Here is a 72,089-nt window from a genome sequence, read left to right as displayed (position 1 = left end):
ATGATCTGTAAAATCAAACTGATCTCAAATAAAACAATTTACTGAAAGATCCAAGCCTCAGCTAAAAACTTCTTCATATTACTCGGTCTACTAAATTAGAAGAATTTTAGACACAGGGTCTTGAGGTCTCTTCTATGTAAAGAAACAGAAAAGGCACACAGTACTATACCTTCAACGGCATAGCAAAGCTTTGGGCTCAATCCTTCCTCCTCTTACAGGAACAAGGCTTAGGCACTGACTTAAGTGGCTGCAGGATCAAGCTGCAAATCATTTATGTGACCTTTACTTTATCATGACTCACCTCCCAGTTCAGGGTAAACCCAGAATCTGCCTGGGAGTACTTTTGTCCCTCATAGACAAAGGAGAATTTGCAGTCTAAATGCTGAATATTGCCAAGGGGTTGCTGTAGGCTCCAGGAACCTGGCAAAGGTGGGAGTGGAGGAGTGAACTCATGGAGGAATGAGCAGATTTGTTAAAACTATACTAAGCTGTTACTGTTTATTAAATTCAATTTGTCAAAGGTGTAGTATAAATTGCTCTATCAGTTTCTTTTAAATGGCATCATTCAGCATGGGAAAGGATAAAGAAAGGTTAAAGCAATGTATTTAACTTCCAATATGCATCTGAAATGTGCTGTCCCAGAGAGCTGGGGACTGACACACTCACCAATGCAGAAATGCATGTGCTGTGCCTCCTGTGACTCTCCCTCTCCCATGTTTCTGGGGCAAATACGAACTCTGAAAGAAGTGCCTATGAATCCTTGGTGGCATATATTGGCAAGAAAGAGCCAAAATTGCTATACTGAGTCATCATATCCAACTACTGGCAGTAACATTGTCAATAGCAAATTGCTATGTTGCAAGACAGCAGGTAGCAGAGGAAGCTTCTAGCAGGGAGAGATGGATCAGAGATACAGTAGATTACACCCCACCAGAGGGGATCAGGAATGAAGCCTCAAAGGAACATGAGCAATCTGATAAAATTAGAACAGAGATATTAGTAGTGTGGAAAGAGGCTTTTCCAGCAAAATCCTGCACTCTGATGCAGAGCACGTCAGGTGAGACTCTATATTGTGCCTCTAGGAGATGTAGCACAGACCTCAAAGTCTAAAGTCAAGAGCAAAAATAATGACTTTACTTCTGAATGCTCATAATTCTAGGCTGCTTCTGCAGAGCTAGCCTGAATTTCTGCAGCCATACACCTAGCACATCCATCGTATTCCAGACTAGATTTGTCCCTTCCTAACCCCAGACTGAGCAAAAGCTTGGAAGAAAAATTATACAAATGAGTTACCTACAAGCAAATTCATCTTGACACAGTTATATGCTGTGAAAAATATTAGTCTAAATGCTTAGAGCTGAGCTAAGCAATAAACAAATAAAAAATCATAAAATAGTCACAAAGGCCTTAATGAGGTTTCAAAGTTGTGGGTTTGTTGTTTGGTTTGGTTCTTTTTTTGGTTGTGGGTTTTTGTTTGTTTCATTTTTAACATGACTGGTTTCTGAAGTATTTTCTTTAAGTATTTCTATATACAAAAACCTTTCTTAAAGTCTTTAGGTAGTTGGTATACCCATTTGTTTGACAGGTTATGCCCATGTAAATACTGGTATGTAGCAAAACTCTAGAACAGTGAATTTTATTTATGGAGGCTTCAAACCTGTATTGTAAATTGTCTTGTGGCTATCTCAGATACGTGTACTGTTATTATCTTTGCAAATTGGCAATGGACTGATACCTCTCTGTGTATAGGTGTAGGGGTTTTTTAAAATAAAAACAAATAATCTGGGAAACAGTTTTCTGCCATACAATCTTATTAAAAAATTAGTATTTCAAGTGTAGCCATCATCTTTCACACTTTCCAAGTGTCTTGACTCCCATTCCTGTAACATTTTTTCTGATTAGTCTGCTGTCCTGTTTAATCAATAGAGCTACAAAGCCAGCTATCTCTCACGCTATGGTTATCTTTCATTGTACAGTACATGATGCCACTAGTCCTGCTGATAACAAAGAGCACACAGAGGGAATGTGGCACTGCATGTTTGTTATCTTCCACTCAACTAAACATACCTCTTTTTCTCTCTTGACTCTTATCAATGCAAAAAAATGCTGAAAACAAATTACTCCTGGTGTTAACACTGCACATGCCAGTTGGGACTGAGATTTTTTGCCTATCTTATGTCTGGGGTTTCCTAGCACTACAAAAGCCTGCCAGTTTAATACACCACCTTATGTGGTGTAAAGTGCAAAGTACTACCACCAGCAGCCAGTCTTACATAGATGGAGCTAAAACTCTGGATGCACAGAGGTTGTAATGCAGGGAAATTGACCCATAAGCTGTTTGTGGTTGAACCCAGATCTAAAAAAAAAAAAAGAAAAAAAAAAGTAATCCAGTTCTATACTTTTTCATTTCTCACAAAACATGAAAGCTGATATACTTAAGTTTCTCTCTTGGCAACAAGAAAAGAGCTAAATTGAACCTTTGCTTCAGTTAAAGAACAATCTAGCAGTTTCCCTTCTTAAAGGTCTGCCACTCACAAAGGGTGAAAGTGCCTTGATTAGAAAAGGATCCCAACATTTTTTATGTCTTTCCTGGCAACAAACATTCTGAAGGATTTGGTTCTGTCCACTCTGATCTTGAGAATTTTAACTAAGATACATATTGATGGTGCCTCTACATTATGTACGAGAATCTGATGTTCCACAGTCAAAGAGAATGATAACCATGTATTCAGATAATATTTAAGAGATTAGCAGTTTTTCCCTTTGCTCTCAATTGTTATCCACCTGTTGAGTCTTAAAAATAATGATTTTTTTTTCCACAATATCTTCCTGTTCTCCTGATTTCAAAAGAAAATACTAGAATATCCCATTAAAAAAAAATCCAAAATTGGAAGCTCCTTAAAAAGAAAATAAATAAATGTTTTCCTGTTTCCTTGGGGCACAAGTGTATTGGTTTATATGTGTGTAGTATATGTATGAGACAGAATCCTTGTTAACTAAGAAAGTTTTGAAGAAAAACATCCTGTGCATATGTATAACTACACAGCATATAAATCTTTAAAAGTATACACAGAGATCATATTACATGTTTTGCAACATGAATTTTATTAGAATCAAGAAAACTTTATAAATGTAAAAAAAAATGCAGAAAAATAATTTTGCTTCAGCATTGTATTTGATGACACTCAAACAATCCCCAAAACATGGGTATGCTTATGTGAGAGTCACTTTAAAATTTATAATTTTTAACTCTGTTCTGAACTTTTAGATAAGAGATGATCCTAAAACTGTGTTTTATGTCTTGCTTGATAGCACAACCTTTGATAATGTGTGTCAGCAACAGAATTCAAAGCTTTGCATAGTATTTATGATGTGTTCATAACCCTATTTCTTTTAGCTCTAGGCAAACATTGCATATCTTCATTCAGATTTTAAAATAAATTTACTTCAAGCATGTTGATATAATGGCTGAGTTTGCTTTCCTCAAATATTCATCAAATGAGAAGGACTACTGTGAAAAACTTCAGATAAGCAAATTTACTGTCTAATAATCAAATATCTTTTTGAAGCTGGTGTTGGATTTTGTTCTGGATTCTGCATTTTTGAGTTCCTTTATGTAGTCTGCTGATTAACAGTCCAAAAGCAACATAACAAACATAATATTACTTGATACAGTTAACCAGCCAACACAAATATCTGAACACTCTTTGTGAACTGAGCATTCTATGAAATAAAATATTTCTTGGGAATAGTTTTTTCACATTATTACTCTTGCAAGAACTGTCCATTGGATAATTTTAATTTGATTTTTTTATAAATTTTAGATTAATTATTTTTATTGCAATTTGAATCCTAATCTATAGTAGTAGGCATTTTTTCTCTCAAAAAACCATGTGCTACAATACAGGCAGCTCAAGTGTCAGTGACTTATAATTGAAATTTTCCCAACTGGAAAACTCTGTGTATAGCTGGTTGTAACAGTACCAAAATTAAGTCATTAAGTTTAAAATGTTCTACACTGGATGCTTGTATTTATTTAGGTGCTGTGAAGAAGTCTGTGTGTCTCTCCATGTCTGTGAATAAATCAGCAAATATATGTACAATTGTAAATGACTGTGAAATTAGATATTCATAATCAAATTAATTTAATAAATAAAGCAAACTCTGTTAGACTGTGATTTTGCTAAAACATATAAGAATAAAACCAATTGGCAGTCCATTAATCAAAGTCCCTTTTGGAAGTGTGCACTTAGGTAATACAAAGTCTGAATACTTTTGTTTATATGTGTCCCTTTTATCTCTTTCTCAATCATATACACATTGAAATATTTTTAGCAAATAAAGTAAAAGAAAGGAAAGCAAAGTAAAAAAAGGGAAGATGTTAAAGTATTTTGGAGGTAGATTCTTAGCTGGTGAAAGTATTTGCAGATCCCCATTCTCTAGATAAAATCAAGTTGTTTTTAGCCAAGTGGTGTGAGTCTGGACTCAGGTAGAGTATATTTGAGTTGTGGGTTATTCCAGAGTTTATCACAGAGATCATCCCTAATGAGTGCCAATAAAAACTATATAACAGATATGCAGTTAAGCTATGTTACAATTTTAACACAAAAGTTGTTTCAGAAATGGCTCAGGAGGTTTTATGGTTTTTTAAATTGATATTGTTATTGCACTTCCTTCTATATTAAAGCTAAATTAACTTGCTAATATCAGGCAACTACATAGGCCTCAGAACGATTACTGATACAGTTCTGAACCTCTAAATGATCTTAAGCAACTTGTCTATAAATCACTGTATTCCACTCTTGAGGTCTAGCATACACCAGCATATCTAAGCAAGAAACATTTGCCAATTCAGATGGAAAGAGCTTTCTACCAGTTATTTTCCATTGAAAGAAACATGCTTCTTCTATGTTCTTGAGAATAAGGAGAACCTCAAACCTTTGCTTCGGAAATGAGTATTCCCCATCTTCTTCCTTAACATAATGTAATTTGAGAAGAATTTGTGCATGGTTTGGTGAACAAAAAAAATTGTTTTTTTTGTGACAGACTGTTAAAAATTAACAGACACTTGAGAACTGCTTGGAGGTTAAGAGTGCAAGAATGAATCTTGACAGAGATAGATTAGTAGGCAGAACACAGGTAAGTCAGTCAAAGGTGCATGATAAATGTAATTTATCACATGTATCTGCAATTTACTACATGAATATCTACTTCACCTTTGTGTGAGTCTCTTGTCTAATATGGTAAACCTGTTCCCTGTATTTTCATAGCAAAGATGAGTAGTTAATACCAGGTCTCATGACCAAGTAATTACACTATTTTCCTCTTAATTATTAATCAGAGAAAACCAACATAATTTTAAAGATTCTTAAATTAGGAAGAAATTAATTTAAGTGAAAGAAACAACTGATTTAGAGTCTGTGTCTTCCATGTAAGTGCTTTAAACAAAAAGAGTAGATCCATAAACAGACTTATGATATACTGAGGTGTGGCACTGCAAAATGTGTAACTTATGGGGCCTCTTAAGGGAATGAATCTAGATAGCACTGATAAAACTTGTGAATTTGTGCATCTATGTGCATGTGTATGCAGTGTGTGTGGAAGTCAGTGGAGGCTTTTTGCTGCATCCTTTCATGAAAACCTAGGATGCTGAAAGGCATGTGCTTTCTCTACGGTTGACCTGAAAATTGCCAGACTGTCTGTAATACCTTTTAGGGAAGTCAATGGCAGTACTGGTATCACCATTTCAAGCTGTATATAACAAGAATATATAGGTATACCCTTAGGCACATGTTATCTATTAGTATGATAAAATATATATCAAATACTACTGTTAGCTAAGTGCTAAAAGTTAGATGGGCAAAAGGTTCCTTGCTGCAGTCTGGATCAAAATATCTAAAGGTGGCAAATATTAAGTGTTAACTTAAAGTCTTAGCATCTTTCTGGCCAGGAATACTATGACATGTGGAGCTCAACCAATACATAGGATAGTTAACTCTTGCTGAAGGCACCTCATTTAGAATCACAGAACCATAAAATAGTTTGGGTTGGAGGAGGCCTTTAAAGGTCATCCAGTCCAACCCCTCAACTTTCCCAATGAACTCCCTAAATAACAGCCTAGCTGTTATTCAAGGAAGCAGGAACTTGAAAAATTAGGCACCTGAAAATCTGTTCTAGACTGTCTGAACATTCTATAAAAGAAATGAGAGAGAAATCATCACCAGTGGGGAGGGGGGCAGGTGGGGGACAAAAGGATAGACGCTGTCCCACTCCTCAGGTCACTCCTGAACCAGTAGATCAAAAGGATTTCTTTAAGTGTTTTCACCTCTGAATCATCCAAGCTTTCTCTGATGTGGCAGTCTGATATTGGTGGCAGTTTAGAGACAGTGTTTTTAAGTTTCCTCCAGTGTTTGAAGAGACACTGAAGAGCCAAATCATCCATGTCTGAATGGAACATCATGGAAGAACAAAAAGGCAAAACCAAAGAAAATGCAAGGATACAAGGCACTATTACAAGGAGTAATGGAAGATGACAAAAGGCTGTGATGACAAAGCACAAATGGGAAGAAGAGTGATCAGGTAAAGAATTATTAAAAAAAAAGTAAATGAAAAAGAAAGAGACAAAACAGAACAGAAAGGCACATTAGAATAATAATGAAAACATTCTTTGGTTTTGGTGTTGACATTTGTAAAATTCTCTCTTTGGGGAAAGTGCTTTCAAATGTAATTAGTTTGCAACCTCAAGAACTATTTATGCTTTTGCTGCTAGCAATAAATATTTTTGCTTCATGACAATACAGTTAGTACTTTTGTTTATATTTATATGCAAACATTGTTTATTTTATAATAGTGCTTAAAAATAAGATTACCATCTCAGTTCAGACTTATTGTCTAATTTTTATCCAGTTAAACTTTTACATTAAAAATATGTTTATAGACTTCACTCTGTACAGTGGCATATTAATAATATGTCATGCTACCATCACAATACCTATCTATGGATTTCAAAAGATCTTGCAACACTTAAAGAAGATGCATTTCTCAATCTCTTATAAATCATAAGCCATGGAGCACAAAAAAAGAAGATCCCTTTCAGGGATTTACTTGTATCAAGAAATAGATTAGTAAAAGAATAAGCTAGGCTTGTACTCAAGTGTTATCTTTTCTTGCTGCTGTTGATATTGTTTCATGCAAATCTTGTAGTGGAAAAAAATTCTGTTTTGAAGCTATGCTGACAGAATGGAAGAAACAATCCAAACACTTAGGCAGATCTCAATCACACTTTTCCCAGTGTGTTTCTTCTATTTCAGAGCTAGGCAAATTAACAAAAGTATATTAAATGAATGTAAAAGACACACACGGGGAGGACCGACTTCTTTACCTGCAAATGGCTGTAAACAGACTTTAGCCTACACATATTGCCACTACTACCAAAGAACATCCTTGAAAAAATGAAATAACTAATGCCAGAGGTGGTTGCAAACTGGGCTTCAATAGCCATTGAAGTGCTTTGTATAAAGTTGAACACTTCAAAGGAGGGGCATTTTTTCCAAAATATCTTTTTGTTTGGTACCTGGGTCACTGCAGTGGGAATGTTATACATAAATTCAAATCCTTTCAGCGTGAGAAAAGACAATTGAAATCTGCCACCTCTTCTCAAGACCATCCTGCCAGGGTTTTGGGTGAAAAGAAATGACCATCCCTGATTGACTGCAAAATTCATTTCATTTGAATGAAATACTTTAGCCACTGTCTCTGAGAGAGGGTCCATGGGGACCCTTGGTACATGCCAAAGGAAAGAGGCACAGCTGCATTTTGACAGAAGCATTTCCAGTATTTTTAGAAAAAAGGCTCTTGCCTGCAAATACAGTCACCTGAGAAACAGGCTCAGGGCAGTGGCTGGATCAGAGGTCCTGTCCAGATGAGTACTTTCCATTTGGAGCCTGATCTATAAGAAGCTACAGTTTCCAGAGGTGCTGTGAGACCACCTCCAAACTTATTGTTGTTTATAAGAGCTCTCACAGGAAGGTGCCTTTTTTCTTCATTTTATAGGTGCTTAGTCACAAGTCCCCAGACAACCACAAGTATCAAAACCAGGCACATTTGGAAATACACAACACACAAATTTAGAACTACTCCAGGTACATTAAGGTGAAAAATGAAGCTAGGAATAATTTCTAGGTATATCCAGATTTAGGCTGCAGCTGGTAAGGGTTTTTAAAGGTGACAATTTGAAGCATAAAGCTTTACATTTCTTCTTTTTTTCTATAAATCTGATTCCTGAATGGTTGTATAGAACTGCCCAGCTATATGGCTGAGCCTTCTGATGGCAGGATACCAATGGCTGTTATAGCGCACCAATTCTTTTACGCACCTAGCTCTAGATGCCTAAACTTGAGTAGTATTTTTTAACAATTTTGGCACAAGATCTTATAGATACACTGGCCCTTTCTGACACACAGGTGCTTTGAGTCTAAATTTCCAGAATATTACCAGCAAAGCTTTATTTTATGTTGTTTCTCCTTGATGTATACCCACTTATCCTGGGTTGCTCAATGTTTAAATTTAACCATGATGAGGACTGATAAGGAAGGTGAAGAGGGGTGTCTTTGGGCTGGCTAGTAAGAGGTTTATCTCTTAGTAAGACTAAAAAAAATTTGAAAGAAATTTCTGCTTGAAGGGTCTTAGGATCAGTCTGAGAGACTTATATGTGTTTTCAATTTATATATAAGAATATATAAAGCAATACGCTTGTGCATGCTTTACTTTGACATGTTATTGCTTTCCTGGTATTTTTCATTAAGCCTGATGCCAAAAGCTCCTGAGTTGCATATTACTGGAGGCTAGGAAAATAACCTCGGTGAGCATCTCACTATACTTGCCCTCCCCTTATGCTTTTTACAAAGCACTTAGGGAATTGGGTACTCTTGGGAGACAGAATGCTAAATTAGACTGACCTTGTCTCTGACCAGGTACAGCTATTCTCACATTTCTTAAAAATGCTGACATTTAGCATTTGAAAGTAATTTTTATAAAGCAGTATTACACTATTTCCTTCTATAAAACGTTAGATCAATATTAAAGTTGTTTCATGCACGATGTAATGGAAACTTCTATTCTACTGCAGAAGGTTTCATAGAAGACCCTGCCGCCTGCCATACTGGAAACCCAGGGGGAACCACCACTATTTTCACATAGACAGTTCATGAGCCCATACCATATAAAAGATTGGTGCCTTGGGAATAAGTCTTCAGGTAATTTGTGGGACACCAGAAAACCAGAAGCAGGGTCAGTGTGAGGAGATGTAGGAAAGAAGGCTTGGGAGACTGGAGGCTGGGAGCCTGGGTAAGCTCATACACTACTGACCTGGTTTTTATCCATATGAAGACCACTGGTGATTAGATAAAAATAAGAAAAAAAACCACCCTAATATTTTAGGGTTCTCACTGATTTATAAAGAAATAGTTAAAAAAAAAAAATCAGAATTACTTATGTAAGTGTAAATGGCCTTAAAAATCAGAAGTACTCACAGAAAACATTTAGTGAACTATGCCTTTGTGAAATAGCTTTGCTTCTTTCAATATGGAGTGCCATATATTAAGAGAATATCTATTTTAGGAATTGACAGAAATACCTTTTTTAAACTTCGCCTATTCAAACAAAATTTCAATATTTCATACACCATGAAAAAGGTCACCTAATTACAGCAGTTTTTCATTAACTCACCTGGTTTCTGCCTGTGCATGCACAAGCCATTCATCAGGTGGTACAGCCTATTTAATATACCTCAGCTGTAACATCTGTATGCACAGGTTCAGCAATAATGTTCAGCATCTACCTTTATATTTGTTGAAAATTTATTTTATTAGGAGATTCAAACCAACACACAGAACAAAGCCACCCACAGGCCATTTCTTAGGTCTTCCAGACATTTATGCAGGTGTGGAACTTTATGTATTTGAAATAGCTGCTGACATTTTTCCACCTGTTCTTTTAATGAGAAAAAAATAAAATTAGCACAGAAAGTCTTCAATATTTTCAAAATGTAAATAAATACAATACCTGGAAAAGAATATTATTATATTTACTTCTCTTGTGTTCACTTGGCAAGTTTTTGGTAGTGGGGGAGCTACAGGGGTAGCTTCTGTGAGAAACTGCCAGAAGCTCCCTCTATGTCCAGCAGAGCCAGTGCCAGTTGGATCCAAGATGAACCTGCAGGTGGCCGAGGCCAAGTTGATCAGTGATGGCAGTAGTGTCTCTGGAATAATAGAGTTAAGAAGCGGAAGGGCAGAAAACCTGCACAACAACCTGTAGCATGAGAGAGAAATGAGAACAGTGTGAAAAACAGCTCTGCAGACACCAAGGTCACTGAAAAAGGATAAGGAGGAGGTGCTCCAGGTGCCAGAGCTGAGATTCTACTGCAGCCCCTGATGAAGACCATGGAGATCCTCAGTGAGGCAGATATCAACCATACTGAGAATGCCACACTGAAATAAGTGGATGGCCAAAGGAGGCTGTGACCCTGTGGGAAGCCTGCCCTGGATTCTGGCAGAATCCGTGACCATTGGAAAGAGAAATCTGCACAGGAGCAAGTTTGCTGGCAGGACTTGTGACCCCTCAGGGGACCCACATGGGACCAGCCTGGTCCTGAAGGAGTTCCATGTGACCCCAGGGGAGGGACCCACACTGGAGCAGTTAATGAAGAACTGCAGCCCCTAGGAAAGACTCACATTGGTCAAGTTTATGGACTGTCTCCTATGGGAGACACTTCCTTTTCTCCACATTGGAGAAGAGGAAGAATGAGTCTCTGCCCTGAGGAGGAAGGAGTGTGAGAGACAACTTGTGATGAACCCATGAAAAAAACTCATTATCTGCCTTCAGGATAGAGAAATCTCATCTCTTGTGGGCAGCTTCCCTTTCTTACTGCTTTCTTCAAATTCTGTGATCTAGCATAGAAGGAAAGATTGGTTTTCCATTTCCTGGGCAAGCTGTCCCTCACAAAACCTACTAGCTCTCTGAGCAAAGCTTTCATTTGATGGGTACAATTCTACCTCATGCTGCTTGCTTTCTCTCCCATGCAAAAATTCATCTTTCTAGTTCCCTTTACCCTGCAGAGGTGCAACTTAAATTGGAAATTTTATTTCTCTTAGCTTACAATGGGCCCTGATCCTGCTTCTCTTTGGCTGGAGATAAATGTGATGGGATACAATAGCAGAGCAGAGAAAAAACGAAGCCTTAAATGTTTCAAAATCCTTAGACTAGAAGCTTAAAGCTTTTTTTGTTTAAGCATGGAGGGGATGAAAGACAGGCTACTTAAGGCAGCAGGTGTCATAGAAGCAAGAAGCTCCCCATTACTTAGCAAAAACAGGCACAGCATGCAAGTAGTTGAGCAGCAGCAAACACAGTAAGTAGTATGAACATAACCAAATGCCACTAAGAAAACAACACAGAAAACATAACTCAAATCTTGCAAAGACAAGGAGAGAAAACAGCAAACCTCTAGGAATGCTTTGTGAGACTGTTAGCAGCATAGAGTGTCATTGCTGTTGGTTCATGCATGCCTGCATACCCACAATTGGGTTGCCTGGTCCTGTGTCCCTCTTCTGCAGGGTCAGAGCATCTCTCTAATGCCGGGTCTGTGCAGGCAAAGAGCTGTTTTTGTCCAAGCATCTATAGCATAGCCTTGTATACAAGCCCAAACATCTCCTAGAGCTGCCTGCCTTTTTAGATCGCTTCTGCTGGATTTGTACATAAACCTTTATCCAGCTGAAAGCTGAGGGAATTTATTTCTGGTTGCAAGAGAGCCAGAGTGGGGCCCCAACACACTTGCACAGATAAGTGATATGACCAATGAAGGGAGATAGCAGAGATGCTATCCACATACTTAGCTGAACTATTAGACCTCTGCAATGTCAGACATGATCTTTAATTTTGTCAGGATGTGGGTATGAAACCTGCTTTTTAAAAATTTCACTGCATAACTTAAAAAATTAAAATGGAGTCTAACTCAAGGGTCTATGGAAAACAGATCTCCAGCATACAGATTTTGACTTCTTATTTCTGTTTACTGTTAGCTGGAAAGACACAAAATCTGTGACAGCACTCCTTGTAATGCTGTCAGTTGTTTGAAGAAATAAAATGGGAGTTAAAGAATATCTATATTATTTTCACTGCAAAAAAGACTTGCTCTGGGGTCTGCAGGGCATCCTTCAGATGTTAGGTGCGTATGTGTGAAGCCTTAGCTCTTCTTTCTATCTATTTCATTATAATAAAAGATGTTAGATCTCCCTGAATATTTGACTCTCTTCTATCCTTAGAACATAATTACAAAAAATTACTTTCTACAGAGGCGAAAACGAAGGACTTTAAAATTCCTTAAAAAGAAAAATGAATTCAGGAAGGGCTATTTTTAACTTGCTAAGTGCAGATTTTTTTTCCGCTAGAGATAATTAATCTGAAACTTTGCCCACAAAATAAATGTCCAGAATTAACCCCCTCCCACCAAAAATAAGAAGCTTGTAACAGATGGGAAAAGTCATGAGACTAAATGATTAGTACTTCAGATTAAATTTCTTTTTCATAAAACAGCAAGCAGCATATCGACTTCATGACAGTCGTTACTATATCAAAGTACTCAAAGCAGAATACAATTATATTAAAAAAAAGAAATACACTTTTTCTCCTTATGAAAAGAAAGTTGTCAAAAGAAGGAAAAAAAAGAATCTCCCATGAAGACAGATCCTGATGAGATGTATGATCTTTTTTGTTCTGGAGAGGGGAGGGGAGAAAGAGAATAGAAGAGAGGAAACAGAAAAAGCAGCCTCAGGATAACAAGCTTTGTGTGAAGCAGAAAATCATACCCTTTGAGGGTCATTTTCTTTGAGTTGCTGCCTCAGGGAGAAAGGAGACAGAGATTAAACATTGGAGGGAAAGTCCACATTTGCTTATGAAGCATCACTCTGCCTTGAAATGCTTTGGAAATAGAGTCATTTTTGGTCCTTTGGGGGATGTGCAGATCCCAGCAAACAGTTTGGATGAAATCGTGCCCTTTACCACCAGCCCACTGGCCCAATATGGTGAGAGACCGGCTCATGAGCTGGATGCAGGAAAAGCACAGGGATGCTGAGTGCAGGAGCTGTGCCACCAGGTGTGCCCGGGAGGAACGCAGCTCCTAAACAGGGGTCTGTCCTTCCAGCTGTCCTTCCTGGGGGCGGCTGCCAGTCCCCAGCCGTGCGAGGGAGCGCAGCCTGCCCGCCCAGGAGCGTTTCACCGGGGAAGGGAGGCTGCTCCCACCAGGTGGAGCCTGAGCCCTTCCGTCCCGCACTCGCGCTCCTTCCCCCGCTCCTGCGCAGGGGGGTTTTCGCCTGGCTCTGTCCAAGCAGGGCACAGCTAGATGGAAAACTGAAGGCATTTGTAGGGGTAAGAAGGCCATGAGATGTTTTTTCTGGGTATTTTTAAAATTTTCTTTGATTTTTTTTTAAATTCTACATTAATGCCTGTTATACATTAAGCTAGACAATGAAACCATCCATATGCTCCCTGATGCAGATGGTACCAGTATAGATGTGCTTTAAGTCAGGTTACACTTAAATTAGTGCTTGTTCCTTAAAAAAAAGGAAAAATTTGCAGAGGCAATGAGGCAATTGCATTGCTTGAATCTTTGAACTGCTGGGCATGAGGGACACTTCTTCATAGTGGGCAGACATGAACTGAAAAAAAAACTTGCAAAACTTCCTCTGGATCAAACTGCCTCAATGTTGTGTAAATGGAATTGTATATCCTTGATGTGGGATTGGGGAAAAAAAATAGAAAAAATGTAGATGGAAGGGAAGTGCATGGGCCTACAAATGCAGGTTTAAATAAACATGGTTTGAATAATCCAGCTGCAGCTCATACTTATGCCAAAGTTGGTAGGTCAGACCAAGCACTTTGGCTGGCTCTGAATGGATTAGCTGGCAGTTGTTGAAAACCCTGCCCAACAGTTTCATTTCCATGGCCTTTTTGGAAGAGGCACTCTCTTTGCTTTGCACAGGAGTTCTTCTCCCCATTGTGTTCTGAGTCAGGAGTGGCAGGACTGGCTGGACAATGGTGATTGTGCAGCATAGTAGCCTTTTAGGTTTCAACCTTTTCTTCTTCATAGGGTCAAAGATAAACCTCTTAGATGCTTTGAAAAGCATGACCCCTGTCTCTGGAAATAACGGAGGTGTCCAGCCCTCATCAAAGAAACCTTTCCTTCAAAAACATTGTCAAAACTGAGATTTTTAAAAAAGCTTTTGGCTCTGATGAAAGCCAAATGATGAAATCGGTATGTATTTGATGGGAAGTGTTCCAGCCAGTTCTAATAAGGAGCACTACTCAGTATTTTAATGACAACCTTCAATAGCAAAACTCTATTTTGGCTCCTTTATGTTCCAACCGCTGTACTACTGGGGCAATCTCCCAGTCTTTAATGTATTTTTTCCTCACAGTATACCTGGAAAATGCTATTGTCCTGACTTTACAGATGAGAGATGGTAGCACAGGAAGGTGAGGCAACTTACTGAAGATCGTACAGTCAAGTTTGCAATGGAGAAAAAAAAGATCATTTCCCTTTTCCTAAATCATAAGCTAACACTGCAAGTTAGTGTTATTTTTCTCCTATATGAACCCGATCAACTCTGTCTAGAAATTGAGAGTATGCATAACGTGACAGATCTTTTCCCCTCTACATAAGAAATGTAAGACAGAAACACTTTGTAGATGAGGTCTATGGGGTCCTCTGTCAGTTTTTAGGGTGCCCTAAAAGAGACACTATATATTTACAGAAAACAGAAAAAAACCCTCACCCCTTTTAAGTTTGTGTTTTTGTCTTCCTGCTTCTAGTTTCCACACTGTATTTTTGGGGCTCACATACTGCAGATGATATCTATAAACTCCCCCTTCAATTCTATGTGAGGTTTTTATCAGGTGGGAAAATCTCTCCAAAAAGGATAAAAATTTCAGAGACAGACAGACAATATTTGGTTAATTAGAGAAAAACATCAGTTTCTCACAGGGAGTAGAGAAGCAGAAGAAACTAAACTAGAAAACAAAAGCATAATTGCTAATGTTATTTGAAATCCATTAATGCCTTATTTGGTACTCTCACCTGAGATGGAAGAACATCAGCTTTTTATAAGTAAGCGTGCTGATATTTTCCAGTAGTTCTCAGTTTTAAAGCAGTGGCAGGATTTCAAATGGAGAATACAATTTTCCATCGAGAAATACAGTCCATAATTCAGAAGATATTGAGGATGCAGGAAAAGGGGGACAACAGGCCAAATGTAAATTGTCAGATTTTGTTCTTCAAATAAATTCCAAAAATGATGGTGTAGTGCTATGCATGTTCCCATGTTCTTTTTTTATATGAGCTTCTCTTCAATATTGCAAGCTAAACTAATGACATTTTTCAGTTTCTTATTTATTCTTCTGTCAACAAGTGACACAGGATGATCAGTGTACAGTTTTGTGGTTTCATTTTAGTTTTACTTCCTTTGTCCTATGTTTTACTTGAGTATACATGGTATACATGGCTGGATATGGTTACTTGCATAAAAAATTCTGCGATGGGTAGTGACTTGGTTTTGTCTCAGAAGACAATAATTCTTATAATCTAGGTGCAGAACTGGCACCTAACTGTGCTACATCCCTTCATTTATAAATAGTCTCAGCACAGCAGTACAAAACTGTCTTTATACAAAACCCTAGGAGAAGAAGTAAGGCTCTTCTGCCTTAAGCAAGGAGAAAGCAGGGTGATAGACCTGTGAGGAGTTTTGAAGGAAGAAGAGTATTGCTTTTGGCACTCCCTGAAATCCTCAGATGTATCTGACCTTTTCAGGTGTCCACAAAATCATGGGTCACTATGGTTAGATTGATAGGGTCAGAGGCTGATAGGATGGGGTACAATCTACCAGGCAAATTCTTAGGGATGGTAGTACATAAGAGTCTCAAAATGGTACCAGCTGTGAGCTGGTTTATGGTGTGTTGAGATCAGGGATCCAGGGCTGACCTGGGTTAGAGACCCATTTTGACCTGGGTTAGAGACCCCCTGCAGTCCCTTCCAGCTTGAATTTTTCAATTACCCAGTGATGATCCAGTGATCCTAGAGTCATAAAGGTAGGGAATTCCTTGTGAACTTCCATTCTCTCCTGTCTTCTCCACAAGCCTAACAGCTAATGGCTTTGTGCAATCATGAGTGCTGGAAGTTCTTGTTAGTTCTTGATTCAAAGGAGATATTCCTTGAAGTCATTGGTATATTGCTGGAATCCTAGTTAATGTCTTGCTGTCTTTTCACATCGGTTCAGATAAAGTTTGAATAGTTTGGAGAAGAGGGTTTGGAGACAAGGATTTTTCACATGGAGCTACAACTACTGCAAGGATCCCAAGACTTAGAATAGCGATTTTCTTCAGCTGTCTAGAGAGTGTATTTATTTTTCACATATTAGTACTGTGGTGGTGCTTAGACATACTTTTTAGAGGTGGACTTGACAGTGCCAGGTTAATGGTGGACTCAATGACTTTAAAGGTCCTTTATAGCCTTTATCATTCTACAATTCCATGGGTTTGCACAAATAGATGCTAGTTTAGGCATATGAAAGCATATGATAAACAAGAGTTAAACACAAATTTAGTTCCTATATTTAGATTTATTACAGAAAATCTTTGCATCTTCCTTTTTCTTAGACCTTGGTAGTATTTTAATTTAATTTCAGTATCGTGCAGTAGTGAGGAAACCAAAACTAATTTGTGGCCCAGAAGAACATCTTTCATCACTTCTTGCTTCTTGTCAGAAAAACAATTCCCTGCCATGGGAAGGTTGTGCCAGGAATTTCCCTGCAGGCCTAAGTTTCCACCACCTTGGAACTTCAAAATGTTGAACTTGCAGTCTGGAGAGAGAATTATCTTTCCAGAGAATATGAAAGTCATCTTGAAGTGATTTGCAGTGGTGGTTTTTTTTTGTTTTCTTCTTTCTTTCTTTCTTTCTTTCTTTCTTTCTTTCTTTCTTTCTTTCTTTCTTTCTTTCTTTCTTTCTTTCTTTCTTTCTTTCTTTCTTCCTTTCTTCCTTTCTTCCTTTCTTCCTTTCTTCCTTTCTTCCTTTCTTCCTTTCTTTCTTCCTTTCTTCCTTCCTTTCTTCCTTCCTTTCTTCCTTTCTTTCTTCCTTTCTTTCTTCCTTCCTTTCTTTCTTCCTTTCTTTCCTTTCTTTCTTTCCTTTCTTTCTTTCCTTTCTTTCTTTTTCTGTATGTATATAATACACACTTTTGTCTTCACTCCTCCTTCCTGCTGTAATTGCCTCTAAAATGTTTTTTTTGTGTGTGTGTGTGTTTGTGTGGCAGCTCACGTGTGTAAGGCTCATCTGGGTGTAACTGCCATCAAATAATGTTTGTAGATATTCTTGTCAAAAAAAGCTTATTGCCCTCCATCATCTTATTTGTGTGCCTGCACAACATTTGGTTGTGTTTTACTTATGAATATCTGTGAAAACAGGAGTATCAGGAAAGCTAAGTAACTTGTTACAGAAATATTTGTACAAAAATGTCCTCTCAGGATAATCTTTTAAAAGCCTTTTCTATTTTGGTGCTGTGATGTTCACTGAACATAATTTGTAAAAAAAAGAAGTATCCCATTTTCCTATTTCAATATGATTTGCAAAATCTCAGAGTGCCAGTTGCCCAGTTCTGGAACAGAAATTGATCTATGTGATTCACAGGGGCAGTCATAAATAATGAGTTCTTGTTACCAGTTTGTGAATAAACCCCTGGCTAAAATGTAGTCATTAAACACTACAAAAATATCACAGCATATCTACAGATAATTTACTGCTAAATTTTTCAGATAATTAATTTGTAAAAATAAATTTTATTAGCTTTGATCTGGGTGTTAACTACCTATCATTAAAATATGAGTGCTTTATTTTGTTGTGGATTATTTTTGAATATTGTGAATATTATCTATAATCCATTGATTTGCCAGATCAATGATCTGCTATCACTAAATCCATTGCCTAACCAGAAGACTTCCATTCTCTCAAGTATATTATATATTATTTAGCTGTGAGTTTCTCTTGAAAAATTCTGATATATAAATTGTAAAGTCAGGCTATAATACTGTAATGTAAATTGTAATAGATTTTCTACCTGGAGAATGTCTTTCTACTGAATTCTTAGAAAGTATTTTTTATTAGAAATTCTTGTGGCTGTACATAAGTAGAGGTATGGTAACATTTTCAAACAGCAGTCAGAATTCCAGAGGGGAATTTAAGCTTGGAAACAGTCAGAACCAAATTTTTCCTTGAACTTATATTTTTATTAAATGGTAAGTGCTCTATAATGACAAATGTCTGTATCTGATGAAAGCAAAATGTGTTCATTAAATACAAGATATCCCAAATCGCAGTATTGAATCCATAAATTAAAATTATTTTTGTTGAAAAGATATCCAGAATCCTTAAAAAAATAATGCAAAAAATAGGGAAAATACCCAACCAAACCAAAGCAAACCAAACCAAAGCAAAGCAAACCAAACCAAACCAACAAAGCCCTCTTAAAAAGCTGTTTTTTCCTGGGACAGAAAAATGTTTTTTTCTACTAGGCTTCCTGAAGGACTATAGGTTTATTTCAAGTCCTCATTTTTCAGAGACTTTTGCTGCTTTTTTAGATATACCCTCTACAATTGGGAAGCACTGTGTTTTTTTAGAGAGCTTTTGAAAATTTCTTAGAAAAGATTTCCTAGTAGCTTTGCTATTTGGCACAAAGCAATTCAGGACTGTGAAACAAACAAACAAGTTACATTTCAGTGTTTACCTGGAGTCTTGGGAAGTGTGTAAATGTAGGGCAGTGTAAGATTATCTTCATGCTTTCAAAAACTCACCACCTTTTTGCAGCTCCATAATTCAAGTTTAATATTGCAATAATGGCAGGACACATTGTGACAGCTACAAATGGCTCCCTGTCTGTGGCACTTGCTGCTGTATGGGGGAGGTCAGGAAGAATTCCTAACTCAAAAAAGCCATTTCTTGTCATATTTTCTGTCAGTCATCAAGGACATGTCTTTCATGGGGAGCAACTGAGTAATACACAGGATTCAAGTGCCTCTGTGCCTGTGGTTGCTGTGAGGATGTGTTCAGAGGGGATGAAGGGGAGGGTTTGCACCATGAGGATGTAGGCAAGGAGAAGCCCTGCCTTCTGCTGTCAGTGTCACAGCCTTGGTCTAATGGGACATTTTGCCTTCCCACAAAAGAGCCAGGCAGCCCCATTAGTCAGAGGGACCTTGGAACCAGCACTTTCCAAGTTTTAAGTCCCCTATGTTTTTATCTGCTGCTGAAGCTCTGTGCTTTCCTCCGTGCCAGCTGAAGTGTGAGAAGAGTCTCAGGCTCTCTTGAGGGAGAGGGAAAGGGGCAGGAGGAACACAGGGAGATGAGCGGGTCCCAGTTCTTGTCCCTGCTCTGGTTCCCAGGCAGGAGGGGAGCAGAGCACGCTCTCACACACATCACTCTGGTAGAGAGGGATGTGAAGGACTGTTGACGGGACAGTCCCTTCCTACCAGCCAAGAGGGTCATGAACTCAACTCTCATCCAAAAAGTATTATGGAAAACAAGCTGGGGAAAATGCTTCCTGGCATTTGGCCTGCAAAACAGAAAATAGCATTATTGCTGGAGCAGGAGCAAGTTTGAAATTCTGGAAAATGTTCATAAACATGACATATTCAATGTTTTAGTTTCCAGGAAGGCTTTCATGACCCAGGTCTTTATTATCATACAATTGTGTATGAAGCCAGGAGTATCATCTGAGCAGGATAAAATAAGCATATAATACCGACTGATATTGTCTAATGATTATTCAGATGCATTTGATGCATTGGGCAATATATTTTTCAGTTTTGCTGGATATCTTACTTGAAGCCAGAGGTCCCTATGCTGCATGGTATGTCTTCTGGAAAGAATTTTGTGCAAATTCCAGGGTTATTTTGATGCCTATTGGCCTTTTGATTTTTTTTTTTTCCCCAGAACTCCCAAAATCTATTTGGACCCCCCAAAATTGATCCAGGACCAATCAAAATCCCTCTAGAACCTCCTAACCCCCCCTTGATCTTCCCAAAACTCACCTAAGATGGTTCAACCACAAATTCCAATATTTATAAAAAAGTTTGGGAAGGTAATACGGGGCGGGGAGGGAATCCGTGGGAATTAGGGGGTTGCAGGGTGGGATTTGGGGGGGTCCCAGTGGTGTTGGGACCCCCCAAAAATTTCCCCAAAATCCAAATTCTGATGGAAAAGGAAGGAGTGGGGAGTGACATGGAGGGGATTCTGGGGGCTCCTTTGGAATTTGGGGTGGCATTTGGGGGTTCTAGGGGGCAGCAGGAGGACATTGCAGGCCAGCAGCTCAGACAGCAGTGAAAATCATGGGCACATGATTTTCAAACCCTTGTTCTAGGCTGTACTAGACTTAAATTAAAAATGTTTTCCTTCAACTTAGAGTATTTTTTTTTTTTTAATTTGGAAGCTATCTTGTCTAAAATAAAGCTAAATCAGGCAGTGGTGAGGTCAAAAAGCTTTTCAGTTCTAACATCAATCAGGTCAAGTGTGTAGTAATCTAAATTCAGTCAGTTAGGTAAAATATTGGTGATTTTTGTGTTCCCATACTCACAGTAACAAAGGTTAATTCCCATAGAAGGAAAGAAAATGAGATAAACTTCTGCAATGATGATTTAGATTATGCGTGAGTTTGCACCATCGTTTATTGCACTGACTCCTGTGGAATGGCCAGCTGCCAGGTCCAGTTGTCAAGTGTCTGTCTTTCATTTAGTCTCTTTGTTATAATGTCAAGATGTCTCTTGTGTGGATAGGCTGAGAGGGAGAGATTGCTAGCACGGGCACAGCATGGCACTGGGTAACACTCTTTTCATCCCCAGCTGGGATCTCTGCATGGGAAGGGGCCAGGCTGCACCAGCTGAATGCCACGAGCACAGCTTCAGTGCTGTGTGTCTGCATCGTGCTGTTCCATGATGGATATGAGGTCAACAAGTGCTGCTGAAATTTCTTAAATCATGCTGATTCTTGTAAAGACAGTTATAAAACTCGTGTTGACTTCAAGAGAAATGCATTCAGACCACAGGTCAGGGTCACAAAAGGGCCTGTGACAGAGCTGGAGCAGAAAGTCTCAGATTTCTGTTATTCGCTTAATAAAAAAAATCCATCTTGCCTTTATGAATTGAAGATCCTCTCTTTCCAACACTTTTTTTTTTTAATTTTTCTGAAGTATTCAGGTCAATTTATTTATTGTCCAAACTTACCTGAGTAGTTTGCATACTTGCTGCCCATAGAAATTAAAATTTTCTACCTTCAAGTGATCAACCTTATAAACTGCAGCTGTAACAAGGGTCTTCTAGGCAGCAGGGGAAAGTAGAGTGGATGATGATGTTCATTCCTGTAGAACAACTGAGTGAAATTGTAGTTTTTATTATGCTTCATTTTCAGCCCTTACCTTTCTATGGCCTCTGCTTCCTTGCTTCTATAAACTGGGCCATTATTGCCCTAAACCCTTAAACTGACCTTTTAACCAGAACTGCTTTACTATCCAGCCTGCACAGCAGTTTGTAAACATTCTTGGGGCACTCAGAGGATAAATGACTATGTGTTTGGAAATGCATTATAATATATTTTATTTCCTATGACTTAATGGAAATTTATGATGGTGTCCTAAGAAGAATTTATTTGACAGCCTGTGAAGTCTTTTCACCACAGAGGTATTATGTTGAGCATCAGCCTGGAGTGTACTTTGTGTTGCAGGAGGCTTTCTTTGCTAAGCAGTGAGGAATATAAGGGCAGGATGGGGCAGATGTGAAACAAATGCATTCTTCACATGAGCGTATTGGATGTGTCCACTGGTGTGAAACCGTGGTTTGATGTGATCATGCTTTTACAGGGCAGGTCTGATGTGTGCTGACTAATGGCAGGCTAGAAGCAGGCACTGGTATCAGCCAGGGCTGAAGCTGTTTAGCTCAGAAAGCATGAGGCTCCCATTTCAGAACAGTGAATCTGGAATGTGCAGGAAACATTCTGCCTCATGAGAGGCTGAGGCAGAGAACAAAATCATGAGGCTGCAAAGACAATAACCTCTTGTTTTTTCCAGAGAGCCACCATCCTTTGTGTGTGCTGCGGATTTTTTTACGGATGGCAATAAACTTACATTCTGGCACACCTTTTAAACCATCCTAACTGCATCACTGTTGTTTAGGTATTGTACTTGGACCACGTCAGGAAATTTATTAAATGACTTGTCACTAGAAAAATGCTGATTCCTTGATACAAAGTGTTTTGTGAAAGAATGTCAATGCTGTGAGCCACTGCCAAGACACAGAAAGCCTTTAATAGAAATTCACCTGCTGGGCAGATTCCTTGTTACTTCATCTGCTGCACTGCTAAGGGAAGATCCATAAAGAAAACTATTATCTTGAATGCTTATTCTTGCTGCTTTTAGATACTCTTGCTAGAAGACAGAATCAGCTCGAAGGGCACATATACAGAAACAAGTATAATTTTTAACCTATAACATTTTAACATTTTGCACCAGACAACAGTTTAATATGCATGAGAATTAGCTGTTTTCAGAAACATAAAACACAGCAGTGAAAAACTGCGTTTCTGAAGTATTACCTAAAAGTACAGGTAAATAAAACTGTAATATTTGCCTATATGGCTATAAATGCTATAGCATTAATAAGGCTTTTGTCCAACTCCCTGGCTCTGAATGTTTCTGAACACTTTGTTACTATGTCTGTCCAAGTTTATTGCTTTTTTACCTTTCTCCATATGAAGATTTCCTTGCTTGGTGACAATACTGGGATACTGAGTTGTGCCAGTTTTCTCCATTAAAGACATTTGTGTTTCACATTCTTAGTGAGAACCAGAGATACTTTATTTACTTCAAAAACTCTAAATATTCTGAACCTGAATATTTTGAATGTCGTTCACAGCTGAAATTACTGTATGGTCACACATGTATGGTTTAACCTCTAGGGCTGTGCCATGATTTGTATCTATTGGATTGTATTAAGCAGCTACTTTGGAACTGCATGGAATTGCATGGTACTTAATTTACCATATCTTAAAAACCCTTTTATTCCCATGTTTTCAAGACTCTCTGTGTCTTTATGTGTATGTGTTTCTGTGTGAAACACACTGTTTGTCAAGAGTATGTGCTTGAGCTGTCACATGAAGTCAAACTTGCAGGACCCTGGCTGCTCTGGAAAAAATAACAGTAATTCAAGTAGGGACTGAGCATCCCCTGAAACATGAGAGCTCACATGTCTCCTGTTATCACCTCACCAAGATCAGAGAAATCTATTGTCCTCACTAATTGACCCAGGTTTGTATTGCTGTAAGTGTACTTGCAATGACAAAGTCAGCTCCTTCTGAAAGTTTTCTTGCTCATTTCTAATGTGCCTGTACAGAAAGAAGCATCAGGATTTATATTTTCCATGCTTTTCTTTAGTAAAGGCTTTAAAAGGGACACTTAAAACAGCTTGTTATGGTACAGTTTCTTTTATTTTGGAAGTATTTACATTTTTTGAGACTTTCATGTACTTAGAAAAAAAAAAACAGTCTGCTGTCTTGGCAGATACACTTTGATGGCTTTAATGCCCATAAGGTAACAAAGTGACAGCCAGAGCAGGCACAGGGCAGGAACATGTGGCAGAGGAAGGTATAAAGCAGGAAAGATTTATCTACAGATGTTTAGTACAATTTGTCTGATTCGTGGACCACTTGCCTGTGGTCCACTAAACACTGCATTTCTAATACTGTCTGTACTCGAAATATCCAGCCTTCTCCAATTGCTTAATACCATGGCAATACAACACAAACCCTTTTCTTGCTATAAGTCTATTTATGCCACTAAGATAAATACAACTGGTCTTGGGAGGCTGCTTAAATGTAAGTGCAGAAAAATATGACTATTTTATAGATTAATTTTAATTTACAAAAAAAAACACCCACACAAAATTTAAAGTAGTTTTTTCATATCCTTCCAGTTTTTGTTTATTTTTTGGGCAGAGTTGGTTGAAAAAAGGATTCACTCTATTTTGATATTTTTGTAAAGAAGTTTTCTTTGGGTGTTTCTGTCAGAAAATTAGTGGACTTGAGTTTTTCCCAAGCTCTAATGTATACTTGTTGCTACAATTTCAACTTGGAATTCAGTATATATTACTCCATGCTAGTCTCTATTGCTTTACTACAAAATTCCTTTGGAAGAAAAAGCATTGTTTTTAATTAGTTAATTAATCAGTGCTAGCAGAAGAAAATTTAACAAATGGTCTTGTGGACTCACATCTCAATATTATGTGCTTTCCTTCCCTTTGGTTCTGCAGTATCAACTGAGAAAGACTACACAGCATGTACAGAACTATGCAAGTTCTGTAATGTATACAGCGAAAAGAGGACAAAGAAGCTGTTCTAGTTCTGCAGGAATGCAACCCAGACTCCCTCACCTGTTCTTTGTCTGAGTATGCAAATACATTTTGCTATGTGACAAATCCTTTTTTTCTTTTTATTGACATTTCTTATGAAGTGTTGCAGGGTGGCTAAAATCATCAGAATGACTTAAATTTGCTCTTGGCCAAGTCCCACATTGTGTAGTTAATTCTTACAGAAAGTATACATCAGTGCTAGGGTAATAAATCAAGTCTGCTAATTTTCTACCAAGAAACACCTGAAGGAAATTTCTTTGCAAAAATATCCAAAACCAGTATTTCCTTTTCTCAAGCAACTGTGCCCAGAAAATATACAAAATTTGGAAGGACATACAAAATTCCTATAGAGTGTTAAAAAAAACCCTATAAAATAATAATGCTTTTCAGTACTTATATTTAAGCAGTCTCCCAAGACCTTACCCAGTTCTTGCATGACATCAGAACCTGCTGCTAAAAAATTTCCCCCTGAAAGTCTGAGGGCTGGAATGGGAGTTCCTATCCCTTGCTCCCATTTAATGTTGATTGTGTGAATGGGCCTTTAATTCCTATGTACTAGAAACGGACTTAAAGAAAAAGGGGACATGCCTTGGAACATTCTGGAGTGATTCTGGCAATTAAGTTCTTGCACATTATACCAAGTTTTCCTTTTGCTTTTGGAGACAAATACATGAAAAGAGACTGCAAAATATTCATTTCTATTTTCTCTAACAAAAAGATGCATGCATAAGAATCTGATGTTTTCAAGAAAATTTAATACCACTAACTTTATTGCATTTCAAAAAAACATTCTGGCTCCAGTATATGTCCCTTTTACATATAACAAAGAGTAGACTGTATGATATACAGGCAGTTTGGTCCCCCCTCTGCCCCCATTTAGGGACTCACCAATTAAGAATTTATTCTCTGTTTCACTTTCCACTTCTGTGGAACTTGGATATCTGTCTAGCATGCATTAACAAATATTATTTTTTTCTGCTAGGTATAGGTCAGTCCTCTTACCTTTTTTAAAATTGACATGCATTTTTTTTTTCTAGTAGTGGGTGCTTTATTTTTCTTGGAAATGGGCCTCAAATAAATGTGGTTATTGTGTCTTCTTTGATATTTGCCAGCCCGTCTAATAGCAGAATTCAGTTGCTGCCATAATAATGGCCATCAACAGAGCTGTTAAGTAAGATTAGACTTAACATGAAGTTATGAAAACTTTGGATTCAGAAAAAAAATATCACCCTCTTTTCTACAGGTTCATTTTTTTAGTTAGAGATGTATGATTAAAGAACAGCATCAGAAAAGAATAATTCAGATAAAAGAAGTCGGGATCATATTTTATAACTACATTTCTCTAGTTCCTGTTATTTAAGGATCAGAAGATATTATTTTCCTGTTTGAATTGCCACAATAACAGAAATGATACAGAAGAAAATAAACAACCATGGGTAATAAGACTGCTTCTCTATTACAGTGTTTTGAGATACTGAGTTTGCAATGTCAAAGAAAATCATAAATGGTTAAAACAACATGGTTACAAGTGGTCAAGTATTTGAATTTAACTTTTTTTTTTCCATTTATAGATGTAAATAAGAAAAGTGTCTCTATCTGCTAATAAAGATTCCTTGCAGAGGCAGTGCAGTGATTTTTAAAAAGGTGCTTCCATGTAATATATAAGGAGGTGATAAAGACTATCATCTCTCTGTGAAAGGCAAAGTTGATCATGTTTACAATGTCATTTAAATTTTAGCACATTTTAAAAAGTGAAAACTGGATGTTTAAAATTACTTGGCATTGCCCCAAACTCACTGTAACCAGTAAGACTTTTACAGATTATATCAATTGTATAAACCCAAAACTAGGCAAATGGCGACTGCTTTTGATGTTTCATAATTTTTCTGTGTGTAACAAATGTCTTAATTAAATGTATGGATACTTTCCCTCCATCTCCCACACCCTCTCAAAAAGACTAGAGAGGATCAGAAAATAAAATGTTGCCTATAAACTAATCTATCTGCAATAAATGAATTTAAGACCAACAGCTAAGAAGAAAGGGAAATCAGGTGAGAATGACAAGGTTCCTAAATATCAACAGGACAAATTCTCCCATTCCTTTTATGAGTAGTGGTTGTGGTGTAAGATTTTCTTCCTTCCACGGAAGCCCAGTGTATGTTCATGGATTATTTCCTGAGGAATGTTGAAAGTATTTGCACATAGATAGGAGTTACGTCTAGCATGAACTCCATCACAAAACCTGACTGTGAAATATCCTGCTAGATCCCTGAATCTCTGAGCCTCCAGAGGCAGGGCTCCTCCTTGGCCAGGTCTCCCTGTAGCATCTCAGACCACGATCCCTGTGTACATAATTCCTTGGCTTTTACAAGAGAGAAAAGCACAGCTTACAGGCTAAAGGAAAGAAGTCATGGTTGTCAACATATTTTTTTTGTCTTGGTTACAGAGATGGAAGAAAATAAAGTGTGTGCAAATGTGTAGATATTTTTAGTATATATCTGAGTTGCTTTTGGTAAAATTAGCTAAAATTATGCCTGTTTTCAATAGGAATAGAAGCTGTCCGTCTGAAACCCAGATTCTGCATTTGATTTCCTTAATTTTTTCTTCTGCTAGCCTTAATTTGTGTGTGATTGCATGTGGCAGCAGAGGTTATAAGGAGGAAGAATGAGTATATAACAAAGAGAATGAGAACTCAGAGGCAATCTCCCTTTATAAAAAGAAAAAGTAAAAATCTGGACTTGTATAAATTTTGTGTTTGTTTTCCTTTTATGATGTGAAGTCTGTAACATTTTCTCTTTGGGAGGATAAGTCTTGAGAAACTTCATCTAAGTGAAGTGTGATTTACCAAAAAGGTATGTATTTCAGAAGTGGAGTGCTCTCAAAGAAAGCTCCACGAGGACTCCAGAGTAGTGTCATTTCACAGGACATTTCCATACCCCCCTTGTGCCTCTGAAAGATTACACTGATCCCAGATAAGTCAATTTCTCCCCAGCCTTGGTAAAACAACCTGTCTTGGTAAAACTATTACCTGCCATTCTCCTCTCTTGTGTAGTTCCCAGCAATGCCTTAATCTGTAAAACTCCTGATGTGACAATGTCTATGTCTCTAGTTAACTATTCTTGCTGACTACTCTTCCAGTAGCCCAGGGGGACATGGTTTATAACATTTACTTTCATTGGAATTACTTCTTTTTTTTTTTTTTTTTTTTTTTTGGGTGACCGATTAGCACTTTTTAGCAGTGTGTGACCAATATCCATTGTTGTCTTTGGTCCCTTTTTCATCTAGAGCAGTCTTAATTCAGCTGAATTTGCAAATTTGCTTTTCCCCTTTTGTTACTGACAGACTGCTTTCAGTGTGCTGACTGAAAAAATTCTTTTGGAAAACTGCCTGGTTTCTCTCTAGAGCCTGATGTAAAGTCTTCAAAGTAAGATTAAGAGCTCTTCGTTAATTTATTTATTTACAAACAGTGTCTTGAAGAAAGGGGGATTTGGGTGTTTTATTCCATAGACCCCGAACTTTGAGTACAAATCTTGTAAAGATGTAGGCTCATTGCATCAGTTCAATAGAAACAGAATATTCCAATTAGTTTTAGGGGGATAACTTGCTAGACAGTGCATGAATCAGCAAAGCTGTAGTCAGTGTTTATCATTGCTAGTCTTATTGATAGATTACTGATTTTATATTTCATGACGAAATGCACAATAATCTGGAAAGGTCAGGATGGTCTGTAGATTATTAGTCATCCTAAGGGGTGGAATTGCTGTGGAAAAATAGTCTGGAGCAAGTGTAGGAAAAACTCTTGAGTAAGTTTTGCTATGTATCACTCACCTACAGTCAAAATCAACAAATATGTCTTCTGAAAGTCTTTAAATTTTTGATCTCAAACTCATTATAACTAATAAAAGCTTTTATGATAGCTAAAAAAAAAAAAAAGACTGAGATTTGAAATTATGTTAGTTTGAGGTAGAATTAATTCTTATTTTTTGTTCAGATCTCCAAAATGCAGCTGATGAGGGTTTGCAAGGCCATCCAAGTGTGGTTGCCAGGTGTTTAGATTTTTCATTTAGAAGTCTCAGAATTGTCTGTCAATGTGAATAAGTAATGCCTTGATACATCTGAGGCAAGGAAAAACATTCCCCAGGGCCTCATGGATATGGTTAGGATCTGATTATTAAGAAATGCCTCTGCGCAAATAAAGGTGCAAATGAGACCATATTTAATAGTAGAGATTTTATTTAGCAGTAAATGTGAGATAGAAAGATATAAATAGGACAGAAAAGAGAGAGAGAGATAGAGATTAAACAAAGATATCACCATGTGGATTCCTGTGGTGTTCTGCTGGTCCTTCTTCACTCTGGTCTGTTTTGTGGTGGGTTCCCCTGAGTGTCCTGGAGATACCACTTTTATTGAATCCAAGTACTGTGAATCCACAAGGTCTATATGCTGCTTTCACAACTTGGGATGACATGTGTATAATTGACTGTTCCCTTTCTCACAGTTTGCCCTCGTGGGAATTTTTGTCCAGATTGGTTACGTAGATTTGCCTCACCAGGCCTGGCATCTTCCCATTGTTGCTGTCTGCACATTTCCTGCAGTCTACACAGTGGAATTTTGTCCAGTGTGTTCATTCCAAACCTTCACTTGCACTGGTTTTGTTTGCCATCGTGCTCATCTCAAGCTCCTGTTGTGGTGGCTTACCTTGTGGGATCTTCCTTCTTTGACAGTGCTTGAGACAGTTAATTGTGCTTCTCTAAGTCCACACAGACGTCACTCATTTTCTGGGCCATGACAGGTCAGGATTCAATTTGTTTTGCTGATATTTCAGCAGCTGCATTAGGGCATCTGAACATGATAACAGAAGCATAAATAAAGTATTGATCCCCTCATTGGTAGTTATATTCTGATTAAAAGACCAAGACTTGAGGTGTTTTGTCTTGTTGTTTTTTTTTTTTTAATTTTTATTTTTGTAGACTCCAAAGATTGTGATATTAAATATACACTCTGGTTTAAAAGATTAAATCAAACAGTTTCATTTTAAGTTATTGATATTTTCTTCATTTGCATCTCCACTGTAACAAAAGGACTGTATGGTATGGGAATAGATTGCCATAATGGAGAGGTTTACATCTTTTAAAGTAGCCCTGTAAACCTTCTGGAATTGCTGGCAAAAAAAGAAATACACAAATAATATATGGACCTAATCCAGTGGCTGCAGAAGTCAGCAGGCATGCTGAAACACTTTTGACCAGACAAGCAAGCTGTGCCCAAGGAAGCTATAACACCAAATAAACAAAGAGTTTAGAAAAGCTTCTGAGAAGAAGCACAAAACTCAGCATATTAAAAGTGAAGCTAGAAGCAGTGCAAGTTTACTGGTTTTATATGTAAATTTAAGATAGAAATTAAACAGCTATCCATGAAGGATGGATACTTCAGTTCTGAGCCTCAAGTTAGGCTTATTAGTGAACTGGTTTTTGAATTTTTTTTAAAGGAGATGATTTTTTGAAAATATAAAAAAAAAAACCAAACCAAACCAACTGTTGGATTGAAATAGTGCATAAACAGAAAAGCATTTAAAATATCATAAGATCACATTTCCTTTCAGCAGTTTTACAAGGTGTCTAATTTCCAAATTTTTATGTCACTCAAAATATGAGCAAATTGGAGCAAATGTAACTAACAAAACTCAAATTGAATAATTTTGAAGTAGCTGAAAGGAAAATTTTTCTTGGGCCCTAAATCTCAGTTTTGACTCCAAAATATGGATGAAGTTTTGAGTTTTCAGTCTAAGCTTGACTAAAAAATTTGTAGTGCCTTGAACACTCTGAGAAGTGAAAAAAATGGAAAGTTTTCAGTCCTGCTTAAATCAACACTATGTGGGCCATTTGTGTGTTAAATATATTACCTTAATCCTAGCTGACAAAATGAAACTGTTCAATTTGTTTTATTTATACTGTGATATTTATCAAAAAAGGTGATAAAGATAAGGTTATAAAACTTGAATAGAAGGACATGTTTTACACTAAGTGTTATTAAGTCCCTGAGAAGTAATGCTATCTTTATTTATTGTAATGTCTGAGAGAGAATGATTTTACAATTATTTTGACTATCACACTTAATTGAAATGAGAATGTGTAAATTTTCTGTAAGAGTAAAACAGATGGTGGTACTATAATATAGTTGCAATTTAGGCTGTGTTAATTCCTCTTTATAAGCCTGAATCTCCACCTCATTACCTAACATTAATGAATTCATGCCACAAAAGGTTCAGCTAAGGGAAACTATAAAGAAATAAATGCACAAACTAAAAGAGCAATGAAATTATCATCTGAAGAAAAAACTTACATGATTCACCATGTCAGTAAAGGTACAGGAATAATTGGTTATATGGATCACTGCTCCTGCTGTGTTGTATAAGAAATCACTGGATCAGTCTCATACACACGCATCCCTGGAGGGAGCGTGACGAGGAACAATTGCTTTTCTGCAACAAAAAAAACATTGAGAACATTTGTTTCTATCCCCTGGCAGTTTCATAAACAATGTCATGTCTTCAAAACACATGGATTAAAATCTTTCATTTTAGTCTATTCAGCTATTCTGTTACTGGATCAAATCTATGCAATTCCATTAATACCATTGTAAGTACAAAAAGAGAGTGAGAAACACTATGAGTGGTTGGGACTGATCTTGGAGATGGCTGTCCTTTCAATTTTGGTGAGGATAATAGTCTTCAAATTCTGATATCAGACTACATACTGATGTTAGAAGGATAAATTCAGACTTGAGCTTCTTAAATTAGATGCTAAATGTGATGGCTGTAAATATGAACTGACATCCCAAACCCACTGGAATGTGTCTGGGTTTGTATGTGGGAATGTGATGTTTTAGCTCCTAAAGAAAACTGTAGCTGCAAATGACCCTTCAAGAGTTGTTCATTGCAAGTGCACAGCATTGACAAATTTTCCTTCCTTCACCTGAGCCATTACCTTCAACCTACAGGACACACTGAGACCACTGGGATGACAAAGGCCTCTTTGGTCTTCTAAAGTTACAAGATTTGCATTGAGAATGCTTGACTATAATTTACTCTTACAAATTTCAGGTCTGTTAGAAACTGTAGTTGAAAAGATGGTTCCATGTGCCTGTAAATAGAAAAGTAAGAACAAGTAGAAGAGGTTAGTTTTCACCAAAAGTCAGTGCTTACTCCATCTCACAACTCTCCCATAAAGTGGAGGAAACAGTTTTTGTTTATAAGTAATGTAAGAAAGAAGGCTGAGTGCTTTTCTTTCAATAGCCATCTAGTCAAAGCAGCAGAATGCAGTGAAATTATTAAGACTAATGAATTTTTGAAAGACCAGTGATTGACTCAGTAGTAACTTGTGTGGTACATGTGTGAATTTGTGCTAGACTTTTCTTAGCAGAGACGTAAAACAACATTAAAATTGTTAGCTGAGACTGCTTTACATTTTTGTTGCGCTCTCCTCTGCCCGTGTCCTAGTGGGAACCCCATTCTAGTAAATATGCAATGTAAACACAATTTAATTTTAAAAATGTTCTTTCCACAGTCCACAAATACCTATAGATTCAAAAGATCATGAAAGGATAGTTTAATATGTAAATTACACATATACTGGCTATTTTGACATAAATTTAAAAATAGCTCTAATGATGTAATGATGAGTGGTACAGAGTAGCTTAAAGGATTTTCTGTCTTCCTATGTGTTTTGTTTTATGTTGTGTAAAATACTGTAATGCAAGTATCATGCACCATCCAAGTGATAGTAAAGATTGGCAGTAAAAGCTATTGCTGTATTTAAAACCTGGCAATAAGTTCAACAAATGATCTGAGTTTTTTTTTAAAGAAGCACATGATAAAAAAGGGAGCAATGAAAGAAGTTCATGCGATGGAAGCTATAAGCTAGAGTGAATGATCAGTCAAGGCTGTCAACATTTTATGTAGTATATTTCTCTTTTGTTGCTATTTATGTTCCAATTCAGAAATAAAGAGGGGTTTATGTCTTCAGCCCCCTGCCAGACTGGAGCAGAATATACAGATTGTTTTGTTCCTCTGTGTTTGAGCTGCACAGAAAAATGAAGTTGATTTTTAATAATTTATTTTAATTTCAAAGATACCTTTATCTCTGTAGCTGTAAAGTCCTCCCTTTTCCTTCCCATTTACTCAGGTCTGTGTCAGTTATTTCATATGAAGGACAGGACGCATTTTAAATTCAGTGTTGTCATGCAGAGATACCTGAGGTACTACAGTAATCCCATGATTTTATAAGGTGAGCAGACTAGCCTGCCATATAGCAAAGTGGTTTTAGAAAGAAGTGACTGCCTTTTAGTTTCACAATTGCATCCTTTTCTGATTTGCATTCAGCTCTTGTACACAGTTTCTGCAGAAGCACTACATAATTTAGTGTAGGGAAGAAAACACCAGGCTAGGTATAGGGTAAAAATCTGGTTGGTATGAGTTATCTTTTCTCTGCTTAGAGGAGGATAGGGAGGCAAAGGGAATGAGACAGGAACATTCTCATGTCTTAGCATTCACTTGATTTTTTCTCATCATGGATATGTTCTTTCCTTATGACCCCTGCAAAATGGCATTACCATTAGATGGTACGCAAAAAGACCTCTCTAAAAATATAACAATTTAACAAATTGTTTAGCAATGACTGCATGCAGCTATCAGGAAAAAAAGTGACAAGGATGACAGAATTTCAATACTGAATGTGTAAGTATTAAAATAATCTGAGGATTGACTGGAAAAGAAAAGCCTGATTAAATATTCTTGATAGCTTCTGAGGCAGAAAAGAAACCAGACGTCTTTCTGTCTATATTTATTACTGGAACCTCTGTTCATTCTTCTTGGGTACTGTAATAGAGGGGGGATATTATCTCCTCTTGGGAACCAAGAGGCTCAGCTGGAAAGATATTGTCACTGTTCAGCCATTGAGTCTAAATTTCTGTTTTTAAGAGTGTTCTCAACCTTTGCCCAAAACCAAAAATAAACCTTTGCAGGGATTAGAAGCACTGAAATGCTATAAAAGAGATAGTTTTTAATATTTTAAAGTTTAGGCCAAACAGTGTTGAAGAGTTCAAAGGGTGTCTAAACCTTACTCCTTAAAGAAAGATAAGTAGATGCGGTCAGATAAATATCCACATCATATTTTTATTTTGATTAGAATTATCTTTTTCAGGTTCATGCATTGCTACTTTCCATCAAACATAGTTTAACTACCATCTCAAATTTTGTCTTTGTTTGCTGATTTTTCCTTTCACAATTATGGTTTCACCAAATCTTTGACAATAGCCAAAACTGAGTGAATAGAGATTAGATGAGGCAGTAAATCTTAAATTTCAGCTTTAAAAAGTTTGTATCGAAGGTGATGGTAAAGAAAATGGGAAAAGCTGCAAATTATCTAGGTAACAACTAGAATATCTTCTAAAACACCTCATTTTCTATATAATAAAACTTAATAGAAATCTAAGCCTCACATGGTAGGAGTCCACTCTCTTACCTTTAAGCACATACACTGTAGATTACTAATCTGAGGCTATTGTCTGAATTTAGTGCATATTAGAGATCTACTTTACTTGTAATTTTACCAGTTTGAAAGAAAAAGACTTTATTAGCCTTATGTGTAAGACAATTCCTAGTCTAAACTAGTGACAAGTTAACACAAGTCTGAACAAGTGTAAATGTGCTCTTTACATGATAGAAAGAGCTTGCACTGAGACGTGCATGACAACAATTGCATTAAATGACATTAATCTTTCTTGTGATACCTATTTGTTCCAACTTTCAAATATCTCAGGACTCTGTCAGCAGCTTAAATCAGGTGCCATTTTATTATCACTAGAGGTGAAACGAAGTCCACATCTATGTGGGTTTGTCATTATGGCTGTACCAGTTAGGGGATATGATGTTTAGTGACATTTTTATACTCACAAAACCAGCAACATAAGCAACTCTATTCATAGCTTCAACTTTTATGCATGTAGTCAGCATAAACTCCATGGGCAAAATATAGCTTTTACTGTTAAGAGATGCATCTCTGCTAGAAGGAATTTCCAATTCATTGAAAGGCCCCTTTTAATGGAGACAAGACGTAAGATGAGGGACATGATAGTGCTTTCTCTAAAATATGGTTTGTTATGATTGTTTTGTCCTGGAGTTGAACACCTTAAAATATTCAGTCTAATGTTTTTTGTTTCCTTTATGCTGAAGGAAAACAGAACAAAATAAGAAATAGACAAGTCTGAGAAGCAGTGGGAATGAAATACATAAGTAAGACTAACCTTCTGGAAAGGTTTTGCAGAAAAGTATTCAATTTACTATCTGCTTCTTAAAAGAAAGCATCAAAAATAAAAAAAAAAAAAGGAAATAGCACTATGCTTCTGGGGAAAGAAAAAGCAGAAAGCTTTCTGATTGTCTCTCATAATGCTGTATTAGTCTCATATTTTTGTAATTTCTCTAATTTAATCAGGGTACAGTTGAATTTATGGGGTGGCATAAATTGAATTTATGGCATTTAAAATTTTGAAAATTTTAAAATGTAGTAATACACCAAATCCTGAATGAAGTGAATAGATTCAGTTGTGCTCTTTTCAGCTGCTATTGGGATTACCATAAGATGATGCTAAATTTACTGGGACTATTTTCTGAAACAGAGGTCGGTTGCACACAGCTTTTTGTACAAAGCCACCCTCTTAGTCTACAAAAAAATAGCTGCACAAAACCTGTCTATTGGATGTGATCTCCAATGCTGGATTTGCTCCTATATTAGTGTGTACAGTACCTGCTGGCTAGACCCATCACTGTGTTCAAAGGGTAAAGACATTTGGGTGCTAGTACCCAGCATGGAACTTGCTTTTTGCCACCTGATATTTTTCAAATATATCATGAGAAGAATTTGACATGAAGGGATGCTTTGGCTCAAGACGGTCTTGCAGTCAGAAATAATGAAGACTCTTTCATACTTTTACAGACAGTAGCATTTAAATAACTAAGAAAAGCTATGTGCCAAAATGGACAATATACATGTGATCTTCCTCATAGTTCCAAGTGTGCAGAAGTTCAAGCCTTTTTTCTTCAAAACCTTGGATGTGAGAGAAGCTAGCGGTTCATTGGATGTAAACCCCAGAGTGCACTATGAAGTCACACAATAGTATAATATAGAAGAAAGTTAGCTAAACAAACATGTTAAAGCAATTGCAGGTGAATGCTGTTTGATTTGTGCTTTGCACTTTGATCATCACTTTACCAACAGGCCAAAGCAATGTTATGCCTTTTGTATGTCATGGAAATGCCATGGAAAATTTTAGCAATCAAAATGTTGAGAATTTTTAGTTTCATGTCTCTAAATCAAACAGAATAATTTCCATTTCCTACATATGAAACAGTAAGTTTATTTTTCCTATAGACAAGATAATGTCTTGTCTCTTCTCAAAAAATACCCCTGTGTTTTCTCTGGAAGCCTGGCTGATTCTTTTGAACTCTGCATGATTTACAATGGGATTTCCTTGCTTTGGTAATATCTTCTGATGAATAAAGAGTTCAGTATTTCTGAAATATTTTGTGTGTACACTCCTTCTATGTTAAGGACAATATATTAGGGTGCTGGTGGAAACACCTTATGACAGTGGACTAAATACAGATTGTGAAAATCAGATATAGCTTTGGATACCTCTGTGGACAGCTGACATTTGAGCAGTGGGAAAAAAATTCAGAGGGAGAATAACATGTCTTAGATACCAACATATGCACTGCAGAGGCTTATTAGGATACAGAGGAAATGAAAGAGGTGATGAATAAATAGATTTCATACTGAAAAATGAAGAAGAAGAGGGGAAAGTGAATTGCTCAAAGAGACCATCCAAATTCAAAATGCAAGATCTGAGATGGAAGGGAGCTGCGGTTCAAACGACAAGCCATGATTTAGAGAAGAAAAATCACTGACAACCTTGAAGAATGTGGAGAAGTGCTGGAAAAGGATGAGAAAGTCAAGGATAGTACAGATATGCATATTTCTTATTCTACCAAATAGAGATTGAAAGAGCTACAGACTTTCTGGTGTGCATCGCACCTGTCAAATGTGCATGAAAAAACCAGACAGGACAATTAATTCCCTCACTGGGCTTTGAGAAGATACGAATTATCTTCTTGGGGATATGGGAATAGAAATGAATAACATTGGATTTAGCACCTACACACCCCAAAGCACAAGCTACTGCTTAAAATTTTGCCTTCCCCAAGAAATTAAGGGCAGGTGTGAATCTGCATTTGGCTCCTCTCACAAGAGTATCTGTCAGGGAGAGGTCAATGACGTGTAACTACCTGCTGGCCACTTATTCCTCCATCCAACGAGGCTGAGCTTTTCCTATAAACTCACAGCTCGGAGGGGTACAGTTGATTGGCTTTCCTTCTGTTCCGTTCCTCTTCTTTGATTTACAACAGTCTCCCACACCTTTTTCATAGGTCCTTTTCTAACTTCACTGATAAGGGATTTCTCTGTGTCCAATTAGCAAGGCTAGTGTATCAGGCTGGAACTAGATAATTAAAAGAATGAAAAGACACAGAGTGACCTTGGTTCACGAACCTCCATGGGCAATTTATAAAACTTTAAAGATTTCAAGAAAATGTATTAATGTTATTATTTTATATCTTGTTCATCAGAAACAGGTCAGTTGTTCTTATATGACTTCAAGGTCTGTCTAAAATAAAGAAAAAGGTGAACTTGTTTAATTTTTTCTTTTTCTTTTTATTTTTTTTTTAACTGTCTTTTGATAACTAGGACAAAACTGCACTTTTCAAGTTTCCAAATGAGGGATTGACTTTACTGTATTTTATTTAAAAGCATATAATTTGTTTTGAAGGGAGAATATGAGTAGCACAATTCTCATGGTAAATCCAGAGCAGTAGAAACCTCACAAAGCAGGAAGCTCCATGCTTCTTTTTGTCTTGCCTGCCTCTCACACGTTTTCTTTGGAAGGTGCAAGGGAGATATATAGTAGCTGGGTAAAGTCCTTATTTGGCTCTTCCATTTGTGCTACTTAAATACGTATTTGTGCTTTTAGCAAAGAACAAAGGTGCCAAAAAACTAATGGGGGAGGTGTAACTCATAGGTTGGAAATTCATCTTGCATAGCTGGACTCGCCTAAATGAGAGGGAGACGTAGTTCAGTTATTTACACTTCAATGATGGCTGAAAGAGGGAGATGGCAGAGCTATCCAGAGCTGTCTTATCTGAGAGCTCAGAGCAAAAAAGGATGTCAGGCAAAGACACTCTAGAGGTGCCCTTCTCTCTGCCTGGCTGTCTGTCCCTCTTTGGGTTTTAACTGTAGCCCAGATGGCTAGCTTAGACTACATGTTTAATTTTTATTTAGCTGTCTAAAGTTAGGGAAAATAAAATCCATTAGGAAACGAGGCTGGTATAACTAGGCTGTGTTTACATAAAAGTTTAAAGAGATATTTTGATTAATAAAGTGTTGGAAAATTGTCTTATAGCCAAGAATTTGAGCTTTTCTGACTAGTCTAAAATAAAAAAAGAATAATCTCTTGTTATCAGATGTATAGGTCAACAGACGCCAAAGAAGGAAGGAAAATACTTCTTACTGAAGGTGCATTCTTCCCTTTTAGATGCCTTGAGTTTCCACTGGTATTGTATTATTTAGTCTGTGCTTTTGTGTCAGTTTGATTCCAAGTATTATATTATGCTATATTTGCTGGGGCAATTTAGTTTTCTTTCCTTTGTGTATGTGACTCTCCTATGTGGATGCAAATTTTAATGTGTGTCTGTGCATTCACAGGATGAAATCTGCTCAGAAAATTAAATCTAGCTATATGGACTGAGCAGAGAGAAGCAGAAAACATAACAAAAAATCCAGTCTATGGGTATTTACTCATTTACTGGGTTCATTATATGAAGGTGTTCCCATCTCAGTTGCAGAGAAATGAAATAGATCTACTTTCAGATAAAGAACTCAACTCACAAAATTAAATACTTTTATTCTTGTAGTTCCTTAAGACCCTGAAAATAGGTAGGGTGCTATAATGTGATTCCAAAAATCAGCATTGAAATATTCCTGGCTCTATCTCAGTGTCCCCATGTGTATATATCTTGAGGTTGAGGCCAAAAGATTTTTCAAATAGCTTTTCTCAAAATATTTCAGACAGACAACCCTGTCATCATTAAAATGACAAGTTTCACTGCCCAGAAATAGGGAGCATTTTCGGTTATGTGTCTCACCTCTGGGGTTTTGTTTTCTCCATTTCTGATGTGCTTTTTCACATTTGTTTACTTCTAAGACATATTGCAAAACTTGGACAGCAGGATTTTGTTATGGTATGCAGGCATAGCATGCATCCCAGATTTTTAGCAGCAAGCATTACTCTACTATTAGACAAAAGTAACAGCTGATTTCTTACAAACAATGAAGTAGCTGATTTCTTACAAATGATGAGGAATCAACATTTTACTGGTAGGCATGTTCTAAAGCTCCACTTAAAAACATAATGACAGACATAAAGAGAATGCCCTTAAAACCATTGCTGCTCCTAAATCTTCCCTACAGCTTTCAAATTTTCTTCCCTCTAGGTTAGCACTTTTTCTTTTTCTGTTACCCTCTCTCTATTCAGTTTTTGCTGGTCTTGAAATAAACCTTGCTATTTACAATCTGTCTATTATTGGCACTAAATTATTAAACCCATTCACAATTAAGTCATTTCAATGTCTTGAGAATTTATTAGCTAGGAATTAACTCTTTGTTCACACATTTACTGTCTATGCTATAGTCCCCAGAGATTTTCTTCATAGATCTTGTTATTCCATAATGCTAATTGGTGCCAGTGAGGAAACCTAAATGCCAAGCTATTTTCAGCTCATCTACAGATATTTCACTAATGAACTTGTACCATGAACAGAATAAAGCTAGAGCTCCAACAGAAATGAATGTGTTTGGATTCCTCACAAATGCTTCTGTTGAATTGGCAAAAGGGTGCACTTGTAAAATGCATGAACAAGTTTCAGCTGGCCAATCAACATCTGTTATAGAGATAAATGTGAGCCAAAATTTCTTGTTCTAACACTCAGCATTTGGCCTCGAAAGAATGATTATTTAAACTTTTCATGGCTAGGTCCCAAATACAGTCTCAGAGCCAACTAAAGCAGCTACCAGAAAGGTAGGCCATATTCCATATCCGACTGGAAGGATACTTATTAGATTTCATTTATTTTTAGTTTGGTTTTTCAGTTATTTGGCTTTTTTCATTCTAAATTTTCATTTGCATTATAGTAGTACCTTAAAGAGTTAGTAAATTCAATTGTTGCTATTACAAATTCTATTTAACTGAATATGCAAGTAGCCAGATTGCTGACTTTTGGGTATAGGCCTTTGTAGAAGCTATGCATATGAAAAGTTTGATAATAAAAATTCTGACATAAAGCAGGATTTGAATGAATAAAAAAATTCTGTGTAGATATTAAAAATATTAACATTTCAGAAGAAAATCTCAAAGCTGATAAAATGTCTTTTGCAATATTTTTCCTTTTGTGACGTTTTAAAATTTTTCCAATTTCATGACAAAGGCATTTTCTGGGGATACAAATTCACTCTTCTGAGCTGGTCCCCTATACATTTTTTCATTTCCTGAGCCTCTCATATTGGAAAAATAGATTGGATACTGAACTGCTTTTTCCTGAATAAACCAAGAAAGAAAAACCTTTCCTCTGGGAGAAACTGCACTGCCTGCAGTACTCTGTCCTGCAAACTGCATTAAATTATCTTTGAAGGTTATAAGTATCTGCTGAATATCAAGAGGTGTCACTGTTGAGCAGTAAAAAACTTCCCCTTTACTGAATAAATTGCCCTTGAGGTTTAATTTCAGCTTTTTTCCTTGCAGGTATGTAAAATGGTCTCCAACCCAATGGCCTATTAAGGCTGAAACGACGTCACTTACTCTAGAAAGCACCCATAGTGCACAATAAAAAAATGATCTTTGTTGCAGAGGTCAAGGGGTAAAAAATATTGGAGGTCTTTCTGACTTCTAACTTCAACATGGAGATATTCTAATTTTGTCAAGGAAACACATATATATCACCTTCTAAGAATTCTGAAATTGTCTATTTGAGGAAAAGAATGATTTGAAGGACTATAAGGGAAATGGGCATTATAACCCAACCTCAGGCATGCTGGAAGCTCTGGCCAGGACTGGGGTTAGATCCTGAGCATCGTGTAAATTTTGGTGCAATTTAGCCTCTACAGACAGATTTCCTTTGAATCTTAGTTAATGCTGCCCAGGAATCATATATTTTGGAATGTCCTTTCCCATTTTTAAGGACAAGGAAGCTTCTCCCTTATAATTTTGCCAACCCTTATGTCCTCCAAGCTCTGTTTTTCACTCATGTTACCACCTTAAATTTTGTACACAGAAGCACATGGTGGAAGAAAAGGGAATTTGATTAATAAAGTGCATTCTTTCTTCATTCCCTGACTTGATAAAGGAGAAATCTCTGCCCTCAGGTTTCACATAGGAAAAGTTCACCAGAACAGGAACCCTGGGATCTCAGGGACAAAGCCATTCTCAAATGCACATGGAAGGTGTCACAGTGTCACAGTCCTCAGCCAGTCTGAACAGATGTTCCTTTGACTACTGACATCTTGCTGCAAATTCCAATGTAGTTGCTGAACACTTCTTGTACTTCTCTTTGTTTACCTTGGACTTAATGCTTTTAAAGCTTTCATGTTACAGATAGAATCTCTTTCATCTACCATGGTGTAAATATAAAGTTTCTTATTCTTAAATTCAAATCCATATTCCTTTTTGAAGGGTTTAATTGAAGGCTGTCTTTGCTTGGGGTTATTCTATACCAAGTAGCACATGCAGAAGCTTCAACAGGATAGCATCATTATTATTAATTTATTAAAATCAGCTTTGGAGTTTTCCATTCTTACTCCCTTTAGATTGGCATGAAAACAAAATGAAGTATATTTATGTGGAAGTGTAATGATGTAAGAAAATTTTATCTTGATGGAGTATCTTCAAAGGGAAGGAAATCTTCCTCATGGGAAAAAAAGTAAAAACTTTTTGTCTTTTAATATAGTTATGAGAAAGTACAGAGGTCAAAAGGTTTTCCTTGTTTGTATACAGATATGGGGCCACAGGTCTCTCACTAAATTTGAAGCTTATAGAAGAAAGTCTGTGATGAAAGTACCGTTTTCTTTCAAATGTTGGTCTTCTTTTTGACAGGGTACTTTGTTTTAAGCTGAAGAGCTAAATAAGGCTAGAAATACTCAAAAAAATTCAGCCATAGATAAAGGCAAACATATCTCCCAGTGAAGAAAAGCTTAGTTCTATTGATCTAGTAAGGTCTGGTCAAAGCATAAGATGAATACACTTAGATCTAAAAGGTAACTGTGTGAGAGCGTTTTGGCCAGGGGTCAGGAGTTTCATGGCACACTGACTCTGGAACCTGGAAAAACACTGGCAGAGGGAGCAGGGGGAAAAACAACCAGTGTTTCATGGTAGTGTTTTCCCATTTTATGAAGGGGCATCAGGTCAGACTATTCATATAAAATGTTTCAATTCTGGTTTAGTTCTACTGAGTTTTATCCTCTGGACTTCTGTACTTGTAAAAGGTAAATGACAGGGGATTTTTAGGATGTTTTTCTCTCCTCTACTCCATTTATTAAATATGTCTTTTTGTCTCTGATGAGAGACGACTTATGAACTCAACCTCATGAGTATGAAGGGGCTCCTAAGACACTTCCACCACCAGTTTTGTGTTAGAACTTTACTGTGAGTTACTTGGATGGCCCTTGAACCAGCTTCACTGTCTGCGTGAATTCGCTTCCTTCATCCACTTTTAAGAGATAAGGCATTCAGCTACAACTTCAACAGGAGTTTTTCTTTGGAGTGTGTATGTTGATGTGGCTGTCCTGCTGCTCAACACAAGCAGTCCCAGGTCTCAGTCCTGCAAGCCCAGACAGCTGATGGCTTTAACCAACTCCTTTGAGATGCCTCTATGGGGCTAGGCCAATGTGTGTTCTCCTTGTAGCAAAGGAATGGAGCTTGTTCCAAGTTTGTCAGATTTCCATGAGATATGGAGAACTTCTGATACTGCAAAACTTGTGAACTTCAGTAGAGATGGACAAAAATTTGAATACAAGCTTATTAAAACCACTAATTAGAACCCAGGACCATTTCCTATCCCATTACATATATGTTTTGTTTATCCCTGAGTTTCCATGGGATCCAGGACCTGGGAAGCTTAGAGAGCCACATCACTGAAGAGAGATTACCCCCTTTTGGTTCACTGGATTTATAGACTAGGGTTTATGCACTGATCCTGCTTCTCCCACCAGAGTCTACATTAATAATAAACCAAGCATCATTAACATATGTGCAAGGGCTTTTGGAAATACTTGAGTTTCATTTTGCATTAAGTGAACATTCCTCTGAAATCACTGTTAAGGAGACTGTTGCATCATGTAGGAGTTGATCAAAGGGTAGACCCTGAAAAATGAGATATCATGTAAGTCAAAATGTTCATAAGTACTTATTGAATACAGAACTTATGAACACAGATCATGCTGAAATGGTGTCAGTTAAAACCAGACTGAAGTAGTAGATATGGATGTGAGTATCTAATTTGAGAAACTCATTGTAGAAAATTTTTGGGGGAGTTTAATATTATGAAAAAAAAGGCCTTAGGAGATTCTGCACGTGAATACAGGTTAAGCAGTAAGTAGAATTAAAGCAATTGGATGTATGGATTAATGACTCTATTTCAAAGTGTTCTGGTCTCCAGATCTTCAAGGGGATGTTGGAAACCAAAGAGTGTGGAGGAAAAAAGAACCAAAAAAAGTGGTTTGCAAGGAAGACTGCAAAGTTTGTGAGGTTTGCCTGAAGACTCCAGTCAGCTAGTTTGACTTACAAAATAGATGTCAGTGAGGCAACTTACAGTGTTTATTGATAGCTTAGAAATATTTGGAAAAAAACCCAAAACAAAAAAAAGATCAAAACCTGACATCAAAAGTGTGTACTATAGGAGAAGACACAATGGATTTATGAAAGCTGAAGCCAAATATGCAAAGGAAAAAAAATTGCAGCATATTCATCGGACTAATATTGACCAATACAACATGAAGTATTAGGTTCTCCATGGCCTCATCTCAAGGATTAGTGTTTTTCCAGAAATTGTGTTTCAGTCAAGCAGAGCTCAGTAAGGGCAAAAGCAAGTGTATCTGTTTTAAATTCAGTGACCAATGATCTACAAGAAATCCAGTTGTATTTATCTCTTATATATAAGCAAAATTACAATAAACAGAGAAGCATGAAATTTAGAGGTATTCTATTGATTTCAATACACCTTCATGAATTAAACTTATAAAATAAGTTTTATATTCTAATAATAGGACCCTGTTTTATTGTCATCTCTGCTGCTATGAAAAAATGGCATGGCTATGAAAGAGGTTCTTAGGAAGAGAGGATCGTGCAGGTAATTAGAATTTGATGTGAGTTAGGGCCTGGATTTACAAAGGTGTTAAGGTATACTTCTTCTGCTACTCTTAAAAGAGTGCAAACTTCTAAAAGGTTTCTGGAAGAGCTGCCTTAGCTCAGTTGGTCAGAGGATGACTCTGATAATACAGTTTTGGGGTTGATCCCTCTAGGGGCCATTCATTTAAGAACTGGACATGGTGATTCCTGCGGGTAGCTTCCAAATCAGAATATTCCATGGTTCTGTGAACATAGACCAGAGCTATAGGGGTACCTAGGTGATTTGGAAAATCTCAAATGTAACTTTATACAAATATTCTCTCTTATAGGCTATTTTGAAATAATGTATATCAAAAGTCCTGTGGTGGTGTCCTTTTTTCTGATTCTGTGAGCCATTAGCCAAGAACCTCACATAAGTGAAAGGAATATATATACACAGCATAATTTGAAAAGCCAAGGAATTCACCATCTTGAGCATAATTCACAAACAGGAATTGCAGTAGCTCCTTAGGAACTCTCTTTGCTCCATTGCAGGAAAGGCAGAATGGCTCTGGATGTGCAGCAGCACAGACCCAGCAACCCAGTGATGGTGAAGTTGTTGCCACCCTTTCTTTTGCTGCTGGGCAAAGGACACTGGTGTTCTCTGCTTAGGTGTCATGAAGGTCAGGAATCAGCATTTGGCTGCACCTGTTATTATTTCTCACTAATTCTTTCCATAAGCAAAGGAACAAAAATCAAAAATAACTACTTCAAAAGTATGAAGTACAATGTTTTTTAACAGTTAAATTGGGTTATAGTATGGGAATATGTACTGCTGTTAGTGTCAAGATACAAGAAACACAGATATTTTGTTTATTAAAGGTTGTAAAATGGGGGAGATACCTTACATATCCTCAGAAATTATTCTCTTTCATCAAAATAACACATGAACATCAGTCAAACATAGTAATAAGAAAGTTATTTATCTTAGAATGAAAAAGAAATGATACCTTGAAAATATAACTGATGTCAGCATTGGTGTTGGCATGGACACTGAAAAAAATTGTTCTTCCTTGAATGAAGAGAAAATGGATTTGTCTCTGAGAATATCTACTACAATCCCTTCATTCTGATTTCTTTGTAAAAGTTCAGTAAAAAGTTTGAATCTTCTTCCTGCTTTTGGTTCTTTTATTTTTTTCTAGTCCAGTAATTTTTTCATTTGTTTTCGTTCTAATTAGAAGAGAGATTCTTTTCCTTCCTTCCACTATGTCTTTGAAAGAACTAAGAAAAGGCCTGTTTATTTCTGTTGTGCTAATCCCTTTTTCATATGGTTGTGCACAATGCCTAAAATGATGAGAGCATCTGCATGTGGTCTCTGAATATATTTATTTTGACAAGCTCTCGAGAGACGAAACATGGAAATTACCATATTCTACTTTCTTATCTGTGATGAGTTTCCAATTCCAAACTTCTTTTGTATCCAGCATGAGTTCTTCATTTCCATTGGTAAAAACTTCAGTGGCTATATTTATTTATTTTGTAATGAACCAAAAGTTCAGTTCTTGCTTCCCTAGGGTTCGCGTTTGTGGGAAGGGTATAATCACACAACTGTAGTCTGGGCAGTGTCCCAAGGGCACCTTGTGTGAAGACTTGAGAACCTTTTCCTTCCTGGCTGTGTTACTTTAGACACAGGACTATGAATTAAATACTATTTTAGCTGAAAGTGAATTTCTCTGCTTTTCATTTAATGGGAATAAAGGAGAAGAAAAAATGTTTTGATTTAAATTATGTTCTTGTAGGGAAAAAAAAAAAAACAAAAATCAAAAATCAAGCATGAAAGCAAAGATCCTTAAAGGGCTGTATCTACCTTGGACAGAAGCTAAGGGCCTTGAAAATTGTCTTTTATATGGAGGTTTGCAGTAAGCCAAATTCCAGCAGGCATTTCCAACAGCCTGAGTGTGTGCACTTACTCATATTGAGTTGTTTTGACAGAATTGATGAGGTTTTAACATGTAAATTTCTCATTTACTAGTTTTTCAAATGCCAGGAGAATCTACTTGTTGAGGTCGTACCAAATGTCTTCAAGAACTAGTGTAGAAAAGTAGTTGGAGTAGCTTTCAAGATTTTCCCTCCCTTAAAGACAACTAAAACTTACTGTATGTAGTCTAAAAACTTCATAGGGAAACTGTCCAATTTCCAGGAGAAAAAATAGAATTGGCTGAATAGAAATTATGTTTTAATATTTTCCTTAGTATCAGCTGTCAAAGACAGCTGATTCAAAGACAGCTCTGATTCCAATGTGGGAAGAACCACCACACAACTGTATCCCAACATGTATTTAGCAATCCAGGCTCTGAGCTAGTGAGTGGAGAATGAGGTTAAACTTTGGCTTTGCATTGTAACACCAAGTACATGCACTTGAAAGATATACAGCAAAAATGGTCTGAGAGTTACCTGGTTTTGTGCATTCTACTTGCTAGCTAGTGTAGAGAGAATGGTTATGCAGGAATTAGGGTTTCTTCCCCCAAAAAGGCAGTGGAATCAATAACTCAGCTGATGTGTATCTACACCAGTGCACGGGTAACAAACAAGAAACCACTGTGCAAGAGCAGAACTATGACACAATTGCCATTACAAAAACATGGTGGGATGACTTGCACAACTGGAATACTCCAATGGATGGCTATGAACTCTTCACAAGGGATAAGCAGGGAGGAATAATCCTGTATGTTAGGGCAAGTTTTGATTGTCCAGGGCTTAATGACCGTGTCAATAGCATTGAGTATGAGTAAGAATCAGGGGAAAGGCCAGTGAGGAAGATGTTGTAGTAGGAGTGTTATAGATAACCCAACCAGGATGAAGAAGCAGATTAAATATTCTATAAGCAGCTGGGAAAAGTCTTACAATTACTAAGCCTGTTCTCACAAGAAACTTCAACTTAACAGGTGGAAATGCAACACCACAGAGAGGAAGCAGTCTAGGAGATTCCTGGAGTGTGTGGAACTTTTTAACACAAGTGGTAAGTGACCCAGCTAGGGAACATGCCCTGCTGGACCCATTGTTTTGGAACAAAGAGGGACAAAGTGATGTGATGCTTAGAAGCTGTCCTGGGCACAGAAATCAAAATAATGATAAGAGTAGTAGCAAAACAGTTACCTTGGACTGCCAGAGAGGAGACTTTGGCCTCTTTAGGAGACTTGTTGGGGGAGTCCCATGTGAGGTAGTACTGAAGTACAAAGAGGAGTCCAGGAAGGCTAGACATTCTTCAAGAAAGGAATCTTACAGGCGTAGGAGCAGGCTGAAAGATAGGGTGTTGAGAAAGAAGACCAGCCTCACTGAATTGAGAGCTTTGGCTGGAACTCAGGAAATAAAAGAGAATTTATGAGCTTTGAAAGAAGGGACAGCAAATCAGCTGGACTACAAGGATGTAATGAGGTTATTCAGGGGGGCGTTAAAAGCATGAAACAGAACTTAAGAGACAATAGAAATGGGTCTACAAATACATAGGAATAAAAGGAGAATCTCTACTTTTTATTGGATGCAAGGGGAAACAGTGACAAAAGGCGAGGAAAAGGCTGCACTATTTCTTTGCCCCAGTCTTTAATAGTAACACAAAAGCTGTTCTTTAGGTACACAGCCCCTCAGCCAGGAGGCAGGCACAGGGAGCAGAATGAAGCCCCTAGAACCCAATGGAAATGATCCGGTGATCTGTTACTCTAGACACACACAGACTTATGGGATGAGATGGTATCCCTCAAAGGTACTGACAGAGTTGGTAGAGGAGCCACTTTCAATCATTTACCAGATATCTTGTCTCACCAAGGAGGTTCCAGTGGGATGGAGGTTTGCAAGTTTGACACCCATCTACAAGAAGTGATGGAAGAAAGATTAGGGGACTACAGGCCTATCAGCCTGGCCTTGGTGCTGGGGAAGGTCATGGAGCAGATCAACTTGAGTGCCATCATGCAGCGCCTACAGGACAGGGGATTAGAAACACCCAGCAGGGGGTTGGGAAAGGCAGCTCCTGCTTAACCAGCCTAATCTTGACCTAGTAAGTGGATGAGGAAAAGGCTGTGGCTGGTGTCTACTAGGACTTTAGTAAGAACTTTGACACCATTTCCCACAGCATTCTCCTGCAGAAAGAGAATGGCTTGGGTGGATGCTCTGTTCATTGGTTAAAATCTGTCTGGATGTCTGGGCCCAGAGAGTGGTGGTGAATGAAGGTAAATTCTGTAGGCAGCTGATCACAAATGGTGTCCTGCAGGTCTCAATATTTGGATTAATCTTGTTTAATATCTTTATCAATGATCTGGATGGGGGAATTGAATGTACCCTCAGTCAGTTTGCATATGACACCAAGTTGGGTGGGAGTGTTGATCTTCTGGAGGGTAGGAAGGCTTTACTGGGGGATCTGGACAGGCTGGATCAATGGGCTGAGGCCAGTTTTTCAAGGTTCAAAAAGGCAAAATGCTAGATCCTGCATTTGGGTCATAGCAACCCCATCAGAGCTGCAGGCATGGGGCAGTGTCTGGAACAATCCCTGGTGGGAAAAGACTGGGGGTTCTGGTTAACACGCAGATGGATATGAGCCAAGACTGTGCCCAGGTGGCCAAGATGTCTAAAGGCATCCAGGATTGTATCAGCAATTGTATGGCCAGCAGGCCCAGGGAAGTGATTTTTGCCCTGTACTTGGCGCTGGTGAGCCTGCATCTCAAATCCTGTGTTCAGTTTTGGACCCCTCACCACAAGGACCTTGAGGCACTGGAGCATGTCCAGAGAAGGATGATGAAGCTGGTGAAGGGTCTGGTGCACAAGTCTGATGAGGACCTGGTGTTAGTTAATCTGGAGAAAAGGAGGCTGAGAGAAGATTTGTTGCTCTCTACAATTACCTGAAATTGAAAAATTTCTTCACCAAGTGTTGTCAGGCATTGGAACAGACTGTTCAGGTTCCACTGAACAGACTCTTCAGTGGAACCATCCTCCCTGCAGGTATTCAAAAAACATGTAGATGTGTCACTTAGGGACATGGTTTAGATGTGGACTCAGAAGTGCTCAATGAGCTTAAGAATCTTTTACATCCTAAATAATTCTATGATTCTATAATCCTCTACAGATGAATTTCAAATGTGCCTGATCCTTACAGAGGATTTTATATGAGAAAGGTGGAAGTATGCAACCCCATGCATGTAAGTTCTTCTCTATCTGGCTGTTGGGAGAGGGAATAGGGTCAGATCTGCACGTCAGACCCATGAAGGCAAGTAAGCCCCCATTCTTATGAGAGCTCATATATCTAATACTTTTCTCAATCTAACTTTTTTTTTTCTACAGAGTGTTCAAATTCTACCATCATATGCTACTTTTCCTAAGTGTAATCCTGGTGTGACTCTGGTGAAATAAAAGTATTACTGAGATGAAATAAAATTCTTACTGAGATCAAACATTGAATTCTGAAATTCTCTTACTGTATGACACCTAGGAACTCTGATTGATTGTATGAACTGGATGATTCCTTCTTTCCATGGCACCATTTGTAAGGCTACATTTCATCCCTGTGTATGAAACAGGAAAGTATCCAGAAAAGGCAACAGTGAAGTAGCAGATCTGCAGCCAACTGTTTCACATTCTTAACATTTCTTTATCATGTGAAAATGCTTCAAAAACACTTTAAATATATACCCAGTTGAGTAGAAAGAGCAACATTTGATAATAACACAGAATATTGCCCTGGAGCTCTTGAAGTCCTTTATCAGGAATGAGATATTGTCCTTTTGTTACAGAGAAAAACCCAAACTTTTGAGTGAGCAAATGATCTGCCCTGGAGCACATGCAAGGCAATAGTAAGACAGAAATACTATTAAAAACTGTTTCCTGGGATATGCTGATACACGCTGCTCCCCCTTCTCATTCTGAGATATCAACCAACTTTCTGTCTGCTTTTGTGGGAAAAGGAGACAATAAAGCAGGGGATATATCTTTACATAAGATAACTGAAAAAATACACACTTAAATTTTTTGAAAGACCAAACTTGACACTGACACAAACCAAAACTGTTTCGGAAAACCCATACTTGGAGTCTAACTCCTAAAATGACTGTGTGACCTTTTCTTCCTCTTTCTGTGAATTAAATGGGACTAACCAGATGTAAGGAAGGTCATGAATATACAGAAGAGAATAAAATGTAGAGAAGACTGAAATGCAACAGAATTTTGTTGAGCCAGAAGAAAAAATCACTGGGACATGAAAGAGTATTTATAGAGTGAATAGCTTAAAGAATAAAAAATATACTTATTATTATAGGTTTGTCTGAGCTAGAACCATAAATTGGTCGAGGGAAGTTCAGACTGTTTTAAGCACACTCACTTACAGTTCATGGATCACTTTTTTTGTTATCCAGGTGCTTTCTTACAAAAAAATTTAATTTTATTTACTAGTTTAAAAAAAAAACCCAGCATCAGTTATAGAAGCTACTATGTGATGAACACTTTAGTGTGACTACAGTATTCATTTGTTTTGATCTGTGCTTGAAAAATATTATCTCAGGAAGACTGCCTTAGTGTAACCCATTGCTGCAGTGTGTGCTTCATGGATCCCTAAGGCTTTTCAGTGCAATAAAATGTGCAAAGGAACAGTTACTGCTCACAAAGAATTTTGAATTTCAAGGTGTGTCACCAGCTGTAAAACCACTGCATTTTCTTTTCTATTTTTTTTTAACTGAAGCACAAGATGGTAAGTTCCTATATGTTTTTGGGTGGTAAAATGTCATATTTGAAAAAAAAATAATGAGTGGTTTTGAGTTATATAGAATGGTAAGATAAAAAAAAAAAAACCAACACACACACACCCTGCCATACCTACAGAAGTATTTTTTTTCAACTTCTCTGTTCTCTGAGGAAGAAAAATTCCTTTGAGCTGAGACCTTATAGGCAGTTTCAGCTTGAGATAGATTATTTCAGTGCTCAGAAGGCACAGGAGCTCAAAAATTAGTTTATAATGTAAAAGTTCATAGATCCTGAACTTCATCAGTGAACACAGACCCTTCCATAGGAAGTAAAAAGATATTTGAAACATTTTTTGCAAATCATGTTTTGTCATTTTGAAAGCAAAGAAGCAGCAGAGCCTTTTTACATTTCAGCTTCCCCTGATGGCTTACATCTAACTAGCTAATTAATTAAATCTACCTGGTTGCTAATTAAACAGTTGAAGAAATGGCTTTGGAATAGAAATTGGTTAATAAAGATACAAGAAAAACATAGTAGCTGAGTTGTAAAGTATCAGTGAAATTCTGGGCAGTTAAGATAGTCCTCTGGTATATTTCTTCAGATGAGCAGGTGTTATGTGACCTACAAACAGAGTTGTACTCATTATACAAATGATTACTGATTACAAAATACACAGATTATGAGCCATTACGCAGCAGACAGAAAAATTAACTTCATTATTTAGAATGATTTTGGGTTTTTTGACAACTTGGATGATAAAATCATGAGATCAAGGTAACTATCAGATCCAATCAAGCGATTGTTAATGAGTACATTGTCAAAGAAGTCTAGGGATTTCCTCACTATCGTGCCTGTGGGTTGACAGTGCGGCATTGACTGAAAGGCAGAAATCAAAGGGGTTTTTACTACAATAAGTGGGGCTAGATTTGGTTGCCCACATCAAAGGGGTTTTTACTACAATAAGTGGGGCTAGATTTGGTCACCCACAACAGTCCCCAGTGGAGTGGTTGGAGAGCAGCCCTGCAAAGGGACTTGGGGATGCTGGCCCACAGCAGGCTAGGCGTGAGTGAGCACTGAGCCCTGGCAGCCCAGAAGGGAATCCCCTTCCTGAGGTGCATCAAACACAGCAACACCAGCTGATCAAAACAGTATGAAAAACACTGTATTCAGCATTGGTGCATCCTCACCTGAGTTCTGTGTGCAGTTCTGGGCCCCACAAGTTAAGAAGGATGTGAAGGTCCTTGAATGTGTCCGGACGAGGGCAACAAAGGTGGTACAAGGGCTGGAAGCAATGTCCTTTAAAAAAAAAAGTGGCTAAGGAATTTGGGCATATTTAGTTTCAAGAGAGAGTCTGAGGGGAAAAATAATTTCTCTCTACAGTTTCCTGAAGAGGAGAAACAGAAAGGGAGTTGATCTCTTATCCCTGTCACCCAGTAGTAGGAAGCTTGGGAATGGTCCAAAACTGTGACAGGGAAGGTTCAGACTGGACATTAGAAATAATTTCTTTACCAAGAGGATATACAATCACTGGAGCAGGCTTCCTAGAGAGGTGGTCAGTACCCCAAAACTGTCAGTGTTAAAGTGACATTTGGACAATGTCCTTAATAACTTGCTTTAAATCTTTGTCAGTCTTGAATTGGCAAGGCAGTTGGACTAGATAATCATTGAAGGTCCCTTCCAAATGAAATATTCTATTCTATTCTATTCTATTCTATTCTATTCTATTCTATTCTATTCTATTCTATGCTATTCTATGCTATTCTATTCTATTCTATTCTATTCTAGTCTATTCTATTCTATTCATCTTTTTCTTACCAATAGCTTATATCATCAAGACTTTTCTCTTAGGGGAATGTCAAACCATAACAGGGAAGCAGGGAGCTGTAGGTAACAGTCTGAAAGCATGGTCAACTTGATGAATATGAAACAACCGAACATGTGTGGAAACATGTTTTCAAAGATTATTTCTGTACATGGGTTTGTGGAGCAATTCTTTAGACAAAAACTTCACCCTTTTAGCCCCATTCTAATTTTTACAGTCTTTTATACTAAGAGGGATTACGGAAGATGGAATATAATTTTACTTGCTTTCATCAGTTCTGAATACCTGCCTTTTAGATGGCTTAACTGGAAGATTATGTACTTCTCTAGATTCATATCAGGTATCTCTAAGAGTTGCAAAACAGATATGCATTTTAAGCAAGGTTGGCTATGAAACATATATGAGAGTGTCTTCATGCATGAATTACTATATTATTAACAAGAGTCTTGTTACAGTCATATAATATGGAGGGCTGCTTTGGCTAGTAGTCAGGAATTCCTGGAGAATGCAGTTACAGCTTTCTCCTAGAGCTTCTAGTTATCAGCAAAAAACAGCTGGAGAGTTATTTTCTTGAGCTTTTTTCTGAGCTGAAAAAATTTTCTTATAATGATTAACTAGAAAGAAGATCAGATGATTTTAAATGAACAAGACTTTTGGTGCCTTTCATTGCTCCTTCAAAACTCTCCTATGCAGCTCTGTTGGTTCTGAAACTAAATTAATCTTGGCATCCTGGTTGCAGGGATGGCTGCCACTCAGCTTGCTCTGGTTATAGTCACTATTATGCTCAGATGCCTAGGCTGAGATTGTTATGGGCATTTAAAAGTTTTCCAGTAGGTGTAGCAACACCTAGTTGACTTCTTGACAGGGAATTGGCATCACCAGTGTAAATATCCAATGCTAGAATATGTAGACATGTGCTTCTGCATGGCTGAAGATATGCAAAAAAGAGGACACGGTGCCAACACAGGCTCAGATTTTAAAGAAAAAAAACCCCAAAAATTAAAAGCTATTATGCCAATATAGTGCCTTTTACCCTTCATTAATGCTTTAATTATTTCATAAAAAGTTAATCTTTTGCCATTTGGTCAGCACATCAATGGCATAATATGCTGGTACTTTTTTGTTGGTAAAATCCTTTAAATCTAAAGAAAAGGTTTTTAAGGTCCAGGTTCTTAAAAGTAAATGAGTAAGGTAAATCTCTTAGATGTCTCAGACTGCTACCTGAACTGTGGTTAAGGTTTAAAATGGTATTTGGGGAGAGATATTCATCTAGGGACTTTCCAAAGCATCTTGGCTGATATTATGAAATATGCACTTCCCTGAATGTTGAAGATGGGCATATGAGACAGAAAGAATGCTGTAAAAAGAGCTCTGTGCCATCTACTCCTGCCTTTGCAAAGCTGTGGCAGTGAAAATCGAGTTGAAAGCTAGATTAAGTGACAGAAGTCTTATTACTGTGCATGGGGAAGTGAATGGCTGTTTAGCAGGGCATTTGGGTGCACATCTCTGAATTATGACCCTTAGGAAAGGTGTGCTCTAGGGCTGCTGTTGAAACCCTCGGCCAGACTCTAAGTGCACACCAACAGTATTCACCTCTGCCCAAACTTCACAGGCTGCTGGTGGTGCTGTTGACTGGCTTTTATGAAGGATCTCTGCATCTGGAACATTTACTTAGGAGGCAGGAGACCCAGTTTTACTGTTGGCCTCAGCTTGAGATGATGCTCTTAAAAAATGATTCTTGGCTCTCCTGGTCAGCCAGTTGTCGAAGGCTGAGCAAAGCCATGACTAAAGTTCATTAAAATGTCTGAGCCATAGTTCATAAAAGTCAGAAGTGAAAACAGATGATCATGAGTCTGGGGTAAAACTGCTAGGTGTCATTGATCTGAAAAAATGAAAAGATAGTACAGGTTGTATATTTCATAAATTAGCTATTTAGGATAATACTTTCATCTTCAATCATAGTAAAACTTTGAAACCCCAGCCCCCCACCCCCCCTCAGTGGTTGGCCACATTTGCAATCTTTTCAACTGCTACAACTTCCAAATGTTTTCTGGAGAAGCTGAACTTTTCAGGTGCAGCTCCTCACCAGCAACTCCTTATCTTAACTGGCAGCAGCTGAGGATGTGCTTTTACCCTGTCTGACATATCTATCAAGGGAAAACTGGAGTGGGAGCAAACCTGGTCCATGCTGTCTCTAGCTCTGCTGGCACTTTGCACTCTAGAGAATTTTCTTGCTACACTTGCAGGGATTTCCCTGTCACTTCACCTTTATATATTAACTCCAGCATTATGTTTTCAACCAGTTCAGCAAGTAAAACTTAGTAACCAGATCAATGAGAAACTTTTCCTATACCAATTAAGCATTAAAAGGAGCATAAGGATTACCCCATTGAGTCAGACCTGGGCAACATCTCATTTGGAAAAAAAAAAAGAGTTTTAAGCAACAGCAGTGTTTTAGATAACTGTGGATAACACATTGAAACAGCAACTTCCCTTTTAAAATCAGGAGACATAACACCTCATATCCAGAAGATAACCCCTTATTTAATTCATGTTCTTCCATGGGATCTGTGAGTGATGAGAAGTGCACTAGCTCTCCCCTTAAGAAATGAAATCAAAGAGCTAAATATATCCTAAATATGATGTTGAAGTGTGGAAAATGTGGAAAACACACAAAGGAGTATAAATGAAACTAACTGTAACTTTCACAAAGGAAAATAGCCAATTAGAACTATGCCATAAGATTAAAAAATTCTTTGTGTTGTGTAAGCTGTGGCATTATTTTAACCTTTCAAGTATGCATAATAGGTAACTTTATTCATGTTTACATTTTTTGCTCTAAAAGCAGAAAACACATATAAAAATGAGTCATGTTGACAAACATCTATTTGCTCTGGGGGCAAAAGGAATATAATAGGGTTTAAAGTTAATGTGTTTTCCTGAATTATGAAATAAAAATCTGTATCTTTAAATACTGTTTAGCAAAACATAAAAAGCTCAACTGAAAACAACTGTTTTTCCTTACTACAGAAGGGCATAATTTGCAATAATGTAGATCTCCTGATATTTTACCACCATTCTATAAATGACACAAGAAATAACCTGGCAAAAGTGTTTTTATTCCAGCTACTGAACTAAAGACTTGCAGCTTTTAATCACATTCACATGAAAGTCCACATGGATGCAAATAAAAGGAATAGTAGTGAAAAGGTATAAATTTATCACCTTTATTCTATCTGCTCTCACAAAAAAATAATGTGCAACACAAAATACACATTTTCTTGAAATCCTCTATTTTATGTACTTGTTTCTTTAACACAACATAGAGATCTTTCATCTCTTCTTTCAAGGAAGCAGGAAACAACTTCAAAAATGCAATCCATACTCTGACATCCCAGTGTTTCAGGGTTTCATTGAAATCCTCATTAAGATAGCAAATGCCATTGTAAATTGATCTAAATGATAACATGCCTTTACTGTAAGAAATCTAAAGGGGGTAGCTGCTGTCCTAGTTAGTGAAAACATCTACAAAACTTGGAATTATGATGAAAGAAGCATCACCTTGTTATTCCTGAAACCATTTCTCAAGTCACATTCCAGACCAAGTAGCTAAACAGATGCAAATGTTTAGGTACTCTCTGGCTGGAGAGTAGCTAAACATGGGAGATACAAATGTTGCACCTGGCCAGCCATTACATTTATATTTGTTTCCTCTTCCTTTCTTCTTTGCTTTTTTCCTTTTTTTTCTTTTTTTTTTTTTTTTTTTTTTCCAATATATTGGCTTTTTGAGACGATGCTTTTTTCCACCCCAGGCATCACTTTTATTAACAGAACTGTGCAGGTTTGAAAACCAGGGCCCTTACACCATTTCTATAAACTGCTTGGGAATTCCTTGGGGGGTCTCCTAAGTAATGATTCGGCTAGATCTTGCTTAGCTGATGAATTCTTCCCAACACATCTCTCTTGGTGTTTCCTTATTAGTTTAAGGTTGTGCATAAGAAGCCATCAAACATACTAAGAGAGCTGCTGAGGATTGCAGGTTCCAAGCTCTTCTGCTGAGATCTCATATCAGAGCACACCCCATGAAGGGTTTGAATCACCCTCTCTCTGACACCCAAAAATACTGGAGGGGGAGAGGAACTTCTTGTACCCTTGTTAATTTGTCTGGAATCTGCTCCTCCTTGTTGTAAACCACATTTGGAGATTCTTCCCCTTTTGTGGGAGAGACTACAATGCGATGCATTCACTGTTTGTACTGTTCGTGTCCCATTTTTTCTTACTTTAAAGATTTTGTAATAAGGTAGAGAGAACATTAGAATGCAGTTAGAGGAAAGGATGATCTTAAACTCTTTCAACAGAAGCATTTCCATTGGCTCTAATTATTAGTTCAAACACTACTGCATAGGGGTGTGTGGAGGTAATGATGAAAAGCAAAGCTATTCACAGATTGCACTTTAATATGCTATAGATTTCCATGGATTTTACTAGTCCTCTCTATAATTTTTTTTACCACTTCGAAAACCTTCAAATATATTTATGATGGCCCTTCTGCTGACCCCAAGCAGGTTAATCTTGTGATGCATATTATATAATGTGATTACAGAAGGTAAAATCAGGTTAATAAGGTGCAATGCGTGGAGTTCTTCAGTGGCTTTGATGTGTATCTTTCAATTTTCAGTCTTGCCTGTAAAAAAGCAGTAAAAAATCCCTCAGTTTCAGCAGTGCTTGTACTCCTCGTTTCACATTGCTGTGTTATTCTAGTCTGACATGTAGTGTACCTGCCTTGTTTCTCACATTTGTGTCTCTTTGGTCTTTTCGAAGTTATGAATACTTGAGACACTCCTACAAATTACTGTGCTGATTAAAAGTCCTTGATCATATCATCTTTTAGCTTTTAAATGCACTGTCAAACAATAGAATCAAGAACATGGGGCTGATGCAGTTATTTCATATTAATGCTTCAAGTTCAAACAAAGTGTCAAGATGACTAAGTACAAGGGATTTTCGGAATGCTTTAATGTTGCCTCATTTCAAATCACTTCATAAGCAGCTTGGTAATGAGCTCAATAAATTCTACTGGAAAAAAATTGCTACCAAAAATAAAAGTAGGTTGCTATTTTATAATTAGCCCTCTGGGCTTGTGTAAAGGAGTCTTTCTTCCTGTTAGAAATCCACTTTGTTAGTGCTGTGATGTGGAGATGGCTAAATGAGTATGAAATATTGTAATTAAGTACATCACAAGTTGTTTATCTTATCAGAAGTGTTTTTCTTTAAAGGATGGTTTGCTCACCACTGTTGTATCATCACAATTTTTCTCTGCTTTGTCAATTTAATGCACAGAGGTTTACCAAACACTGCAGAAGACAGCAAACAAACAAAATAGAAGACAAGTAGGTGTTTTTTTCTGTTTTTTTTTTTTTTTTTTTTGAAAGAACCAGGCATTTTCCTTTTAATCTGAGCTGTTTAATCACCAGATAAAGCAAGTTTCTGAAACTTCCTCTAGATCTGATGGAAGAGTTGTCCATGGAGGTGTTGGGGCTGTGTGATGGGTCTTTGCACATCCTCCTGAGCAGCCTTGCCTTTGTTCATGACAGAAGCAGAAAATCAGTTTGACTGTTGGAAAGCAAACCAGTTTGTTATTTCATGGACAGCTGAGCCACTGGACTCACCCTTGCTCTCTGCTGTTATTCTAGATAGGCTTCCAAGCATGATAATCTTCTGACCTCCTGAATTTCTTGCATTAATTCAGCCAGGTAGGATTGAGTTAGTCCATGACACCTTGTCTGTATTGACAGTATGTTTCATGCAAGGATCCCTTGAAAAGTTTATCTGGAGGGTCACATCCTACAGCTGTGATTGAGTCAAGTGGTTAAGATTTCTTGTGTGGTTTTCCTGGATTTTACACAACTTAGTTCTAACAATGGGCAGCAGTTTTGTTGTGCATATATCCTGGAACACAGGGGTATTCCTAGTGTTTTGCTCCATTTGCTCACCACTATCCTCCTGATTTCACAGACATCTCATTTACAATGGACAATCAAATATGATGCTGAGCACATCAAGCTTTTGCAGAATAGCTTCTCACCCCATTATCAGACCCATAAAATGTGTCAGCATGGCTCTGCACAGGGGCTAATTTGTGCTTCTAAAGGCTTCCTGGCTCCACCCACTGCTGAACTCAGCTATTTATTCGGGGTTGTGTGACTGTAGGGTTGGATCTCTGACAATGCTGCCCTAAAATATTGGGAAATCTTTCCTAATGTGATTAATAATTTGTGAATCTTGGCTTACTGCTGCAGGAGCTGTGCTCCCAGTTCACAGTTATATCACATTTATCCATATGTCTACTCATTTTATTCTTCATATTAATTTCAACAAATTTGCTAACTAAAGAATTCAGTCTGGTATGAAGATTCACACATTCATCCTTATGGCATTTTTTATTCCTTTGGTAGCAAGTCAGTTTTAATTTTAACTTGCAAGCAGTATTTATAATTCACCAATATGGTATTCTTTTAGAACTTGGCTTCATAGTGCTGGGTCTCAGAAATTTGTTACTGTTTTATTTTACCACTCTCTTCTAAAATTTCTCCTATTGACATTTAAGTTCAAGATAGTATCCCCCAAATATAGATTACCCTCTAGTATGAAGAGAAGTACTAGAAATTTATTTAGTATTTCTGCTATAACTTTGCCTTCCTTGGGAGTCTTTGCAACTTGACCATATCTGTCATCTTACTGACAAGCTTTTTGTTTTTAATATGTTTAAGGAAAATATTTATTATTAGTTTTATGCCTCTGTCTGGAATTTCCCATTATTTTGCCTTGACTGTTATGTGATGGTTTTAAATTTAACTTTCCTAATCTTATGCTCCTTCCCCCCCCACATTTTCCTTATTTTTTCCTTATTTAGAATATTGTTTTCTTTTTTATGTTTTTTTTTGTTTGTTTGTTTTGTTTTGTTTTAGGTTCTGCACAGTGTTTAGGTTAAATTAATAACTTCCCCTTGTCTCCCCTTCCAGCAATTCAGACTTTTTTGCTGATCCAAATTTTAGCACTACTCATTCAATAAATTATTTGAAGGAATTACATTTTCTGTTAGTGTTTTCTGATAATGAAAATAAGTATTACCTGTTCTATCACATGATAAAATAACCGTTATTTATTTGACATTTTAAATGGACTTTTTCACCTGATATGTCCATTACATGGACATTTGTCCATTTTGTGGACCACTGTTCCTTCCAAATCAGCTTCATGCCTCTGGCAACTGTCCATTAAGTGATTAGGGGCAAGTAAAATTCACTTCACTGTACTCTGCTGACCTCATAGTGATGTACATTTTGGGAAAAGGCTCATCCATGTGGGAGGTGATCCCCTCCTGCGCTCAAAGGCATGAGATCAAGATGCATCTCCTTGCCAAAAAGAGAGTAAGCCATAGGTGAAGTAATAAACATGACCATATGTCTGAACTTTTGTTAAAGCCCTGTATGATGGGAATTTCATGAACTGTCTTAGGTAATATATTTTTACAATGAAATACTCTTGTTTCTTTTATTTGTCCTTAGCTTTTTATAACAATTAATGTGTGGAATTAAGCTTGTTCTGAACTAGACATCTCAAGTGAAGTTGGGAAACCTGAAGAGGTCTCTAGTAACATTTTAATATATCAGATCTCCCTCACAATCTAGTACACTTGAAGGGAAAACCATAAGTTCAGACACACTAATGCAGTGTGGCATAGCAGCAAATTCTCCTTTCTTAGAAAAGTTTTTAAATTTGAACATATAACTGCAACTTAATTTGATTAATTTGTGTAGTGTAGTTGGTAGACAGAAACTAGATCTCATAAGGTTTTGTATTTTTATACCTAAATATGGGCATATCATTATTCAGAACCATGTATAACTAACTTAGCTGCCTCATCAAAATTCCCCAAAATATATGTTTCCATTAACCAATTGCTGTGACTGGTATCCTATTGAACATATATTTGTCTTATTTTTTTCCCCTGGGACATTAATCCTTTTAAATATGAAAAGTTTTAGATTTTGAATATGAATTAGCTTATGGCTATGTACTTTTGGATTCATCCCACCTTCATATTTTCACAGTTTGATTGCTGAGTTGATGACAGTTTATTTACTTAAATATTTATACGCGAGCAGCTTAATCTCTTTCTATTTTAAATAAAGTAACATAGAAAATAAATTACTCTGCTATTTCCTACCATGGTGTTTGTTCCTGGCTTGCTGTGTGAAACCATGAGATGCAGGACCTATATCCAGCGTATGTATATGTTTTATTTTCAATTTCTTTGTAGTATGCAAGGGATTTTAAAGCTGATTCACAAAGTTTGGTTTTAGATCTCTCTGTATAGATAGAGGAATCCCACTTCTATTTGAAGTAAGAGGTTCATGAGGGCTTAAACAGCAGCTAGTGACAATTAGGACAGGTAAAAGAAGCAGATATACACAGAGCAGATAAGGCATAATCAATGTTACTTCAGAATTTAGTCTTGGGATGATGGCTTTGAAATTTTAGCACTCACCACAAGAGACAGAAGATTCTGTAATCAGTATTAAAATTGTTTATGAGAACAAGCACACTATGGATGTCTAACAGCATATTTGATGGCTCTTCCATGAATAGCCAGTACAATTCTTCTCAAAATCCATTATACTGTATAAGGCAGATTCTGCTATCCTTATTATCATAGATAAAACATGCATGTACTCCATGCCATAAAAAATGTGTTCACCAAATAACTAATTCATACAAGCAAAGTCATATATGAATATATGCTAGATATATGCTATAGCACCTTACCCTAATTATTCTGAAGAAACAGATAACTCAAATCTGTCATTTATCGATATCTAAATCTGAATTTATGTACCTGAAAAATAAAGCCCGACTTCCTGATGCAAATAAAACAGACAATCTGGGACTTGCTTCATTGTATACAGCTGTGCTACAGTTATACCACCTAAGTGTCTGCCCTATGGTTATCCATGCTATCAAAGCAATTCCATAAGTTCAAGTCCCGTTTTGGACCATAACAATTCTACTGAGAAAGTGAAATTCCTAAGAAATATGGTTTTCTTGAGAAAATGGTGGTTCTAATGTTGGAAGCTGTAGTCCATATGTAAAGACTGAAAACGTAACTACAGAGGGAAAAATATTCCTCACTTTTTAATGACACTTAATTCACAACCAACACTGTTTCTAAACTATTACATAATTAATAGCATATTCATTGATACAGGCATTGATATCATTCAGCTGCAGTGGTCAACACACACTGAAGTTGAGTAATTCTGTTCTGCAGATGGCAAAGCTATGGATATTGCAGTGATATATCCAAGCAGAATGATCTTTCCTAAAGATATCTTCAGTATTTTCCCTGTGTCAATAAAAATGGTAAAAGAAGTATCTGAGAGGAATAGTAATAGCTGTTGCCAAGTATGAACTCAGAAAGAAGTGAATTTAGTATGAAATGCACATTAAGAGCCATACCAGCAATAAGATACAATTTTAAAAAACAGATACATTTACTCCTTATTCTTTTAAAGTCTTTCCCTTGCCAATCAGTATTACTTTGGTTTTATTTCGACTGAACTTCAGCTAATTCATGCCATCCATGTAATTTTATCATATCTGTCAAGCACTGTAAAGCACAGAAATTTATGTATAGGAGTTTAATGAAAAGCACACGAAAACTTTATATTTGTAATACTATTAATATTTCCAGCAGAATAGTTCTTTTCTTCCCCCCCCCTCCCCCCCCCCATCCCTTTCTCTTTTGATAGGCCTGTCTGTCTGCCTGCCTATCTGCCCTTCACAGATCTCTGCCCATTCTCAGGGGAAGGGCTTGTATAAGCAGGGTAACCATATGTTTAACAAGGCAGGTGACAGACTGACAATCTCCAAAACTACACATCCCAGTATATTATGGGCTGGTGAACAAGTGCACCAGCACTTGAGAAAGGACCACAGAGAAAGAGAAACCCCTCAGTCTCTTCTGTAAGGCTGCACCCTCCCTCGTGTAACTGCATAGCTAATGGTGTCAGTGTTTGTTGACAGATGCAAAAAATTCAGTTAAACTTGTCATTTGCTTTTCAAGAATGACACTAGGAACTACAGGTTGTGGTTCACTTTTCCTTGTTAAGGTACCTTGCTGTGACCTCTCTAAAAAAGGAACAAAAATTCCAACATAAAATGGAAGAATCCTCTCTTTTCTATTTTGTGACTTCACTTCCAAAACACAGACCAGTAACCTCAAAAAAGGGGCTCTATTTCCTTTTTCTTTACAGAAGATTGATTTTACACAGATTTAGGTGGGACAATTCAAAACTTTAAATTTTGCTTCTATTCAAGTTCAACTGAGTGGAAAAATGTTCTAGTTTCTCTCCACAGGACCAGCTACTATTTTCTGGTATTTTTGTAAGTTATTTTTCTCTTCTGAATGATAAAGGTAAGACCTTTAGGATCCAAGTGCATTCTGGTTGTAAGGGCAAAGATTTGTCTTAATGGCTATCCCTAACTCAGTGATGAATCTCTGAAACAGAATAAAAAATTTAGCAGTGAAATGTGAATTGCAGAAAAATGGTGGATTTGAACATCTTTACCCCAAAAAGTTTGTTATTTTAGCACAACACAAGAAGCTCATTTGAGGTGAAAATGTAGAAAAAGAGATGGATGAGCAAAACAGGAGAGATGTCACCTAATTCTTTCTGAGAGAACTCTCAATCTTCCTGTCAGCCTAATCTTCTGAGAAGAATTCTTTCCCCTAGAATAATTATAATCAATAATCCTATGTGCTAGTGCTATAACTTCTGCACCATTGTTTAGCTGTCTGCCTTTGGGATTGGAATCATATTGTGCTTAGACTGCTGAAATTTTGTAAAATGTCATTATTTGACAGTTTAGCCATCTGCCCTCATCCAGATGCTACCATTCTCTAGACTGGTCTGTCACTGGATGAATGCAAAAAGCACGGCAGTTTCTGGAACCCATTTACTGTGAAGCAGTATATGCTGGTGTTTGCTGGCTCAGCCATTTCCTCCAAAATCTTGTGCATATTCATTGCTATTGCTCTTCTGAATATTTTGTCTAAAGCACTACTGGGAACACTCTTTTTTTTTTAAATTCATGTCAGAGTTAGCAATTTGTAAGTTAGTAATTCAATTTTTTTTTCTTTTTTTTTGGTAGAAATGCTGCTGTCCCATCTCCTTTGGGAATGACAACATTTGGGTCCTGTCCCAAACTTTCCATTTGTTGTACAGGAGATCAAGAGAAGATGTAAAGAAGATGAGTACTTTCTGCAGTATTTTGAGGCTTTGCTTCTTTCTTAAATATCTTCAGATTTTATCTAGTAGTGAGAACACAAGCAGTTCCTTCAGGACATTTGCTCACGTTATATCTTTGAAACATTTTTGGGTTTTACCTTTCTTTCTTCTAATATACTCTGTGATCCTAGGTAATTTAATTTCCAGGAAAACAAAACAAAACAAAACAAAACAAAACAAAACAAAACAAAACAAAACAAAACAAACTGCACGTAAACATTTTATTTAAGAAAAAGCAAAATTTAAGAAAAAGTCATCTAGGTATTTAATCAACCTTCTTAAAGAAAAATGAATCCTTTTGAGATGGATGAGGCATGCAGCTTTGAGATGTAGCAGAGACATTTCAACAGAGAGAAAAACGTCATAGTATGGGGGATAAAGGAGAGAAGGATTTACTTATTTCCTCTTTTCAGACTCAGAATTTCTTAAAACACAGTAGCAGTCTGCAGGCTGCTGGAGGGTCACAGAGGGTATGAATAGACCATGTACTTAGGATTTAGACTTATATGTCAATAAGTAATTGCTTCAGAGATGTGACTTGCATCTAATAGTCTTAGGAAAAAAATAACCTGCTCCTTTAATCATGATCATAGAGGGAAGAATAAATCTCATTTTTATGTACTGTTCTTAACTGGGGTTATTATTCATCACCGGGGGAGAGGCTTGAATTGTTGGAGAGGCTGATGCGATCATCTCTATGCCCTGGTACTTAGGTAGAGCGGTGCACTGTAGTGCATGAGTGCCTCTCAAATAAAATAAAATAAGAAATAAAATTTTAGAAATAAAAATAATAGCTCATGTGTTCTTTCTGACATCTCAGTTTAAAAGAGATAACGGGTATTATAAAAAGAGTTGTATGTATCTGGGCCAGGTGCACCTAATATGTCCAAAATTATATGTCCAAAACCTGTTGTATCCTCTCCTCAAGAAATCAATGAATTTTTGTTTTCTTCCAATAAGAAAAAAAACATGGAAGAGTCACCAAGATATATGGAGAAAAATAAGGAAATGCTGGCTGTGGAAAAATAAAAATTAAAGTACATTTTTCCAGCAGCAAAATTAATTGAGATATACAGAAACTGAGAGTTCACATGGTCATTTTTAGTCAGTGGACAGGCTGGTGTTTATCCTAGCAATAGAAGATGATAAAAATAAGATATGCATATTAGACAGAGGTTGCCACCAGAGGAAGAGGTAAACTGAATAGGGCCTTTAATGAAATAAATAAAAAATATATTAATTTCTTCAGCCTCTCTAGTTGAGCTAACATCATGGTGCACTAAAAAAGATAAATGTTAGTCACAGATACTTTGGCTGGCAAATTGTCCACATTGAAACAGGTGATGGAGTTGTTTTATTACTGCAGGTGCTTCTTAGAGAATTAGAATACATTTTTTAAATAATATCTATCCTGGTATTATTTATTAATATTTATTAGTAATAATTGTTTTTGTGTTCACTAATGCATATTCACCTTGGGAGAAATTTCAAAAGCAAAAACCAGAAAAAATCTAGTATATGGGATGAGCACAGAGGAATCTTTGTCCTTTTCTTATCTCTTCTTGTCTCCTCATGCTTCTTTCTGTCACCTCATACTGCTATTATTTGCATAAACATCGTGACAACTGTGTTGCATGCTGCATAATGTTCATTCCTGTGTTAGAGGCTATCTCTCAGGCTGTGGGCCTGAAGGAAAAGGAAGACCATATTAAAACCTGAAAAATGAATCATCATTCTGAAACTTGTATCAATTAGCATATATTTGATAGTAATGTTAAAACGTTAAAACTGACCTACAGGTCCTTTCACCAAGTTCAGAAATGTTATATGTATATGTAAATTGTGTGCCAGCTTAGCTGTAGGTTTGGGTGAGCTTGAAGAAAGGAAATTACAACTTAGTAAGGACAAAAGCAAAACTGCAGCTGCCACAGACTCACAAAGTCTTCTTAACAAAGACACACCACACATTACTAGTGTTGTAGATTATCACTAAGTTAGAACAAGTCTGAGATCTTAAATCAGCAAGAGTGAGGCTCTTCCTTTAGGAATCTTTTCATTGTCTGACATACCCAGTAAAGAGTGGACAGCTAAGGTCTGTAAGTTCTCAGCTGGCCATGTATCTCTCTGTCCAAGGACAGCAGTTATACCAGTCTACTTTCCTTCACAGCAGGGTTAGACTTCCTTTGGGTAGTCTCTTGCACTAAGAACTAAAGGTTCAAAGGCACTTATTTGCTTAAGTTGTTTCTGCTGCACTGAGTTACTTGTTTAGCTATAATGGCTCTTGGGCTAATGCATTTTTTTCCATGTAGGACTTTTCCACCCTTTTACCTCTGTAGGTGAAGTATTTGTTTTGAATAACTGACTGGATGACATACACAGCAGGTGACAGAATGCAATAGAAAGACAAGAGTCAAGATGAGTAGGCTGAAGCTGAAGATGCTGCCCTGCATTGCATGATAGTTTTGATGCCTTTGCTTTTTTTATAGAGTGAACATCAAGCCATCATATCCATAAGCCTCATTGTGTAAATGGGTTGTGAGATGCTTGTGAGAAAAAATGCAGCTGGAAGGAAGGCAGCAAAGAAAAGAAAAAATGAGAAAAAATAAAAAAGAAGAACTAAGTGTAACTGCCTAGCTGTGCAAAAATAACTGTGGTGTATGGATAAAACTTAATGTTAACAGGTTCTGCTAAAAAATTTTCCCCACGGCACATTTTCATGATGCTAACAAACAAGAGCAGCTTATTAATTATGAGTATCCATGTTAGATTTTTTATTTCATGCTCCCCACTTTTAAGCAATGCTCCTGCTTTGTTTTCATTTCTAAAATTTCCTCAAACATTAGGTCAGGAAGCCTTACTTTTGCATTCCCATCTTTTCTCTACCCATCTTTCATCACTCACCATCCTGTTCACTGCTTCCTACTCAGTGTCAGCAGTGTCATCAGAAGGCTTCCCACAGTCATCTGTGGTTTTATTCTTCTCATTTTTACTTATTTACTTAATTGTATCTACTTGATCTGGTGAACTTTGTTTTTTGTTTTTTGTTTCTTTTTTTCTGTATTGTGACCTCTTTGTGCATTCACTCATATCTTAAACCTTTTTTGTATCCTGTACCAAAGTGGCTTCAATTTTTGTTAGGACTTAAAATCATAGAATTTTCAGAGTTGGAAGGCACTCATGACTCTGATAACTCTGATGATTCTGGTGACTCATTAAAATAATCAAGTCCAATTCCTAGTCATCCACAGGACATCCCAAGAGTCACACCGTGTGTCTGAGAGATTTGTCCAAATGGTTCTTCAACTCTGTCAGGCTCGGTCCTGTTACCACTTCCATGAGGACCCTGTTCCAGTGCCCTGCCATGCTCTGGGTGAAAATCTTTTTCTAATATCCAACCTAACTCTCCCCTGACTCAACTTCATGCAATTTCCTCGAGTGCTGTCACTAGTCATGAGAGTGAAGAGATTGGTACCTGGCCCTCTGCTTCTCCTCATAAGGATGTTGAAGACCACAATGAGGTCTCTCCTCAGTCTCCTCTTCTCCAGGCTGAACGGACCAAGTGACCTCTGCCTCTCCTCATAAAGCTTCCTCTTCACCATTTTTGTGAAGTATCCTTTGGATATTCTCTAGTAGTTCAATGTTTTTCTTACACTGTAGCACCCAGAACTGCCCCTGGCTCTTGAGGTGAGGCTGCCCCAGTGCAGAGCAGAGTGGGGCAATCCCCTCCCTTGTCTGGCTGGTGATGCTCTGCCTGATGCCCGCCCAGGACAGGTCTGGCCCTCCTGGCAGCCAGGGCACTGCTGACTTGTGTTCAACTTGCCATTGACCAGGACCCCCAGGTCCCTTTCCACAGTGCTGTTCTGCAACCTTGGAGACTTGGTTGTCTCTGTCTTAGGGTGACCTTCAGATCTCAGCTATTGACCAGAGAATTACCATTGATTCTAGGCTGTCCCTTGGCTTTGCAGAGTTTTCAGGTCACAGCTTTGATGTTTCTCTGCTGAAGTATTCCCATCTTGAACAAAATTTTAGATTGGGGACCTGGGATGAACAGGTACTGGATTAGTATCACAAACCAACAGTTTCTAACACTTCTGGGAAAACAAAACTGTAGTAACTCAAGTTCACTTTAAATCTGATTTATAGCAAACTGGTGGCCCCATTTACTGAAGAATTCAATATCCAGTGAGGACTTAGTTCTACAAATAACTCTAAAGAGATACAGAGCTCAATGATTTGAGTCAGCTGTTTCTTTCCATGTGTACAGTGGGGAATATGTGCCTTTCTGTAGCAAGCTGTTGTAATTGAAGAATAGAAGAAAGTTTGATCAACTTTTTCTTTAATTTATTAAGTGTCTTTCTTCAGGAAAAGGACATATTCCACTTGATTGTGGAGTTTCAAATAAATAAGTAGAAACACATAGATAAAATTGGGTGCAAGTAATTCAGATGTGATATTTAAAGTACAGTTCAATTTTCCATCTTTGGTGCCCATATACAAGATATCAATATTTACTGGAAAAAAAGAGAGAATCTCTCAAAGTTATTTCCTCACCTTCCATATTTTCAGCTTTGATAAGGACTAGTCCACCAACCATCAACTTCTTTCCTTTGAATCAGTGGCAACAGCCCTGCTGGGGATCCATACACTAGCTAACAATAGCTAGAATCTCTGAACTATTCAGAGGCTTCTGTTTAGACTTCTCTTTCTTTTTCCTGAAAAATTCCTCTTTCCTTCATTATGAAGGGTAATATGAACCTGATACATCAGCTCCATGTTTCTTCAGTCAGAAATGTTTATTCTAGGTGTCTTCTATCCATTCCACCCCCCCACCCCCCGCCCCCCCCCCATTTTTCCTACCTGAATGATGAGAAAAAATAAATCCCTTAACCTAAAGAAACACAGGGAGTTGCTGACTTGGACTACTAGATGTGTCAGGAATCTTTTGCAGTCCCTAAACTGCACAAGCCTGGGTTTTTTCTGCCTAGTTTATAGAATCACTCTATGGTAAATCATTTAGCAAAATATTAATCTTACATATGTTCTTTTTTCAGACAATGATGTGCTTGCAAGCTGACATTTTTTTGTCTCTGGTCTTTGCAGATATCCTTAAATAGCATGATTCTCCCCTGTTCTAGGTGAAGGTCATACTGCAGGAAAATTAAAGTCCTTTTGATGATCTGCTGTGCCTTGGCAAATGCAATTGACCTTCTTTGAGAGGTGAAAATTGCCTTCTGTCTCACCTAGGGTCAGGCTAAACTATTCAAGCTTATGACAAAACAACCCCTTTTCTCCTTTTAATTTGGTAGGTGGATTTTAGCCCCCTGACCCTACTTTGGGGCAAATGTATTGCCAATGGGAAAAATAGGACATTAATAGGTTTTAGTGTCTTTTTCAACCAATAACAATGGCCTAACTACATTTTCTGTCCTCAGTTGGGAAGGAGGGGAAGACTTATGCACTGACATTTGGCAGTCTGCCGGCTGTTCGGTACATTTCATTTCAATTGCTGCTTTCTCTTACTTTCTGAATAAACTCTTTTTAACCAAGTCTTGCTTGAACACATTGTAGTTGGCCCTAGGTGGCACTTTTAAGCCCTAAGGACTACTTTAAGGAGATTGATACATGAAAGGATACTCCAAGTCACTCCAGAAATGTACTAACAAGTTAAGGAGTCGTGAAACATGCCTAGTTGGAATGGTGATTTGGTCTGAAAACACTTTAATCTGTTTTTTAGGTCAGGACTCTTCTGATTTCAAGGGATGATGGGTAAGAGAATAAAAAAGTATGCTGCCTTTCTTGAGCCACTTAGAGAAAAAAATGTAGACTCTTTTAACACTTGCAAATTGAAGTCATTGCACAAGTCTACCTTATCTGGCTGGCATTTCTGGTTTATTTTGCTGCTGCTGCTGTTTTTGTCACTGTTCCCTTTTCCAATTGCTTTTTCTGATCTTTGCATGAGCAAGGTTTTCTCGTCTTTTTGTATTGCACCTCTATAATAGTGGTAAAGGGTGCCATAGCCTTTTGGCAATTCTTTCTCAATGAAACCCTAAATTATGTTAGAAGATTGGATGTTTTTAGATGCTTGTTTGGCGTTTTTTTTTTTTTTTTTTTTGTTGTTGGTTTTCCCACTCTGTCACATTTCTGTTCCCTACTAAAGCACAAAGTAAAATGCAAGAATAACCTGGAACACGTTTTAGCAATTCCAGAAAGGCCTCGAAGTTGGATAGATAGGCACGGTATTCAAAATTATGAAAGCATAATTAAATTTTAGAGATAACATGTCAGATCTTTAATGAAAATAATGTGGATATTGAAATAAAGACAGAAAAATTTTTGCTAGACATATCCATGTCTTCTTCACTGGGCAGATTATTTAAACATGCCTCTTGTATTGTCCAGTCATCACATTAAACCCTTTTGTGATACCACCCTCCAAGTGATACATTGAAGTGTAATTTGTGGAAATAAAAACTTGGTCCACATAGAAATAACTAATATTTCTAAAGTAAACAGTAGGTCTGAACATGAATATGTATTTTGCTTTGTTCTCATGATTCTCAGAATAGCCACACCCATGCACACATTTTTAATATTCAGACCTGCAGTGGATATTTGTATGGGTACTTTAAGAATGTGTAAATGCCACCACACAGTAACTGAATCCAAATTTTAGAAAATTACACATATTTTATTTAGTACTTTAGCAGACTGTTTTCTGATAAGGCTATCCTAACCTTTGTTGCTCAAGAAGTTGCTTTGTGTAAATACTACTCTGCAGCTGTTGGGGTTTTCTAAGAAATACTCTAAATACTCTTAATCTGTTAAAATGAATTAGGAATTATTTGCTTTTTAATTCCATTTTTTGGTTGCTGCTTATATAATTTCCTTTCTAAAGGACCTGTGCTATGTCCAGTGCTGTTAGTCTTCTAATATTTCCCAGCAGGATAATATATCTTCAGAGTTTGAAAAGACAAACATTGCAAAATGTTCATTCAAATCTTTGTGTTTATGTGTCAATTTACTGTCTGTGTTTACAATGAAAAATACGGTCAGATTTCAACATATATGGAGCTACAAAGCAGAACTAATGACAAATTAAATCAAGTCAGTGCCTATAATTTAAGAGCAGTTATAGATAGAAAAACACCTTTACATTTAGACCTCTGACCTCTCCCAAATGCAACTGAAGTAAAAGGCAGAGTGGCATAAAACAATGGCATACATTAAAACATAGCTTGATTTCTGGGCAGACTTTGTCAGTTTTTTCATACCTGAAAAAAAATCCCATGTACAAAAACTCCAAGTGGGATATTATATAGGACAGGGGGCATTAATAACAGTTATTCATAATCTATTCAAAACAAAATCCTAGGTTGGGCATGATTCAGCAGTATATTGAGCACTTAGCTACAAATCCATCAGAGAAAATAATCAGGTCTATTATGAAGGGGAATGTCAAGATCTAATTTTCTGATGGTATTATGTCCGCTTACCACAGTGTAGTCACAAGCACAGTGCATAAACCTACTGTTTCCTTGAATAAGGGCAATATCTTATGTCCATTTTCCATTTGGAAATAATTTTATAAATTCTGGGAACACTAATTTATTACAGTAGTTTAGTTTAGAAAATGTTAACTTCATCTTACAAGCGTAAGTATATTCCTCATGTATACATGCCTCATCAGTTTTTATGGATATTATACAGCTTATAATACTTATGAATACAGAAGATACTGAATGCCTCACATATCTAGTCTACTGTACTTCCTTCTTACTCTAAGTACAGTCCTTAAAAACATCTGGATTTCTAAAGGATCAGTGTTCCTCATGAGTTAGTATCCATGTTCAAAAGTGATTCATGTGTCAAAAGCTAAATATGCAAAGAAACTTTATGAATTGAAAAATTGAAAAACAGTTTGCTGATGTGTAGGTTCCCATTCAAACCATGGTCTATAAGATGTAGGAGATAAGTGCCTGTGTGCCTCTTTTTCACAAATTTCTGTGCATTGAAAAGGTGGCTTCCAGAAATTATTACCTTGGCCAGTGAAGCCTGCTGAGGTTAATGAGGAGCTTCCAAGTGACATGGGACCATCAGCCCTTTTCTTTGTCATTAGTGCAGGCTGAATAGACTGACTGCCCTGAACATTGCTGTTTCTTCAGGTGTCTCTCATTCTCGTCCCAAAAATGCTCATGCCTGAGATGTGTGAGATACTGGTTTTGAGCAATCCACATGTT

This window comes from Lonchura striata, chromosome 3 (assembly GCF_046129695.1).
Source record: "Lonchura striata isolate bLonStr1 chromosome 3, bLonStr1.mat, whole genome shotgun sequence".
NCBI lineage: Eukaryota > Metazoa > Chordata > Aves > Passeriformes > Estrildidae > Lonchura > Lonchura striata.
This window is presented reverse-complemented; position numbering follows the sequence as displayed.